Here is a 72089-nt window from a genome sequence, read left to right as displayed (position 1 = left end):
TGAACCCAAGCTAGGGCCGGCCACCTTGAAGCACCCATGAACCAAACTTTGGCCGGCCCTAGCTTGGTCTCCAAGCTAGCTTGGCCAGCCCCTATGGGATGGGTAAGAAGATTGTTGGAGTGTATACTGAAAGCCTAAGCTTTTGTAAATATTTGTTTTGAATAAAGAATCACATTTGGTCAAATTATCTACATTTGTTTGTAGTTGTTCAATTAATTTATATTGTAGATAACATAGCATGTGGTGTCACGTGCAGAAGATGATGTTATCAGTACCTTATAAATTATAAACAGTAGCTCACGACCAAAATGGAAAGGAACAAATCATTAGAAGGTCGTAGTGTAATTAGATATCAGTTTATCTTGACTGTATAATTACACTAGTACACTTAGAGTGTATTGAGTAGGACCATTTGAGGTCGTTTCTTTTATACTGACTTTATAAAGGAACAAAGACCTCAATTATTATGGAAGTATGTGCTCTTAATCCTAATATAATAATAAGCACATATATTTGATATTTATTTCTTTAATTTATCAATGGGTGAGATTTAGTTCGATGAATCAATAAGCCCGATAAATTGGGAAATGGTATCACTTATAGTGTGTGTTGTTGATTATAGAAGGAAACTGTGTCCTAGAGATACTAGGTTGATAATGTCCTCAAGAGGAGCTCATAAGGATTGTCATGTTAAACCCTGCAGGTGGACTTAGTCCGACATGATGATAAGGTTGAGTGGTACTACTCTTGGACTAAGATATTAATTAAATGAGTTGTCAGTAACTCACTTAATTAGTGGACATTCGATATCTTAAACACAGGGAGACTAACACACTCATAATAAGAAGGAGCCCAAAAAATGTAATTTGGGATTGGTGCGGTAGTTCAATAATAGTTCTCTAGTGGAATGAATTATTATTGATAAAATTAAGTTGTGTGTTCGGGGCGAACACGGGATGCTTAATTTTATCGGGAGACCAAAACCAATTCCTCCTCTCGGTCCCTATCGTAGCCTCTTATTTATAGAGTACTATACCCACCTATACCACCTTCTATACACACCTAAAGGGGGCCGGCCAAGCTAGCTTGGGATCCAAGCTAGGGCCGGCCTAAGCATGAATTGGGGTGGCCGACCCTAGCTTGAACCCAAGCTAGAGGGGCCGGCCATATTAAATTAAAAAGAATTTTAATTTTAATTTTTATTATGTGGAAGATATAATTTATTAAAGAGAATTAAAATTAAAATATCTCTCTTGTAAAAGATCTACAAAAGATTAAAGAAAGAGATTAGATCTCTTTCCTTATTTGTAGATTGGTGAGATATTTTATTTTCTCTTTAAAAATTATTCACATGTTGTAAAATTAAAATTATGGAAATTTCTTTTTATCAACCATGAAGAGATTTTTGAAGAGAAATTTTAATTTTAAAATTTTCGGAAACAAATTAGGAAGTTTTAATTTGTTGATTAAAACTTGTCTAATTTATTTCTCCATGTGGTGGCCAGCCAATATAGTTTAATTTGGGAAATTTTATTTTATTTTTCTCAATTAAATAATGTCAAGGAAATTAAGGAAATTTTATTGTAATTAAATTTCCTAATTTGCCTAGGCCAAGGAATATAAAAGAAGGGGTGGGGGTGCCTTCATGAGATGAACCTCTTTTATTTCTCTCCCTCTTTTGTTCCTTGGTGTGGCCGGCCATCATCATCCTCTCCCTCTCTTCCTCTTGTGGTGGCCGAAACATCCCTATTGCTTGGAGTTTTTGTGGAGGCCGGATACTACTTGGAGAAGAAGAAGAAGAAGGAGAGAAAGCTAGCATCTCTTGGAGCTTGGTTGGTGTTTTAATCTTCTTCCTTGGTGAAGCTTCCTTATTGTTGGCCGAACCTAGCTAGGAGGAGAAGAAGGTGGTTGGTGGTTTCTCATCTCGGAAGATCGTTGCCCACACAACGTCCGAGGTTAGAAGAGGAATACGGTAGAAGATCAAGAGGTCTTTCTAGAAGGTATAACTAGTAATTTTTCCTTTCCGCATCATACTAGTTATTTATGGAAATAATACCAAATACAAGAGGCTTATGTTCTAGTATTTCGAATATGTTTTTCGAAGTTGTGTTTTTTTTTGTTTTATTTTTCCTTGTGATTTGATTGTTCTTTTCGGTTAACCTAAAGTTATTTTAGGAAATTAAATATTAGATTTCTATAAAAGGTTTTGTCTAGTCGGTGGTGGTTGCTCCCATATCCAAGAAGGCTATGTGCCTCGCCACGTCAGTACTGGGAACCGATTATGGAAATTAATATTTAATGGAATTAATAACTTAAGGTGATTTGGGTCGAACGTGTTAAGTTCCGCAGGAGATCCAAGTCAAAACCTAAAAGAACAAATAGATTAAGTTTTTGATCAAACGTGTTAAGTTCCGCAGGCGATCCAAAATTTAATTTAAAAGAACACATGGTAGCTAGGAAAAGGTTCAGATCTTTGTACAAAATTTTTGTACAATGGAACCTCTAGGCTTTCCGAGTAGCAACCAACAGTCTTGGAACAAAATTTCTTATCTTTTGTGCTCGAGGTTTTCTCTAAAATGGCCCATCAAGAAGGCTATAACGCAGCCCGACCGCCTCTCTTCTCTGGCGAAGATTTCGGCTACTGGAAGGGTCGAATGGAGTCTTATCTTCAAACCCAGTTCGAGATGTGGATGATCATCAAAACAGACATCACACTTCCACTCGACGGCACGGGAAAACTAGTTTCATGTGAGAACTGGGACACAAGTATAATAAAGAAGGTCAAAGCCAACGCCAAAGCAACATGCACTCTTCAATACAGACTGACAAAGGAGGAACTGAACCGAGTCGACCCGTTCTCAAGCATGAAAGAGCTATGGAAAAAATTGATCGAGCTGCACAAGGGCACTTCTGACATGAAGGTAAGCAAGTGTGATTTACTTTTTAATAAACTGTATAACATTAAAATGCAGGAAGGTGAGATGGCTAGCCAACTTCATGTGCACATTTAAGATCTTCTCAAGGGCCTCCACGCAGTCAGACAGAAGGTGGAGAATCGGGATGTGATAAGGTACACACTCAATAATTTTCCGAGGAATATGTTATGGGCATCAATGGTTGACGCCTACAAGGTATCTAAGGATTTGTCTTTAATTAAACTAGATAAGTTGTTTTCTGAATTCGAATTGTATGAACAGACTAATGTACGCCCGATCGAGAAAGGTATTGTGTTGATTACAGGAACAAACAAGGCAAAGGAGGCTAGAAAGAAGCATCAGATTTAACCCGAGTCCGAAGAAGAACCAAATAATGACAATGATGACGACGAAATAGCAGCCGAACTCATAAACTTGGTGTGCAGACTCTACAAAAAGAAGAAGGGGTTCACAAAGAAAGACATCAAAAAAGTGATTCAATCCAAGAAAGTACAAATAAGTCCAAAGGTGAAATTCGAAGTAACATGCTATGGCTGCAATCAAAAGGGACACGTTAAAGCCAACTCTCCAAACCAAAAGAAGGCAAAGAAGCAGAGGAAGAAGAAAGCACTACAAGCAACTTGGGATGAGTCCTCATCAAAAGAGTCCAACGAAGAGCTCGGGCAGACGGGCTTCCTTGCGCTGACAGTCCGGGAACAAATCGACGAATCAGAGACCGAGAGCGAATCAGAAGCAGAGTCCGAGAGAAGCTACGAATCCGTATCGATTTCCGAAGGGCCTAAACCCACTATAAGTATTTCTGAAGTAAATAAACTTTATAATTTAGTAATTACCTTATGCGCAAATTAGCTAAATCCAATGTCCGGGTCAAATCACTTCAAAAGGAGGTAACAACCCTTAAAGAAGTGACTAACCCCAGCTCCTTGACAGACCTCATTTAGACTGGAACCTCAACTCAAGTCTAAAAGCTTAAGGAAGAGAAGTCTAGTCTAAAAAATCAAGTCAAGGAACTAAAGGATACGTTGGAACGGTTCACCTTGAGTTCCAAGAATCTTGATCTGATTCTTGGAAAACAGTGAGCTGTTTACAATCGATCCAGACTTGAATTTAAGGCTAAAAGGAAATACAAGTCTTATTTATCCCTTGTAAATAGAGCAAATAGAAAAATAGTCCAAGCATGGGTCCCCAAGTCAAACTTGGTTAATCAAGTTGGACTTGGATAATATTGGATCCGCAAGGATCAAATTCATTACCTTGATAGACCTTATCGAGGCTATGATCTAGGGGGAACCAATAGAAAGATTATTTTTATTAAATAGAATTGTTTGATGCTTGTTTTTCTTGCCTTTATTATACATGCTTAGATTATGCTAGATAAGGACCAAAGCGTAATTTACACTTGACTGTTTGACCTAGGGGTTTCAAAAGGAAAATTAAATATCCAATTTCTTTGAAAGACTTTGTCTAGAAGTAGTGGGTGATCCTATACCCAAGAAGGCCTAGTGCCTCGCCACAACCTGGAAGCCAATCCTTAAAATAAATATTTTATTGACTAATTGTAAAACTTGAGTCTAACTCAAATGTAAATTAATCCTTAGATGATAACCTAAATCAAAGATTAATTTAACCATCTCACAAAAACCTATAAAGTTCCCTGATTGATAATTTAGAAAAGGGTAAGATGGACTTAGGTAAAATTTAGATCTAATCTAATTTAACCTAATTAATTAATTTAATCTAATTTAACCTAATTAATCAATTTAATATAATTTAACCTAATTAATCAATTTAATCTAATTTAACCTAATTAATTAATTTAATCTAATTTAACCTAATTAATTAATTTAATCTAATTTAACTTAATTAATTAATTTAATTTAACTTAATTTAATTTAACTTAATTAATTAATTTAATCTAATTCAACTTAATTAATTAATTTAATTTAATTTAACCTAACTAATTTAATTTAATTTAACTTAATTAATTAATTTAATATAATTCAACCTAACACAATTTAACTAAAACAAACAAACAAACAAACAAAAAAAGCATTGTTTACCGTAGGGCGCCTCTCGAAGGCGCCTCCAAATGAATGGAGGCGCCCTCGGGAGCAGCGGGAAAATCTCCCGCCGAAACTAAGGAGGGCGTCTCCTAATAGGTCGGAGGCGCCCCTATACCGCATTGAGGGCGCCCTCCGTGCGGTTGAGGGCACCCTCAATGCTGATTTTTCCAGCGAACATAACCTTTCTTTGTTCGCGTTTTCTCACGACTCAACTCACACCGAGGTGCCCTCTGCAACCCCATTTTCTTCCCTTCAATCCAAAATGCCTTCTAGGTATACCCTATTTCATTATATTGCTCCAATATATATCTTCTTGTGCATTTTTATTACATTTTTGTGTATATAAATCTAGGAAAAGATGAAACATAGACCCTACTACTAGTAGCACCCCATCCCCGGATCCTAGGTTTCCTACTGAGTGACATAGGCTAGAGTTCATTAGGCATACATTTACTTCATTAAAATGTAGATATTTAAGCAGATCCATTTTTGCTAAATATTGTCCATCTATCACCCAGATGTTTGAGCATTAGCATCTAGAAAAGTTGATTTACTGCAGCCATGCAGTTAATCATGACTTATGTGCTCAGTTTTATAATAATCTAGATAGAGTAGATGATCTGACTTACTCCACCAGAGTTGGTGGAAGGAATTTTCAGTTTTCACCCGCCCTCTTATGCACTAGTCTAGGACTTAGGCTATCCACATGTTCATTTTTGTGTTACCCTAGTAGGGACCTACTATTTGATGAGCCATACTCCCATATTACCTTAGATGTTATCTATATGTATCTTTTTGGGTAGGAGAGACCACTTGTAGTGACTGACTTCAAGTCACTCTCTCTTAGGGTCCAGGACTATATCATGTACCGGATCCTGACTTCTTGCATTTTGCTGATCGCATCTCGGAACGTTTCAACGATGCACCCTTCTCATTCCTTCTTTTTGTATGCCCTCTGTCAACATTTGGATATAGATATAGCATTACATATGTTTCATAACATTATACGTGGATCCGGTCTTGTCACTAGGTTCGAGATCCATATGTCCTATTGTCATGTCTTGACATATATGCTTTCGACCTTAGAGATAGACACGACCCAGGGGAGGTTTACTTCTCTTAGTCCTTATGACAAGTTCGGTCAGCATCAGTTAGCCTTAGTGCATGTAGACATTACTATTCAGGGGATCATAGCCTGGAGAGGTGAGCCGCAGCCAGCTGTTCCAGCAGGAGATGAGTTTTTTTGTCTCGGCCGAGGGAGAGGAGTGGTTAGAGTTTACAGAGGCAGATCTCTTGGAGCATCCTCCTCCGGCATAACCCTCGACCTCGACCCGACCCTCGACTTTACTGTTCATCGAGGATCGACTCACTCATCTCGAGGAATCCTCCACGCAGTTACACCAGTCAGTCTCGGATGGTTTCAGCATACTTCGGGGGGAGATGATTGCTCTCTGGGATGACATGACTACCAGACTTGAGCAGATCCTTCAGACTCTGCGAGGCCCTGAGCAACCATTACCACCACCTACTGACGATGCTCCGACTTGATCAACCTATATACTTCCCTATGCATTGTATATGATTAACATACTATCTATAGACAGTTTGTTTTGGTTTGTTTGATAAACATGCTTTATAGACTTGGATTCTATTTACTATTTCAGAGTTTTTTTTTAAAAAAAATTCTAGGTAAAGTATTTTCAAAATTCTAATTTTATTAGTTTTTAAAATATTGGACTTAGTCTAGGTATTTACCCCCTAGAAAGCATGCACCCCTAGATCTCAGCCAGAGCATCTCACAAGTATACTAGGATTACCTTGCTTGTGTATGAAACAACTTAGAATGGTGTGAGATGCATAGGGTACTACTCCCTGGACTTCAAAATCCTTATGTCTGTGCATTGACATAAGTTTGGCCAATAAATATCAATTTAATATTAATCAAATTAAGTCATCCATGCTTAGTCAAACTAACTGAAACACTTACTTAATCTGACTAACCAAGTGAAAGCTAACCTCTTGGTAAATAGCTAGTAACTAAAGGTTAGATAGTTGTTTGAAAGTAAAGGTTTTGTTTACTCATGCTTGGACTCTAGAATTTTTTCATAATAAAAATTGTTTGGCATTAATCAAGGGGGAGTGAACAAGGGAATTTTTTAAATAAAAAATTATTTTTGACTTAGTATTGAAAATAAAAATTATTTTGGACTTTGTGTCGGAAATCTTTTAGTTTTTGAAATAAAAATTATTTTGGACTTAGTGTTGGAAATCTTTTAGTTTTTGAAATAAAAATTATTTTGGACTTAGTGTTGGAAATTTTCTAGTTTTTGAAATAAAAATTATTTTTTACTTAGTGTTGAAAAATAAAAATTATTTTGGACTTAGTGTTGAAAATAAAAATTATAGTGTTGAAAATAAAAATTATTTTGGACTTAGTGTTGAAAATAAAAATTATTTTGGACTTAGTGTTGAAAATAACAATTATTTTGGATTTAGTGTTGGAAATCTTTTAGTTTTTGAAATAAAAATGATTTTGGACTTAGTGTTGAAAATAAAAATTATTTTGGACTTAGTGTTGGAAATCTTTTAGTTTTTAAAATAAAAAATTCTTTTTGACTTAACGTTAAAATAAATTTTTGGTTTTTGAAATAAATATTTTTGACTCAGTTTAAAAATATTTGTTTTTGGTTAAACAAAAATTATTTTTAAAGTTGCTTAGCAAAATTATTTTTTTGAAAACTCGATGTTTATCAAAAATATTTTCATCAAAAATTGTTTAACTACATTTAAGATTCTTTAAGCTCACTTTTGCTAAAACCAAAAATTTTTTTTTCCTAAATTTTTCCTTCTCTTGCAAAACTAATATTTTTTTAAGTAAAGGCTATCTTTTAGGGGGAGCTTTCCTATATTTCCATTCTTTTCTCTAGTTTTTAAAGTAATATTTTTGATATATGACAAAGGGGGAGGAAGGAAGTGAAAGTTAAGGGGGAGACTTGTTTGCAAACTTGTTTGTAAGTAATTTTGCAACTAAATGGTTTTAATGTTCACTTGAATCTTCATACTGCATTTATGTTTGTACGTATTTATGTTGCTATTATTATACTTAACTTTGAATTTTGTTGCCATAATAAAAAAGACGAAGATTATTGGTGCAGGAAGCATCAGACGTTCGAACCTAAGTTTTGATAATGGCAAAGGGTTCAAAGTTAAGATTATTTGTTATCTAACGTGTTTGAATGAGTTTACAGGAAAGTTCTAAGTGTACTTAGGCAAAAGTCCTAACTGCGGTTAGGCAAAGGGAAAACTCTAGGGGGTGGTAACCCTAGGTCCTAGGGGGTGGTAACATTAGGCAGAAAGTCTTGGTGAGTCGAGGGCTTCGGGAAAAAGTCCTAGAGATGGGGATTCTAGGTGAAAAGTCCTGGTGTCACGAACCAGGTGGAAGACTGGATGGGTTGTGGAGCGGACATCCAGCAGAAAGTTCTGGAGTCTCAGGTGTTGAGCAAAAGTCCAGTCAGTCTGGAGGATCGATCTGACAATAGGTAAATTCTACTTAGTGGAGTAGGTGAGGACGTGTTCCCCGGTGAGGGAACAGTAGGCGTCGGTTCTGTTGGAACCCGAAGGTTATTTTAGTGTGATCAACAAGTTAAGTTAGGTCCTGTTGTTTCTAACCTAGTGTCTAAGTGTGCAGGAGCTTAGGAGCACAGGTAGTCGAGCGGAAGACGCAGCTAGCGAGAAGGACGGCAGTTCGAGGGACGAGGCGCTGCGGAAGAGTACACCGGCGGACGAGAAGGAAGCGTGCGGTGGTTCCGAGGGACGAAAGCCGGAGCGAAAGATTCTTCGGGGAGCAAGAGACGCAGCTAGCGAGAAGGACGACACGCGGTGCATCCGAGGGATGAAGACTGTGGATGAGTACACCGGCGGACGAGAAGGAAACACGTGGTGATTCCGAGGGATGAGAAGCCGGAGGGAAGCCCGCTCGAGAAGACCGGAAGTTGGGTTCGGGTGAGCCCTTTTCCGGATGGCAGAGATCACCCAAGTGATCGGATCCGGAGTAGAAGACCCGGACCGAGCTGAACCGAACCAGAGTAGAGGTCCCGGAAGAAAAAGTCAACCAATGTTGACTTTTAGGCTCCGGGGCACCCGGAGCAGCCCGGGGCGCCTGGAACCCTTCCGGGCGCCCGGACCTGAGTTTTTGACTGGATCGAGCTTTGACTCGATCTGAACGTTGGGGGATAAAATTTATCCCCTCCAGGGCGCCCGGAACCCTTCCAGGCGCCCCGACTAAGGCTATAAATATAGCCTTGGTCCAAAAGTTCTTCATTAGTTCAGAATTTGTAAAAACACTTGTGCGCTTTCCACTATTTAGATTAGCTTCTTTCTTTTTGTGCTTCAACGCTGTAAGAGGCTTCTCCGTCTGAAGGAGATTGATAGTGCGCTTCATCCTTTCCTTGGATTAACAACCACCTCGGTTGTAACCAAGTAAACAACTGTGCCTCTTTTTTTTCTGCTTTTAATTTACTGCTTTGATTATTTTACAAGTGTTAGTTTGAAAAGTCGGGAAGGGTCTTTGTTTATTTTTTTTCAGGGCTATTCAACCCCCCTTCTAGCTGGCCCAACGGTCCTACAAGTGGTATCAGAGCCGAGACGCTTCAGGAGGACTAATCGCTGAACGAAGCAACGAGATGGCTGGATCTAACATCCACTAGCCAAAATTCGAGGGGGACTTTACAAGCTGGAAGAAGCACATGGAGGTATTTTTCGGTACCGATTTCGATTTATTACTAACAATGGAACTCGGTTTTGAAGCTCTCGAGGGCAAAGCCAAAAGTCAATGGACAATGAAAGAGCAGGCCGAGTACGTGGCAAACAAGAAAGCAGAATTCCATCTATTAGGCGTACTTCCGCCACAAGAAGTCAACCGTGTCGGCACCTACAACTTGGCAAAGGAGCTTTGGGAGAAGTTCCTTGAACTACATGAAGGAACATCCGAAGCCAAGCTTGCGAGACGGGACTTACTTCGTAACCAGCTCACCAACCTCCATCTTGAAGAAGATGAAACAATTGCACATCTACACTCAAGGATACAGGAGCTCATCACCGGACTTTCGAATCTCGGAGAAGAGGTAAGTAACCGAGATTCGCTCAGGTACGCTTTAAATTCTTTTCCTAGAAACTCAAAATGGACATCACTAGTAGATGCCTTTTACATTTCGAAAGATCTAGAAAAAATTTCATTAGATGAATTCTTTTCAACGTTTGAAGTGCATGAGTCAAGATGTGCAGGAATGAAGGAGCCCAAGAATAACGTCGCCCTCAAAGCCTCGAGAGACGAACCAGAATAGGAATCCTCTCTCGACGACGAGGAAATGGTAATGATGGTAAGAAGATTCAAGAAACTTTGTAAATTCAAATCTACTAACCATCCGCAGGGGAAGAAGAAAAGGAGGATCCGCTGCTACCACTGCGACGAAGAAGGGCACGTCAAAGACAATAGCCCTAAGCTAAAGAACAAGGATAAAGATAAAGGTAAAAAGCCTGTTCAAAAGCGCAAGACCCTAAAAGCGACGTGGGACGATACATCGTCCGAATCGGAAGTCGAAGCATTCTCCAGATTCGCACTGATGGCGAGTCATCAAGACGACGACTGCGATTCAAGTTCCTTAGAGATGAGCATCGAAAGCATCGATGAAGGGGGAGCTTCGTCAGAAGAAAGCAGCAATTCAGGGGGAGACTCGGACAACGAAATCAAGGTAAGTCAGGTACGTTCACTTCCTCCCGACAAACTTTTTAAATTTATTAAATTACTAACTAAAGACTGCTGCAAGTTAGGAAAAGAAATTAAAAATTTAAAAGGAATATTAGCTGAATCTTGCCCGTTAGAAATGTTAGACAAATCAAAACTAGAAAATGAAAATGTGAAGTTAGAAATTCAAAATTTAAAAATTCAAGTAGAAAACTTAAAAAACCATACATGTCCATCTAAAACCAATTTTAGAAGATTTAATAATTTAAATTGGTACTTTAAATATCACCCTGGAAAAATTAGGAACATTTTAAGAAAATATGTACCTAAAAACTTTTTAATTTGTAACGACCACCCTTCTTACTACTACAACTCTCTAAGGATGACCGTTATTTAACTACTAACTCTACTTAACCGGTATGATTAAAAATCACCTGGTAACCCTACCGAAAAATTTCGACAGAATCTCCCCTATACCGGTGACCTTAAACTGACATACATAACATAATATACACAGCCACAGGCGGCTGGTACACATATCCAACACACAAAAGAAATAACATCACCACGTAGTTTAATGAAATCAAATCATGCAAGTAATGAATAGCGGAAACAAAATAAAAACATACAATTAACTAACAGCGGAAGACTAAATGACTCATCTAATACATTCTTAATAAATGGCAATCTTAATAAATTCTTAAACTAAGTCCCAAGGCTTCCATAGTCCTGGCATCACACACCATCCGCGCCACCTTATCGCCTTCCTTGCTAAATCTTTTCTTTTCCTTTATCTGCAGTAAGAGGAAGTGTAGTCTATAAGCAAAATTTGCTTAGTAAGCGCTATCTAACTCACAAAATCATAAATGTGCATGTATACGAAAAGAACTGGAAACTATATGCTCTAAAAAGAAATTAAGCATAAACATAACTGCTCATGTCAAACTAATAGCAAAGAAAGGCTAAGGAATCTACTCATGTAATTCTAATGGCTAATCATGCTACTCATCTAATAGGTAAACATGAAATCTACTCATCTACTAGATAAACATGGTAGAATAAAGAACTAAACTTACTAAATTCTAAACACTTTCTGAATCTTATTTCACTTGTTTAAAGACTTATTCTTTAATACTTTATACTTATGTAAAACTTGTTTTACTTGTTCAAAAACTTATACTTATAATACTTCAAAATAATAATCAACTTCTTCTTGGGCCCAGGCATAGTACCATCTTATGCGCGTTCCCTAATAGGTTGGGGTAGCGAGCCACCAATCCTAAAAGAGCAGACCTCGGTCTACCATGGCCAAGACCTCGGAATTGGACACCTGGATTTGTTTAACGACAACCTCGGAAGTCGGGTACTAGCCTCTTCTTAAAAGTAAAATACTTATTAGCTTATTTACTTCTTCTTTAAATGCCTTGGCATTTTAATAGACACCTTGTGTGCCAAAAATCCCTAAAGTCTCGACTTTGGGATCTACTTAAGGCCTCAGCCTTTTCTTTTCTTTTCTTTATCTTTCTTATACTTTTCTTTATCTTTCTTACACTTTTCTTTATCCCAAAATACTGTTAGGGTATTTTTCATATGCATCTATGAATGAAACTAACTATGTAACACATAATCATGTATAGAATACAAAAGAAATCTACACTTAAGCTCAATAAAAATGCTTAATAAAATTTTGCATTATAACTTAATAAAATCTGCATGTCATACTGAATTGAAGTGCCTAAAAATAACATAGTACAACACTTAAAACCTCATGATAATTAACTCTTAAAACAGAAATCAAACATACTCTTATGCATCTGGTATTTACTAGTTTTGTAAGTTGAGTTAAGCATGGATAAGCTTCGAAACTTCTAAGGAAAAAAAAACTAGAACTAGAGACATAAACCTCATACCAAAACTGAAATACATTTAACAGAACTTAAACTAAATGCTAAAAGAAAATCTGAAACTGCACAGCAAGTTCCAACTCAAGCTAAAACCTGCTGGGATCTTCTCTTCAAACCTATGTAAAGCTTGTTTTGTTTCATGGTATACTAGTACAAGAACTTAATGGATCTCTTCTCTTCTTCTTTATCAAACTCACGGCAGCAAGGGAAAATTAACCAAGCATGCTTATCACGGTCACACAGAAAAATCCAAATCAAAAGCTACAAATGCCAATTTCAAAGCTTGAAAGGAATCTTTCCACATACTTAACCTCTACCGTTCTTCCCCTTTCTTCCCTTGGGACTTACGGCAGCAACACAAAACAAACTATCCTTACAACATGCTACGAAATTATGGAAAACAAGAAATCCGAGAGCTACTCTTACCGCAGGTGAGTAAGCGTCTTACCTTAGGCTTTTCTTGGACTTACAGCCGGAGAAGAAAGCTTCCAATGCTTCTAGGGCTTGCGGAGGATCTCGCAAACTCGCCCTCTTCCTCGTGCCTACTGTTCCTTCTTGACAAGAGGAGCTCGAATCCAAGAAGAGCTCGTGGAGAAGTCCCCTTTGGCCGGCCGCCGAAGAGAAAACCTTAATCTCTTCTCGGCTTCGTTTTCGCCCGATCCCGCCGTCGCACACGCAGAAGAGGAAGAAGGAAACGGGATTTTAGGTCACGGGAATTAACACGTAAGTTCTCCTTTTTTATAATCTCCATATTCTGTTAACTTGTTAAATAAATTTTCTTACCTTTTCTAAACAAAACTGACGACTGGTTCACTTGGTGGGCTGCGTTCTGCTTAAAGCCCAACTCGTGGGTTCAAATCCCAGCTGCAACCATTTTATTTCCTATTATTTTACTGTTCCTAACTACTACTTAATATCAATTTATTTCCATATTTGATTAACAATGACCGTTGGCAGAGTTAGTTGGCTACGTCCGGTTAAGATCTGGTTCAAGTCCAAGGTCTTGGGTTCAAAACCCAGATTCAACATTTTTCTTTCTTCTTTTTTTTTTTAAACTTCTTCCTCTTGGTAAAAATACCAAACGAACTCCAAAAATTACGTAAAAATACTCTAAATTTTTTTAAAAATCTCTAGAATTTTTCTATATCATTTCTAAATATTTTTGAATTACTTTTGGAGCTCAAAATGAGGAAATTTGGGTCGTTACATAATTAATCCAGTGGGTTGGAACCTATATTGGGTTCCTAAATCATGCTTAAATTAATTTTAAAATTAAAATTAGTCCTTTAAGTGATAAAATTAAACAAAGAATTTCTTTATGAGGTTTTGTCAAGGAAGTGGTTGTTGCTCCAATAACCAAGAAGGCCTAGTGCCTCGCCACGACCTGGAAGCCAAAATATTGAAATAAATATTTAATTAACTTACTAATAAAGCATTAATGCAAGAATTAATTAGTGCTTTAAAAAGGTTATTCAAAACATTTTATTTCAATTTAGAAATTTACTTACTTAGAAAATTTTTTTATTGCCTAAGTCATTTTTTTTTAAAAAAAATGTGCTTAAAAATTCTCAAAAATTTAAGTTAGATTTTTTTTTAATTTCAAAAATATTTTACTTAGAATTTTTTATACTTTGAAAAATTCTCAAAAATCATTCTTTCCTAAGTTAAAAACTTTTTCCTGAAACTAGAAATCTCAGCTTAAATTACTTAGAAAATTTTTCTAAATTTCTTAAAAAACTTAGAACTTTTTTTTAGAAATATTTTTTCTAAGTCTTTAACCCTTAGATTGTTTTTCTTGGAACCCCATTTTTTTGTGATCAAAGGGGGAGAAGGGAAAGTATAAGTTTAGGGGGAGGTAGATAGAGTTAATTTTTTTATCTTTTTTGGGAGGTAGATAGAGTTAATTTTTTATCTTTTCTATCTTTTTGCACTTAAATTACAAATTAAGTTAATTTACTTAATTCTATTTTATGTTTATTTTAACCCTAGCTTAACTTGGGTTGATCACACCAAAAATGGGGAGATTGTTGGAACCCCAAGGTTGTTTTGGTGTGATCAACAAGTTAAGTTAGGTCCTGTGTATTTCTAACCTAGTTTCTAAGTGTGCAGGAGCTTAGGAGCACAGGTAGTCGAGCGGAAGACGCAGCTAGCGAGAAGGACGACAGTCCGAGGGACGAGGCGCTGCGGAAGAGTACACCGGCGGACGAGAAGGAAGCGTGCGGTGGTTCCGAGGGACGAAAGCCGGAGTGGAAGATTGCTCGGGGAGCAAGAGACGCAGCTAGCGAGAAGGACGACACGCGGTGCGTCCGAGGGATGAAGACTGCGGATGAGTACACCGGCGGACGAGAAGGAAACACGCGGCGATTCCGAGGGACGAGAAGCCGGAGGGAAGCCCACTCGAAAAGACCGGAAGTTGGATTCGGGTGAGCCCTTTTCCGGATGGCAGAGATCACCCAAGCAATCGGATCCGGAGTAGAAGACATGGACCGAGCCGAACCGAACCGAACCGGAGCAGAGGTCCCGGACGAAAAAGTCAACCGATATTGACTTTTAGGCTCTGGGGCGCCCGGAGTTGTCCGGGGCGCCTGGAGCAGCCCGGGGCGCTCGGAACCCTTCCGGACGCCCGGACTTGAGTTTTTGACCGGATCGAGCTTTGACTCGATCTGAACGTTGGAGGATAAAATTTATCCCCCATAGGGCGCCCGGAACCCTTCCAGGCACCCCGACCAAGGCTGTAAATATAGCCTTGATCCAGAAGCTCTTCATTAGTTCAGAATTTATAAAAACACTTGTGCGCTTTCCACTGTTTAGATTAGCTTATTTCTTTTTGTACTTCAACGCTGTAAGAGGCTTCTCTGCCTGAAGGAGATTGATAGTGCGCTTCATTCTTTTCTTGGATTAACAACCTCCCCGGTTGTAACCAAGTAAACAACTGTGCCTCTTTCTTTTCTGCTTTTAATTTACTGCTTTGATTATTTTACAAGTGTTAGTTTGAAAAGTCGGGAAGGGTCTTTGTTTATTTTTTTTCAGGGCTATTCAACCCCGCTTCTAGCCGACCCAACGGTCCTACAGGTTCAACCTAGGGTTTCCGGTTAAAAATTCGAAGTCAGAACCGGACAGTCTGATGACTGTTAGATATTTATCTTAACCTTATTGCATTATGCCTAACTCTGTTTTGCAGGATATATTTTGTATTTTGGAATAACATATCTTGCAGGGAGTAAAAAAGATGTAAAGCCTCAGATGAACAGTACCTGAGGCGCCCTCCATGGAGCTTGGAGGCACCTCGGGTGCACCAGCCAAACACCTCCGCGCAGTAGGGCAGAGGGTGCCCTCTATGGAGCTGAGGGCGCCCTGGACGCTGGTGGAGGGCGCCCTCCATGCGGTTGGAGGGGCCCTCAGACAAATAAGCGGTGAAGGAGTCAAGGCTTATCATCGCTGCAGTTTCGGCGTGGATGAGAGCGCCCTCCATGGTGTTGGAGGCACCCTCCACGGGCTACTTAAGCCCAGTTCGAGCAGCAGCAAGAATACACCAAGAACTCACAACCATTCTTCAGTGTGCAGCTCAAAGGACGATTTGATAAAGCTGTAACAAGACACCGACGACTCGAAGCTTTAAAATTCAATATTTTCCATTGTCGGTATAATTTCATTACTGCTTTACTTGCATTTCAAACTGTAAATTTTCGAGCTTATAGTGATTGCCCAAAGTAAACGTTCAATAAGCGTGGGCCTTGGAGTATGAGTCGCCACATGCTCCGAGTCAAGTAAAAGAAACTTGTTAGCGATTGCGTTGGTTTCTATTTCTTTATTCCGCTGCATTATTATGAGTTTTCCGAAATGAACGAAATAGCCATGAGCGCTATTCACCCCCTCTAGCGCTTACGATCCAACATAAAAGTTTGCAAGAAAGATAAGTTCTCTCGCTTTAACCAATACATCTTCTATAACTCCAGCTGGATGAGTCTGGCTACGGTCAACTAACTGAATAACAACCCCTGTAGGCTGTAATGGTCCAATCCCTAAAGTCTGAAACACTGATCTTGGCATTACATTTATTGAAGCTCCCAAATCTAGCATGACATCCTTAAAAAGATTTCTTCCAATCTCACAAGGTACTGTGAATACTCCAAGATCTTCACATTTCTGAGGAAATGGTTGAATAAGAGTAGATACATTCTTGCCCAAGCTAATCAACTCATTCCCCTTTAACTTCTTCTTGTGCATACAGAGATCCTTAAGAAATTTTGCATACTTGGGAATTTGCTTGATCATTGTCAACAAGGGAACATTGACTTCCACCTTACTAAATAAATTCACAAGCTCTTGAAATTCCCTAGCCTTCTCCTCCTCTACATCCTTCCTTGGTTGCATCATATGTTGAGGAAAAGGCAAGGTAATAGAAGGCTTGGCAACTGGCTGTGCTGGGCATCTAGAAACTTGATTTTCTGAAATTTCTGCCGAAATTATAGAGCTGCTGTAATTTTCTGGATTCATGCTATTCTTCGCTTGTTCATGAGCCAAAATCATTGGATCAATGTGAGTTGGATTAGAGGTTGAATTTGGTTGGAAGTCAACTAATGAAAAAAAATCCAAATCTTGGCTGGATGAGAATGTTTGGAAATTGCTGGAATCTGGAAATTTTGATACTGAAAATTTTCGAGCAACATCATCTGAAATCTGCCTTCCACTTCTCAAAGTTAATGCACAAACATTTCCTTTTGAATTTGGTGTTGATTGAGAAGGCAGCTGATTTGATCCTTGAGCTTGCAATTGATTTATGCTGGAAGCTAGTTGCCTAATCTGCCTCTCAATATTCTGCAAGGCTGAATATGTTCTTTGCTGGTTTTGTTGTTGCTATAGAATTTGTTGCATCAACTCCTCCAATCTAGCTTGCTGCACATCCGAATTAGAGGTGCTATTGGAACTTCCTTGAGTCAAACTTAATCTTAAAGGTGCTGGAAGTGCATTCTGAATTTGATTATGCCCTTGTTGAAAATTCTGATTTTGATAATATTGCTGCTGATTTTGATTAGAAAAATGCTGATAAGGCTGAAATTGTTGCTGAAATTGATTTGTGAACTGATAATGATGCTGAAAAAGTTATGAATGCTGTTGGAATCCTTGTTGAGGTTGCTGGAAGCCTTGACCTTTCTGGAAATTCTGATTTGAGAGTGGTTGTTGGTAAAAAGAATTACCATACTTCAAATTTGGATGATCTCTCCGATCAGGATTATTTGTAGAGGAATGAAGATCATATTTTTGTGGAAATTGAGCTCTAGAGAATGCTACCAAAGACTCATCTTGATGAAGATTAGGACATAACTCTGAATTGTGATCTTGGCTAGAACAAATACCACAAACTCCCTTTGATTGATATGGAAATTATGTACTCGGCAAAGTAGAAATTTGGTTAGCATTATTCAATGCCAATTGCTTCACCAAAGATGTTAGCTCCAATATTGAACTCCTTATCTCCTTTTCTTCATTAGAAACCATTTGAACCTCTCCAACTCCTCTTGTATTTAATGTTCTACTTCCAAATTGTTGTTAATTCTCTACCATATTAGAAATGAGCTCTCTAGCTTGTTCTGGAGTTTTGTTCACTAAAGCTCCTCCAGCTGCTGCATCTATCATACTTTTATCCATAGGTAATAAACCCTCATAGAAGTATTGGACTAGTAGCTGCTCACTGATCTGATGACGAGGACAACTTGCACATAGCTTCTTGAATCTCTCCCAATAGTCATAAAGTGTCTCTCCCACCACTTGCTGAATCCCATAGATATTCTTCCTGATAGTAGCAGTCCTTGAAGCTGGAAATAATTTCTCCAAGAAAGCCTTCTTCATATCAATCCAAGATGTAATGTATCCTGGTGGCAAATAATACAACCAATCTTTCGTTACTCTAGTTAATGAAAATGGAAAAGCCCTTAGCGTGATATCCTCTTCTGAAATTCCCTGTGGCTTCATGGTAGAGCAAACCACATGGAACTCATGCAAGTGGCTGTTAGGATTTTCTCCAGATAACCCTTGAAATTTGGGTAAATGGATCTGTCCAGATCTCAACTCAAAATCTCCTGCCAAAGTTGGATAAGTAATACATGAATACTTGAATGTCTCATCAGGAGCTACCAGCTCCTTCATTATCCTATGATGCTCAGCCATAAAAGTATCAGCGTGTGAGGAAGTACTGTTAGAAACTTTTGGTAATTTCTCCTGAATTCTCAAAGCTCTGAAAGTTATCTTAATCTCAGGGTCTAACTCAAATAATTTGTCTTTCAAAGTCCTGGTCATAAAATCAAGTTAAAGTGAGAATTCAAGTAGATATACAATAAAATCACAAAAAATGCAAGACAAAAGAAGAATAAAACTATACAAAATCTAAAATATCACACACACATTACTAGTTGTTTCCCTGGTAACGACGTCAAAATTTGATGTAGACCATATTACATGTCATGTGGTACGTCAAATTAATTAATATTGAAAACCCATATTAAATCAAGGAAAGAAATGTAGCATAGGTCGTAAGTCGTATTTTTCCAAGTGAACTAGCTAGTGTGTTTATGATTTAGATGCTAAATTCTTTTTGGGTTATTCATTAATAAAGAATGAAAATTCCTGAGTTAAAATCAAAGTTCTAGAGTATAAAATGAAATGCAACTATATATGAAAGGAAATCAGTCACCAAGAAAGATTTTAAGATGAATGAGATTATTTCTACTTGAAACTTAACTAATGCTAATTACCAATGGAAAGATAGCAACTTATCTCAGCAATTTAGAAGTCTACTAATGGATCCAAACTATGATTTGTGTTCTACTCAGTCAACTAGATCAGGAATATAAGCCTAATTGCAGAATTAAAACTACTCGACAATGGGGTTGCTAGTCTACCATAAGATCAAAAGGGAAATCCTAATTACAACATTCTGAACGATAATAATTCAACTCAAGAAGTGTTCTTATGATTAAGAAACCAAAACTAAAACTAGTATCTATCAATTGAGTCTGAATGCTTAATGTAAAGCATCCACAAACTCAAATCATTGTTCAAAAACCCTTCTCTCTACCAAGGCGCAAAGAAGCTCTTGGAAACTCCAAGCAATCATCGGGTAAATTTGAACTCTCGGCTAGAAAATTAGATGCACGCAACTCGTGGAAACCTCCCTACAAGCTCGCGATCACATTGGAAGCTCGTCGCTCGAAGAATAGAGGAAGAAGAACTGGATCGCGATCGCCAATTGATTGATCGGATCGATTACGAAGTCGCAAGCAGATTGGAAGATGGATTGGAAGTAGAAAATCTAGGAAAACTCCTCCGAACCTTCTATTGATTGGTATAGCTCTCAGATCGGGAAAACTCCCTCAATCAGAGCTCGTCTGTGGTGTGCGAAGTGCAGGAATCGCGGATAGGAGAACCTCCCTCTGTCGCGATCTGTTCCTCGGACGATGATCGCTAGTTGCTCAGAATCTTGCCGTTGATGATGGGTCTCGATCGCCGATCTAGAAGTGAACGGAGCTTGTGTCCATGAGTGTGGAGAAGACGATGGTGGCACGGTGAACAGTAGCGCAAGCCACTGTTCACCGTGCCGAAACTGGGTTTTAAACTCAACTTGAGCCGGGTTCAGTGACTTGAATTTGGTTTGGGTTCAATAGTAACTGGCTCCTTTGGTGCAGCTGCTCACTTGATCAAACGAGTTCAACAGTGCTTGGCTCAGGTCAAGTCCAGATCCAAGCTAACTAACTTGAGTGCACCAAAATGTAACCAATGTGTCCAAAATCTTCACCTATAATCAAAATTAAAATATACTAAGCACAAATTATGAATTAAAAGTAATGAATTGGATTAGCTCAAGATGCAATTTGCTTAGCAAAAACTAACTCACAAATCAATTTCCTAATCAAAATAATCTCGAAAACCAAGCCATTCCATCGCATGAACAGTTTTAAAGGCGCCTTTTAGCCTATTTGAGGCATCTTCAATAGTCATTAGCTAAAGATAAAACTTTATCTTCGGCGGATAAAGCTTATCCTATTGAAGACGCTTTGGACCCACTTGAAGGAGCCTTTAAGTTATGAATAGAACTTTTCAGGGGTTATAAAAAGACCCCTGGAGCTAGCAAATCAACAACAACTTCAGTATCATTTTCTAGTTTATTTCTGAGCTTTCAAAAGTGTAAGAGACTTCTCCGCCTTGAACAAAAGAGAATTTTAGTGAACTTTCATCTGCCTTGGAATAACAACCACATAGATTGTAACCAAGTAAAATATTGTAGTCTTCTTACTTATTTTCCTTTTATGTCGTTCTTCTTTAAAGTTATAATTGCTTAATTAATATTGCATCCTTGCTCTGTTCCAAATAGCAATAGTTTTTTTTTTTTTTTAACTTTGATTATAGGCTATTCACCCCCTTCTAGTAAGGTAAGGAGTACCTTAATTATTTGGTCTGCTTAGCTAAGTGAAGCTAACTGAAGCTACCTCATCATATCCTAGCTTAGTTAGACCAGGGTTTCTCAAGTAGAAAGCTAAGTGTACAATTTCTTTAAAAGGTATTATCTAGAAATGATCATTCCTCTAATACCCAAGAAGGCGTTTGTGCCTCGCCAGAAAGTTAATTTTTGAAATGTGCACTTAACCGTCTAATTGTTAAACCTGAATCTAAGTCATATGTCAATCAATCCTTAAAATTCAAATCAAAATTTTAAAGATAAAATAACTATCTCACAAAAGTTATAAGGTTTACTGATTAAAAATCTAGAAAAGGTAGGATAGATCATTTAAAATTAAACAAATCTTAATCAATTAACTAAATCTGAATTAATTTAACTTTAATAAATCTTAATTAAATAATCTTCAATTAATTTAAATAAATCTCAAGTAAATAATCTTCAATTAATTTAACTTTAATAAACCTTAATTAAATAATCTTCAATTAATGTAACTTAAATAATCCTTAATTAATTTGATTAAACTAAGTTTAATTTAACATAATCTGTAATTAATTTAAATTAATTTCAATTTCAACTTAATTTAAACTTAACTAAAAAATTTAATGAATAAACCTTAATTTAATTTAGAATATTAATTCAAATCAAACTTAATAAATTGACCTCAAATATATTTAATTCAATTAAACACCGTTCATAATTACACTTAATATACCTAAATTCAATTAATAATTATAAATCTTAAATATAATTACTAATTTATTTTAACTTAAATAATTCTAACTTAACTTAATTAAAGCAAAGTACACTAATTTATCTAATTCACGTAATTAATCAAGTTAATTAAACTCAATCACTTGACATACTAATCCATTCTAATTAAAATCAATTAATAAACTTAATTATTAATTTAACCTTAACTAATTATATCCAAAACTCATTTAGTAAATCCGAGAGACCCTATATTGTCTCCTACAATCATTAGGGATCATCTGAAACTTAGACAATTTATATGTCCCTTTCAATGTTACTCTCCTAGAGAATTGTCATTTAATGATCCTTACTTTCATATTACACTAGATAGGATATATTCCTAGCTATTTCTTTGGGGGGAGAGAGTACCTACTGTAATTCAGTTTCACTCTATCAGACTTACGGTCCAAGACTATGCTCTATATAGAGTATTACGACTTACATCTTACCCTTGACCACTATGGTCGTTGCCATGATGTGATCATTCCATTCATTTCTATTTTATACATTATGTCATAGATTGGATACACACATTAGCTTGCACATCATTCATACCATTATCTACTCAGTCAGTATCGCCACTAGCGTTCATATGTCCTACTGTTATATTTTGACCACCTTTATAGCATCCTTAGGGATAGATATTACTACAAGTGATGTCAGACCCTTAAGTGAATATGACATACTAGGTCAAAGGATTCTTTCCTTAGCTGACATACATATAGATGATGATGATATCATGTGTTGCAGGATAGACCAATCTCAGCTGGCCCAGAAGAGGACATGGAGTTAACCTGACATAGATCTTGGAGTTTTTCAATCTACTCCACCTCCAGTTGTTCCTACTTTAGAGGACAGAGTCATTACTGGAGGACTCAGTCTCTAGTCTCCTACAAGAGATGCAAACCTAACACATTAAGTTGATAGATATACTCAGATCTTGAGACATAGGATCCTCTTCATCACCTTCTCAGTAACCCATCAGATCTTTTGGATTGGTATATTTTTATCTATATATTTAACCACATTGACTTTGATTTATTTTTTACTAGACTTTGACTTATGGCTTGATCTTGACAATAGACTAATGCATTGACCTTGTGGGTTGACTCATATTTTTATGTTTAATAGAATAGGACCTAAAAAAATTAAATTTTAAAATCTATTTTTTTTCTTTCACTTATAATAATAATATTATTATTATTATCATCATCACCATCATCTTAAGTAAAAAATACTTCTATTATAATTTTATAAGAATTGGACTTAACTTAGGGTTTTACCTTAGATATTATGATCTTACAGCAATCTTAAAGAACTAGAATGTCTCACAACACCTAGGTCTAGCTTAATTGTTTATTGCACCACGTAGAACGGTATGAGACGTTTAAAAATTTTCTCCATATTCAAGATGTAGAACAAGTGCATCAACATAAATTCTAAATAAATATTAATCACTTAATGTGATTCAACTCAAATTTAACTAATAATTACTCTTTATCATTTGGGTAAAATGAGTTTAGACATTTATGCAAAGACTAATTTTTAGATGTTTATTTTTACTACTTATTTTTTTTAACAATTTTTTTTCACATTCTTGGACAATAGGGACAAAAAACAAAACAAAAAAAAAAAAGAGAAAAAAATTTGAAAAAAAATGTTTTTAAATTTTTCGTTCAATTTTTTTTTTCAAAACTTCACCCTAAACTTTTTTTTCAAACATTCTTTTCAAAATATTATTTTCTTTTTCTTATTATTTTTTTTTCAAAACTTTGTTTTCCTTAATTTTTTTCTTAAAGCGTTCTTGTTTTTTAACCAAAAAAAAAAACACTCAGTTGTTCCTCAATTTTTTAACCTAATTGGTTTTAGAATTTGAACTCATAAAACTTAGTATTGTTCTTTCAAATCATTTGTTTGCTAGGTTTTTACTCTGATGTTCTTTTTGATAAGTGGTAAAGGGGAAGAGAGAAGATAAATTAAGTAAATAAGTTAAAAACCTCTTGCATGAATTTAGGAAGAGGTGTCAGATTAAGGAGAAGAAACAAAATGCATTTGTGTTATTTAATATTTCTCTAAGTTATCTTTTATCTCCCTAAACTGCAATGCTTTAATTTTTCAGTTATTTATTAACTCCTCAAAATTATTATGTTATAAATTTTAAACTTAACTTGTACTAAATTGTTAATAATCAAATAGTGGAAATTGTTAGTGCAAGATGCATCATACGATCAAACTTGAGGTTTTGATCTTGGCAATAGATTCAAGTTAAGTCTGGTGATTTTCTAATATGTGGATTGAGAGCTTGTAGGGAATTTTTAGTTGAGGCTAGGTAAAGGAAGTCCTAGTTGTAGGTAGACAATGAAGTCTTGGTTGGAGGGATTAGGCGGAAGTCTTGGAAGATTGAGGACATCGGTCGGGAAGTCATGGAGGTCGATAACACTAGGCGGGAAGTCTTAGCGGTCGAGGAGATTAGGAAGAAGACTAGACAAGTTGAGGGTTGAAGGATTCACGGAAAGTCTTGAGGTTCAAGGCTATGCTGAGCAAAAGTCTAAGTAGGTCGGGTGGACCAAACTTGGCATTAGGTAAAACTCTTATGATTGAATTGGTGAGGACGTGCTCTTGGAAAGAGTGTAGTAGGTGTCGATCCAACTTGAGATCTTCCAGGAGATCTAAAGTTGAGACAGAACAAGTCAGAGAGTTGTCAATCATATTCATGTTTATGTATATCTGTCATGCTAACACTATGATGTAGGAAGTAATTAATGAAGCAAGTTAGAAAATTGGATCTAGGCTCCTCTATCACATCCAAGCGCTTGAATATCTAGGCACCCTAAAGACTTCCAAGCGCCTTGGTCCAAGGCTAATTACGACGATAGGTTGGATCGGATAAAGGCTGCTAGAGGCGCCTGAAGCTAATCTAGGCGTCTGGATTAGCCTATAAAAGAAGTCTTCGAAGAGAGCCTTGATATAAATTCTTCTAACACCTCAAGAGCTCCGTTATGCTTCCGAAACACCAATACTTTGTTGCACTCAAGCTTCAACAACATAACAATGACACAACGCCGTTACGAGCTCAAACGAGCCTAGACTTAGGTAGTGTTCAGTTGTTGTTATTATTGCTCACGCTTTCTTTGTACCTTCTACTCTAAGGTTGGTAGTTTTGTTACCAAATCTATTATTATTAAAGAAGCTATTTGATAGTGGTTGTCTAATGAAAGTAATCTAACTAACTATGATGTTATCAAATGTTGTCTCTTATATACCCTCCTATAGACACGTGGCATTGGATGAATGGGGAGACAACCAATGACTGTCAGATCTAGTTCACTTATGGACTCCCGCAATGATGATAATACGATATTACGATTGACGTGGAGATGCTCTCCAAACAACTATATAGGCGCGTACAAAGGTAATGGCAAGGGTTTTGATTTTTTCTTCAACTCCATCAAGTCATACCCTATCTTCTCTATCTTCATTTTGCATACCATATATCTTATGCAAACCCTAACTTGAACATCGGAGTGACCCCGGGTTTAATCCCCTAGCAGTCTAACCCTCTCTTATAGTGTAATTCAGGTCCCTTAATCTCTTTCCCCAACGATCCCGAGAGCTCACACACGCTAATAAATTCGTCGATAGATCACTTGACCGTCCCCAGTATTGGTCCGGGACAATTAGATTGCGGCTACTTCTTTGAATAGATAACTCATGCGCACACTGATGATTAATTTAATTAGTCAAGAGGAAGAGGGTGATGGACAATTAATAGAGGCATGAGTTAATATAGTTAAAATCGGACTAAAATAATTAAATCCATTATCATTCTGCTAATTTTAGATTTAGTAAAAAAAATAAAAGATAAATTCTAATTCCTCTAGATTACATGTCTCGACGGGCTGCGCCAAACAAAAAAAAATCACTGAACAATATCAAATATTATAAAATTGGAAAAAGCAGATTGGATATTATCAAATATTATAAAATTTTCAAACTCTCTGGATTTAATATTATCCTCTCTCTCGATTTAATATTATCCTGAATGAGATTTAAATCTTCATTATTTGGTAAATCCGGCCGTCCCACCTCTCAGCTCTCACCCCTTGAATATATACCTTATATACCGTTTAATTTCCATATATGGAGGGCTGGCGCAAAGCTAATCCGATCCGTGCACATCACGATTCCTATAAATAGGGGCTCGATTCCTTCCACCTTGCCACCCATTGACTCAGAGAAGAATTAATATAATGGCTCCAACGTTAGCGTCCTTAGTAGCTATTTTTTCCTGCATGGCTCTCTGCAGCCTGATGAGAGCTTCTGCAGCATCTAAGCTCCGAGTTGGGTTCTACGCCCAAACTTGCCCCAGGGCCGAAGCCCTCGTCAGGGAAGCCTTCGATGACGCTGTCAGGAAGACCGACGATATCGGCGCAGACCTTCTAAGGATGCATTTCCACGACTGTTTTGTCAGAGTCAGTATATTAATTAATTAATTAATTATAAATGTTATACTTAAGTTTCTGATCGTATTCAATTGATGGAGCTGCAGGGGTGCGATGGATCGGTTCTCATAGCTTCGGCGAACGGGAACACGGCGGAGAAGGACGCGGACATCAACCAAACCTTCGAGGAAGAAGCGTTCCAAGTCGTCGATAATGCAAAGGCCAGCCTGGAAGCTGCCTGCCCCGGCGTCGTCTCCTGCGCCGACATTCTCGCCTACGTTGCCCGAGACAGCGTTGCACACGTAAGTGTGTGTGTATATACATATATAATATACAATAAAAGCATGCATGAATTTGCTAGCTAGCTCGAATTAACAATCTCTTGATGTTTAAATGGATGGATATATTATATTGCAGTATGGAGGAGGTTTCTACGATGTTCCTGCTGGAAGAAGAGACGGGAGGATTTCGTTGGCAACCGATACGTCTGAGAATATCCCTCGTCACAATTTCACACTCGATCAACTCACTCGAGTCTTCGCCAGGAAAGGGTTGACCCAATCCGAGATGATCACCCTCTCAGGTATAGCCGTATATATAGGTATTGATTGATTAGTAGTCGCGCGCTATTAATTAATTAATTAATTAATTAATTTGAAGAATTAATGAATATTATATATTGTTTTAGTTAATTTTGTATATATATGTTTAATAAACTGGTCGGTCGATCAGGAGCACACACCATTGGCATCGCTCACTGCCCTGCCTTCACCGAAAGGCTTTATAACTTCAACAGCAGCTCGGGAGTCGACCCGACGCTGGACCCGGCGTACGCGGTTCAGCTGCAGCAGCAATGCCCGACGGCGGCGAGCAACACCGAGGTGCCGATGGACCTGCCGAGCGAGCTCGGGTTCGACAACAGCTACTACAAGGGCATCTTGAGGAACAGGGGGCTCTTCACGTCGGACCAGACGCTGGTGTCCACGCCGGCCGCGGCAGCGCAGGTGAAACTGTTCGCGCGCAACTCGGCCGTCTTCAAGAGTAGATTTGCTGCGGCGATGGTGAGGATGGGCAGCATCGGCGTGCTGACGGGGAGCAACGGAGAGATACGCTCCAACTGCCGAGCGCCCAACTGAATCCAGTTGACCTTATAATTTATGAATAAGGTACTAAAAAAATACTTAAAAGAATAAATAAGATGATTAACTTTGACTGTGTGTATATATTATATTATGCTTCCAATTTTTCGCAATATAATCAACAGGGAATGCCGTCTATCCCAAATTTCGTGGCATTATTTATCCAATCATCATTACAAATTAAATCCTCTGTTCACGTAATCTCAATCCATAATCTTCAAACATGATTATCGATTTACGATTTAGAACAACCGTCTGTCTGTTAAGATAATTTGATGATTTTAAATTATTATTTATGTATTTTAAATATATTTAAAAATTTATAAATTCTTGACTCCCGATTACCCCTAGAGTAGGAAAGAGAATAACTGGATCCACGATTAATAAAATAACTCCGTCACCACATGGACTCTAATGTCAAAGACTTGAAAGTCATTAACAGAATAATAATTTCATCTATTGAAAATTCTTTTTTGTTTACTTGGAGCTGCTCTTTTTGTTTAAAAACCTATTTTAAATATTTCTAAGATCAAAACTCTCGTTTAAATTATTTTGAAAATTTCTCAAAATTCTTATCTAAAATAGTTTGAAATTCCTTATACAGAAATTCTTGAAAAAGCTTACATTAATAATTGTTTACCTAGAAAGTGTTATTTTCCAAAGTACTTTTCAAATCTTTCCTTGCAAAAAATAAATACAAATATTTTGAAAATTGTTTTAAAACTACTTTCAAAGATGTTTTGATAAATTTTTAATAACTATTTTAGCATATTTAAAAACTTACCTTAAAAATATCTTGGACTTTAAAGTTACTTTTGCAAAAGTTAACTTTCAAAATCTAGTATACTCTTTCAAAATCTTCCTTGCAAAATTTTGAAACTCTTTCAAAATATATGTTTTGAGGAATTAAATGTTATTTTAAGTCCTTTATAAACTACTTTAAGCACTTTCACAAATATTTTCAAAAAGCTTTGAACAGATTGATAAAACCTTTTGTCAAAGTTAACAATTTCCCTAATCTCCCTCCTGTAATGATCCTGAAAGTAGTTTTGTGCTACAAAAATTTTTATTTCCTTCATGATTTCTTTACTTCATAATTTTTTAACATCTATTGATTCATTTTTTTACTTATATTTTTTTTATGAATGTCAAAGAGGGAGGGTTAGGGCTTAAGTTAGAAAATAAATAAAATCAAAATAACTTAACTCTAAAAATGATCAAGAGAAAAAAAAAACTATCTTATTTTTGTTGCTTCTCTTAAAATCATTTTTGTTGTTTATTTGTCATATATTTTACCTAACTTAATTCAGGTTGTCATTGCATCAAAAAGAGGAAAATTATTGGTACAATTTTCACTAACGGTCTAACTCAAGTTTTGATGAATGACAAGTGAGTTAAGTTAGGTGTTTTGTGATCTAATTGCTTTACCGAGTGTGCAAGAATTGACAAGTCTGAAGGATTGAACAACAAGATGAAATCCAGCTAAGTCCATGGGATCGGATAACTGGTACGAAGTCTAGATAGGTCAACGGGTGGATAGGATATCTGGCAAAAAGTCCGATTAGGTCCTCGGGACCGGACAACCGGTAGAAATCTAGTTGGGTCTACGGACCGGACAGCTGGAATGAAGACCTAGTGGGCTAAGAGACTAGTTAGCCGACTGTAAGTTGGCAAGTAAAGGTAAGTCACTAGAGGAAAGTGACTCTGAGACGACGTGCCCCAGTTGAGAGACAATAACGTCGGTCCAGGTTAGGTCCATTTTGGATCCTTAATCTGAGACCTTGACTAGTTCTTAGTCCTGAGAGGACAAAAGCTAATTACTACTTCTTATTTTGACTGTGCTAACTTTGTTTTGTAGGTTTGATGTTTTAATTTTGGACTAACACAATTTATAGAGCAAAAGGAGCAAAAAGCCTTTGGATGAACAATACTCGAAGGCAGCTTCATGCATTGGAAGGCGCCTTCACACTATTCATGGAAGGCGCCTTCCAAGAGATAAACTTTGGACATTGTCGCAGATAAGGCGCAGCAAAGTTGGAATTAAATTTCTCGCATTGAAGGCACTTTCAATGCTCATGGAAAGCGCCTTCCATGTCCTTTATAAGGCAGTCTCGACTAAGCTTCTCCAACACAAGTCACATACAAGCTTCTATGCATCCGAGTGAAGCTCTGACTGCTCCGGCTTCCTGCTACAACTATGCTACAATGTTGCTACGCTCATTTACTACTAAGAAGCCACCCAAACACCGAGCTTGAGCCAATCGTCCTCTGAAAAGTGTTTGGTAACTTTAATTTTTGTATTTATTTACTGCAAAAGGACAAGTACAGTGTGTTATACTTGTTCCTAAATTTCTTGTATTCAATTCCCTTCTCGGAGGTACTAGAAGAGGTATTTTAGAGAATTATCCATCGATAGGTCCGTAGGACCTGGGTTTTGGAGTAGCAATTTTCGAAAGCTCCGAACCAAGTAAAACCATTTGCGTTCGTATTCTATCTGCTTATTTTTTTTTCGCCTTCTTAGTTTTCCACTGTGTACTTATCTTTTAAAATTCAAAAAGAATAAGTTTTCAAAACCAAGTGATTCATCCCCCTCTCACGTGTGACTCGATCCAACATCAGTATCTTAGCAATCTCGGAAACTCAATATCCCTCTTAGTCTCACTCGTAAATGGCTTAACATAGAAGTAATAGTCTCTTAGCCTCATTCTTCGATGGCTCAATACTTTGACAGACTCAGGGTCTCATTATCTTGGTATTCTTAGAAATTCATAGCCCTCTTAGCTCTACTCTCTAATGGCTTAGACTTAGCAATTCAGCTATCTTAGTCTCAGTTATAGTCTCGGCAACACTCTTGGTGCCTAGGCCTTTGACTATATCAGTCTCAACAGTAGTCTCGGTGTTAACACTCTCAGTGCCTAGGTCTTCAACGATCTCAACACTCTCAATGCATTGGGTCTTCAACTATCTCATCATTCAATTCGATCGTTAGTTCCTTCGGCATCGAAATCTTCTGCTCCGTCTTCTTAAAATTATATATTTTTAATTATTTTTTAACTTTCATTCAATCATGGAATAGTATTCGAGTTTTTAGAAAATTAAGAATCAAAATAAATCGAGAATAATATTAGACTAAATATTGAGCCATTTTCGTTTTTCGATACTTATAATAATTTCTTTAATCATATATATATATATTCTGAATAAATTTTAGGATTGAGAGGGTGAATAGCACTTGTCACTTTTCACACTTTTCGAAAAATAGTCGAACAGAATCATGCACGTAGTGGAAATAAAATGTAAAATAAATTAAAACAAACGCTAACAAGTATTGGTTATTTGGTTCGGAGCTTGTGACGACTCCTACTTTAAAGCCCGTGATCGTTTATCACTTTCATTGGACAATTTACTATCAATTCAGAAATTTCAATTACAAGGATGAGTACACTAAAAATATAATTTGAATGCTTTATAATAATTATACCGACGACTTTTGGAATTCAGAGTCTTACTTTCGGTCGTCAAAGTCGCATCGCAGAGTCGTAGTATTGTCCTTAAAGCAGCATTTAAGAGAAGAATCGTAAGAATGAGTTGTTGTTGATGCACTGCTCGAAGAGGACATTTATAAGTTGTTGAAGGCTCCTTCAACCTCTTTGAAGGCACCTCCAGCTCGAATCTTAGCAACACAGCTTCGGTCGTCGATAACATTCGCTTTCCACAAATTTTATCTCTTCGAAGGCACCTTCAAGGGCATGGAAGCCACCTTCGCACCTCTCCACGCGAGCTTTCGACCAAGCCTTCTGAGGCGCCTCTAGCACCCCCGGAAGCGCCTGAACCCTATTCATTCGAGCTTTCATGTGCTTGTCGTTCCCTGCAAGATGCGTTAGTTCAAAATGTCAAACATATCCTACAAAACAAAGTTAGTATAATACATAATGATTAATAGAACTATTTGACAGTCTTCGGGCTGCCCGGTTCTGACTTTTGGATTTCCCAAAAATTTTACGTCAAACCGACGCCAACTGTTCCATCAACGGAAAACGTGTCCTCACCTACTCCTCTCAGGAGAAATTACCTTTTGCAAGATTGGTCCTCCAGACCGACTGAACTTTTGCTCAACGTCCGAGACGCCAGGACTTCATGTGAATGTCCGATCCAGACCTATTTAGCCTTCCTCCCGGTGTCCGCGACCCCCGAGATTTTCACCTAGAGTCCTCGACTCTAGGATTTTCTCCAACATCCTCGACCTGCTAAGGGTTTGCCCGATCCCCCGGACCAGGACTTCGTTACCTAACCACAGCTAGGGCTTTCCACCTGCCTAGAATCAACTAGGACTTTTGCCTAAGACAACTTAGGACTTTCCTGCAAGCTCACTCACACTTGTTAAATAACAAGACATCTTAACTTTTGAATCTTTTACCATAATCAAAAATCAGATTCAATCGTTCGGTGCTCCCTGCACCAACATAAATTATTTCACTTGATAAATTTAGAAAAAATAAGAATAATAAATAACTGAGTAGATTAATAAATTTAAAAAATATAATAGTCATTCATTAGAAAATTTAATATAAATAAATTAAAAATTGAATGATAAAAATGTATAATAGCCCACATTAATTTTTATTATATAAATAAATAAATTTATATGGAACTACATTAATGTGTCTTGCAATCCTCGTTCGAACGTATATACTCAAATGGGTCCACGAGTATCGACCCAAGACATGACTAGGCGGACAAAAAATACACTTGACAAGTTTTTGTTGGTGCAGTTAATACCAATGGTCAAGCTCAAGTTTTGATGTAGAAAATAATCTTATGATGCAAAAAATCAAAGGCTAAAAAAAGGGCCTTTAGGCGATCGGAGCTTGTCCAGGTGCCCGGATGTCTAAGCACCCGAAGGTGCTCCAGGCGCCCGGACAGATAGATAGGCACCCGAACGATGGGCTACAGTGGCACACTTCAACTGGTCAACCCATGTCAGCAGTCCAGGCACCCGGAGGTGGATTAAGTTTGTGGGATAAACTTTCAATGAGGCGCAGCCACCCAGCACACTCCAGGCTCTCGAGGGTGGTTCCAAGTGCCTAGAGAGGTCCTATATACGACCTTCGAGACGTAGCTTCACTACTTCAATTACTCAGATTTTTGTTCTCATGCACTGCTCTAAAAAGCTCTCCATGACACCGAAAAGTTGTTCCAACAACCGATACTAAAGCTTAGACTGCACTTGTTGTCGGGACATTTTAGTCTATTACATTGTACTTAAATTCTTGTAATATTTTCGAGCTTATAGTGATTGCCCAACAAAAACAGTCAGTGAGTGCATGCATTGGAGTAGGAGTAGTCGAAGGCTCCGAACCAAGTAAAATTACTTGTGTTAGTGCTTCTTCTTTCATTCATTTATTTTCTACTACGTATTCTCATGATTTTTGAAAAAGAGATAAATACCCCCCCTTCTAGCGTCTTTTCGATCCTAAAGTTTCATGTGCCATGGCGGGAAGTTCCTAGCTTGGGAAGTATTATGGTTTGAGAACTTCCCATTAGGAATATCCCAGTAAGATATGCAGACAATCTTTACAGGTGAGAAAAGTTGCTGCTGACTCACACGAGTAATCACTCTTTCAAGTCGAGAAGCTTGGTCAGCCCTCATGAGTCTACCAGCACTTGTAAATACCCACATGAGTTCCTTCTAATAAAACCTGTCAAGTTTCTCTTTTCATAACTAACTAACTATGCAAGGGCTTCCCTTCTTGGGACTGTCTAAGACATGTGAACACCCTCACTCGAGGATATCTCTTCAAATTTCTGACCCCTCCACTTAATTGTCTTATGTATTCTTGCTAATTATTCTCTAATCCTAAGTTTAATAGGAGGCAGTGTCTTGAGCATGAACTCAACAAGAACTGACATAAGCTGGTGTTGTCTTCAGCAAGGGAAGGAAAGTCAATGTTAGGCTTGTACTTGTGCATGTCCTTGGAATGGGACAATACCTCTTGCAGAACAGTGGTGGTCTTATATCCCCACACTTTGACTATTCCCTTTGTTTTTTTTTAAAGTGGTGTGAGTATGCTCTTAGCAAGTTAGCAAAATTATTGCCCAAAATTCCTTATTCACTATGCCTCATGGAGATTTTCATAGCTTATAGTCAATCTATTTCTAGTATCATTCCCATTTGCTTGCCTAGATTTATTATGATCAAGAACCAACACTCGCTCTCCCATTCTATGTTAAGGGGGTTAGCTCATTTATTCTAGCCCTGATTCCACGGACATTTAGGAGTCATGAGATCGAGCTTTCTATTATCTCTCCAACTCCACGGGTACTAGGGAGTTGTGAGATCGAACTTATTATTCCCTCCTGACTCGAACATAGTCGCAAATCGAGCAATTCTCTCATGATTCATACATAGTCACGGATCAAGTTATTCTCTCCTGACACGAATATAGTTCCCTTGGTCTCAGATGAAGACGTCCATCAGCAATTGCCTTCTATAGGGTTCAAATTCACTCGATCTCAGACCGAGGAGTCTAACAACAATTGCCCTCTTCAAGGTTCAAATTCACTCAGTCTCAGACTAAGGCGTACATCGGTAATTGTTCTTTTCAAGGCCTAGATTTACTTGGTCTCGAACTAAGGTAGGACATCAGCAATTATTCTTTCCATGGTCTAAATTCACTCAGTCTTAGACTGTGGTGCTCATTAGCAATTGTCATTTTTAGGCCCAAATTCACTCTGTCTCGAATCGAAGCTGATATGAGTTATAAGGAGTGGATGTCGTACAATAATATGAAAGGGGATATAAGTATAAGAGAAAAGAAGTAGAGAAACATGGGTGAGGTCAATGTGCTCGGACAGATAACTTTGGTCGAGAATGTAGGACCGACTCGAGTAAAGCTGACTGAGCGCACGACGTGGGTAGATATGCTTGACAGGCAAAGCTCGACCGAGAATATAGCGATGGACTAACCAAAATGAATTAAATATTAGTACACGCGCTTACGCCCAGTAGGAAAGCTTCGATCGAGCAGGAAATCACGACCGATAATATAAGCTCAACTGAGAATACAAAGCCTGGCCAAGCTTAAAGGCGTGCATTCCTAAGCAATCTCTATAGCTGGTCAAATGAAGACTGATTGCATATCATAAGACTCAACACGACTCAATATGTGAAGCCCGATCAGACATAAACACAATATAAGTATAGTATGCTCGATAGTAGAAGCTCGGTCAAGCATAACCCGCTTGGAAATATAACCTTGGGCGATCAAGCAGACATACAAACTAAGATTATCAGAAGGGGCTCGGCTTGGAAATATCCGGTCAAACGTAGGCATAATACGATCGGTAGCAGAAGCCCGGTCGAGCATGAACATAACCCGCTCGATAATATAATCTCGGGTGATCAAGCAGGCATACAAACTAAGATTGTCAGAAGGGGTTCAACTTGAAAATATCCGGTCAAACGTAGGCGTAATACGATCAGTAGTAGAAGCACGGTCGAGCATAAACATAACCCGCTCGATAATATAATTTCGGGCGATCAAGTAGACATACAAACTAAGATTGTTAGAAGGGGCTCAGCTTGGAAATATCCGGTCAAACGTAGGCATAATACGCTCGGCAGCAGAAGCCCGGTCGAGCATGAACATAACCCGCTCGGTAATATAATCTTGGGTGATCAAGCAAACATACAAATTAAGATTGTCAGAAGTGGCTCGGCTTGGAAATATCTGATTAAACATAGGCATAATATGCTCGGTAATATAATCTCAAGCGGGCATATAAACACACACTTTTATAAGACTATAGTACAAGATCAACTTGGCAAAATCTGGTCGGGCATAAAGACACTTACACTTACTAAATCTCATAAATATAGCCAATAGGGATTAGTATAACTAAATATATGGGATATATGAACAATATGAGAATAATAGATGACCGTATGACAATCTGGTTAATTTAGCATGAAACAGTTCCTAGAAACTTCCGTAGGTGTGCTAGACGACAAAGAAGGTACATCTGGGATACAAAATAGATTCCTTAAACTATTATTACAGGTGCTTACGTCATCTCATAATAAACTCTAACAAACCGGGGTCCACCTCATGATCGCGGAGGTTATATGAGGTGGTATAAAAAGGGAATTCCTCTCCATTGGCAAGATACGTGCAACATCACCACTGAAACCCTAGTTCCACATCAGTTTTATTGAATTTCTTATTCTTTTTCCCGGCTGGAACAGAGGAGACTAACTTAAGCGTCGGAGGGTCTAGCCAAGGATTCCTACCTCGGTCTTAGGTCACTAACGCTTTGTTGATTGGTTTCATAGTGCGTAGGAGAGAAAACATCGGAGGCATTCTTCATCGGAGTCCTCGTAGATCTGCTCTGGTCTTCTCAGATCTAGCTTCAACCTGCTATTTTCTTCACTGGGAGGTATTCTTTACTGGGCTACTTCAGGATCTGCTTTGGTTTTCTCAGATCCATCATTATTCATCTTCCCCGGAGTCATCGCATATCTTTGTCCCGGAGTCATCGCTTGTCGTTCCCAGCTCTTCATCTCGTCAAGCTTTCAAACAGGATAAGAAGCGTTCATTAATAATTGCTCGTCTCGTGGTTTAAATTCACTCCATCGTGGACCACAATGCCCATCAAGAATTGTCCTTTTGAGGGCCCAAATTCACTCATTTTTGGACCGATGTGTTCATTAGCAATGTCCTTTTCTGGATCCAAATTTATTGGGTCTCAGACCGAGGAGTCCATAAGCAATTTTCTTTTTCAAGGCCCAAATTCATTCGATCTCGGACCGAGGCATCCATCAACAATTGCCCTTTTCAGGGTTCAAATTTACTTGGCCTTGGACCAATGCATCCATCGGCATATCTCACGTGCTATTCTCTCTCTGACTCCTTAGGTTCTTAGGAGTCATAAGATTGAGCCTATTATTTTCTCCCGACTAGGATATAATCGTGGATCAAAATATTCTCTCTCTGACTCTATGGGTAATCGGGAGTTGTAAGATCGAACTTATTATCCTTTCTCAACTTGGACATACTCGCAGATCAAGCTCTACTTCTAGATGAGGTTCTAAAGTCATTTGTATCAGTTTACATCAGAAAACGTATTATTTTCAAGTTAATTTGCACTACAATGACCCAACTAATATGAATTTATACTTGCTACTATAGCTCCTTTATATTTTGCAACATTTTTTAATTAAATTTCCATTTTCTTTTCCTTTTACACCATATTTAAGTTTATTTATAGCTACTGAGTAAATTGTGTGGCAAGTATAGGTGATCAACAAAGAAAAATATAAAATTTTGAAGCAAAAAATGCCATTTGAGCTTCAAAATGTTTTGATTTTACCTCAATGATATAAAAGTAAGGTAATGTCTATTTTCAATTTACGTTGGTTCTTAACCTTTCTTTAGCCCTAATATTTCTCATGTTGAGTGTGATTATGCAATAGTCTATCATCTCAAATAATTAGGATGATTTTTGTGAAATCTTATTTCTATAATTTCATGTTGTCAACAGAAGCAAATAACATTTTTCCTTATCATTGATGTTTAATTACAATCTTTTTTAAATCCATGGTAAATCGACGCATTGAGAAAGATAGGACAGTCTTTGACAATGATTTTTCACCATTGTGCTTCAAGTGAAAAGACAACAGTTTTTAACTATTGTCTTTAAGCGCCCCTATCTTTCTCAACAGGTCGATTTACAATGGATTTTTTTTGGGGCTTTCTCAATGATTTTCCACTGTTGAGAAAGACCAGATTTGTCGTAGTGTTAGTTTTGGTAATAAATTCCCTTCGAGTCCCTACTGCAATCACGGACATAATCTTTATCTCGACCCTAGTTGCCAACTCTCTCCTTCAAAGGTGGATCCTGACATCATCTCCCAGGGGCAGATCTCCCTTGTCAGCGGTAGAACCCCTAGTACTATTGGGTTCCAGACCGGTGGAGATAAAGGATACCCCGCCCCTTGTTGCACGTAAAAATCGCCCTTCCATGCTTGAATTCCTGAATCTGCCACTGCCATCTCCTGACTTCGAATATTCCCAAGGTTACTCTGCATCGATGGCACTTTTTTTATACTAAAGACAGGTCTATGCCCTATATGGGCTCGCCAATAGTGACTGCTGATACTGTGCATGATAGAGGGGTCAGGTTAAAAGTCAAGCTTATGTGGAGGTCAGAAGTCAAGCCTAGATGGAGGTCAGAGGTCAAGCCTATGTGGAGGTCAGAAGTCAAGCCTGTGTGGAGGTCAGAGGTCAAGCCTACATGGCGGTCAAAGGGCCAGCCTACGTGTAAGTCAAAGGTCAAGATTACAGAGTGGTCATGATTAAGCCTATGTGGCATTCAGGGGGCAGGCCTACCGGGCCAGTAGGAACTCGGAAGGCAGGACGTACAGATCGGGATATTACAGGGCAGGACTTACAGGATATAGGATAAGACATGTAGATCAGGATACGCGGACCAGGACGTACAGGGCAGATAGGCAGACTAAGGCTTACAGGGCAGGACTTACAGGATACAGAATAAGACATGCAAACCAGGATACGCGGAGCAGGACACACAGATCACATAGGCGGACTAAGGCTTACAGGTCAGGACTTACAGAATACAAGATAAGATATGCAAGACAAGATATGGGGACTATAGCGTATGGGTCAGGACTTACAGGATAGAAGACGGAGCAGGGTCGTGCATACAGGACGAGACGTAAGGAGCAGCAAGCGAGGGTCTAGCTTGGCAGGGCGGTCAGCGCAGGTCTGGAGTTACCGGGATTTACCAAATGGTAAATGCAGAGCTGGACGTACAGATCTGGATTTACGGGGCGATAAACACAGGATAGGAAATGCAGGTCTATGCTCACAGGTCAAGGTTTGCAGATACAGGGACCTAGTCCAGGGGTAATAGACCTGGGTGGGCATGCACTATACGACAATCAAGCTAGGGAATCATAACAACTTGTTAGATAATAATCACTGCATGTCAGGGAATATGCTAACGGTCTAAGACTCATTGCCCCCCGATCCCTTCTCAGGCCTATAAGAAGATGCCATATGTCATTCACCGCCCGACAAATCCTGACACCCGACATTTTCTGACACTCATCAGACTCCAAAAGTACCCACTGCCATATAAAAAGGGAGGTTTTTTCCCTACGCAGGTACGCTCACTCATCTTTTGACACTCATGCTTTACTTTTCGTCTTTTCACTGTGCTTCCGGGGGAAAAGTACCTGACTTGAGCGTCGGAGGGTCTGACCCGGGGACTTTTTCCTTGGTTCTTGGTCTCTAACGGCCTGGGTGCTTGTCTGAGTGCGCGCAGGAGATCCCACCTCATCATCCTCGTCATCGCCTTCCGTCACCCTCTTGCGACAGCCTTTGCAGTAAGTGCAGCGCCAGCACCGCCTCTCGAGGACCCCCGTCAACGCCGACGACAGCACAGGCGGCCTCCATCTGACTCAGATTCCGGACGAGATCAACTGCAAATATTCCCAAACGTGTGGCATCCTGAGAATGGAGGAGCGGTTACGATGTTGTCAAGTCTTGTCTCCTATATACCCCCTACGGACATGTGGCACTGGACGAATGGGGAGGCAACCAACGATTGTCGGATCTGGTCCCCTTATCAACTCCCGCAATGATAATAATATGATCAACGTGGAGATGCTCCCCAAACAACTATATAGGCGCGTACAAAGGTAATGACAAGGGTTTTGATTTTTTCTTCAACTCCATCAACTCCGACCCTATCTTCTCCATCTTCATTTTGCATACCATATATCTTAAGCAAACCCTAACTTGAACATCGGAGTAACCCCGGGTTTAATCCCCTAGCAGTCTAACCCTCTCTTATTGTGTAATTCAGGTCCCATCATTTCTTTCCCCGACAATCCCGAGAGCTCACGCACGCTAATAAATTTGTCGATAGATCACTTGACCATCCCCAGTATTAGTCCGGGATAATTAGATTGCGGTTACTTCTTTGAATAGATAACTCATGCCGATGATTAATTTAATTAGTCAAGAGGAAGAGGGTGATGGACAATTAATAGAGGCATGAGTTAATATAGTTAAAATCGGACTAAAATAATTAAATCCATTATCATTCTGCTAATTTTAGATTTAGTAAAAAAAATAAAAGATAAATTCTAATTCCTCTAGATTACATGTCTCGACGGGCTGCGCCAAACAAAAAAAAATCACTGAACAATATCAAATATTATAAAATTGGAAAAAGCAGATTGGATATTATCAAATATTATAAAATTTTCAAACTCTCTGGATTTAATATTATCCTCTCTCTCGATTTAATATTATCCTGAATGAGATTTAAATCTTCATTATTTGGTAAATCCGGCCGTCCCACCCATAGTTTGCAAAATCGCGATCCAGATCGTAGGATCGTACGATCCTACGATCCGGAAACCCAAAATCGATCCAGGATCATGCAGAATCGTTTTTGCAGTAGGATCGCAGTAGGATCGGTAGGATCGGTAGGATCGGAGCAGAATCGGTAGAATCGGAGCAGGATCGGAGCAGGATCGGTGGAAGCTTTGAGAGGTCATAACTTTTGACTCGGATTGAACCACGGGACCTATAATATATCAAATTAAAGCTCGTTCAGAGATCTTTAATAAATTTCAAAGTTTATCCTTAACCATTATCTTTTTTTTCATCTTATTAGAGTTTTAAATTATTTAAATATATGTTTAATTATTTTTGAGTTAGTTTTTTATCAATAATATTCTATCATTTATTTTTCTCAAAATAATAAGTTTTTGGATGCCTATTGTCTAGTATTGTGTGACATCAACCAGTCTTTAGAAGATTATTTCCGGCATTCATATTTGAATCAAATGATTCAATAGCTTCTGTTATATACGTTAGATGCTTTGTTGACATTTAAATTGAATTATCTTATAAATCAAGGAAATATTTTTAACATTGTATGTGTTATTATTATTGTGTTAATAGATATTTTATATTCTTTCATTTTATGATATGAAAATATAAATATTATTACTATGCGAGAATGATAGTTGAATTACAAGTTAATTTAAATTTGTACATGTAGTAATGTAATTTGATGTGTTGAGTGTAAATAATTACATATATATACAAAATTAGTTATTTATTTATATATAAATGAGTTTTTTAGGTATTTTTTCTAATTATTAATCATGTATGATAAAATTTTAAGGGTTTTTGGTAGGATCGTACGATTCTACGATCCGATCCTGACCGATCCGATCCTGACCCTAAATCGATCCTACGTAGGATCGCGATTCTACAAACTACTCCCACCTCTCAGCTCTCACCCCTTGAATATATACCTTATATACCGTTTAATTTCCATATATGGAGGGCTGGCGCAAAGCTAATCCGATCCGTGCACATCACGATTCCTATAAATAGGGGCTCGATTCCTTCCACCTTGCCACCCATTGACTCAGAGAAGAATTAATATAATGGCTCCAACGTTAGCGTCCTTAGTAGCTATTTTTTCCTGCATGGCTCTCTGCAGCCTGATGAGAGCTTCTGCAGCATCTAAGCTCCGAGTTGGGTTCTACGCCCAAACTTGCCCCAGGGCCGAAGCCCTCGTCAGGGAAGCCTTCGATGACGCTGTCAGGAAGACCGACGATATCGGCGCAGACCTTCTAAGGATGCATTTCCACGACTGTTTTGTCAGAGTCAGTATATTAATTAATTAATTATTTATTTATTTATAAATGTTATACTTAAGTTTCTGATCGTATTCAATTGATGGAGCTGCAGGGGTGCGATGGATCGATTCTCATAGCTTCGGCGAACGGGAACACGGTGGAGAAGGACGCGGAGATCAACCAAACCATCGAGGAAGAAGCGTTCCAAGTCGTCGATAATGCAAAGGCCAGCCTGGAAGCTGCCTGCCCTGGCGTCGTCTCCTGCGCCGACATTCTCGCCTACGTTGCCCGAGACAGCGTTGCACACGTAAGTGTGTGTGTGTATATGCATATATAATATACAATCTCTTGATGTTTAAATGGATGGATATATTATATTGCAGTATGGAGGAGGTTTCTACAATGTTCCTGCTGGAAGAAGAGACGGGAGGATTTCGTTGGCAACCGATGTTGGCTCAGAATCAGTGAGTAGCAGCAGGATGCAGCGAACAAAAAATAAAACAACGAAAGAAGAAGTTGCCTCACTTCTGTTCTCAAAAGAAACACACAGCACTAAAAAAAAACGCACAGTGAAAAAACGTAAGAAAATCTTTACTGTTATGGAATATCAATTACAGCTTCGAGGGCCTCTTTAAATACACCACAAAACAAGACTTATTCCACTACTTATCCCATTAAAATAGGAATTAAAATAGGAAGACTAATTCAATGTTTATCCCATAGGAAAGGCTAAGATAGGAGAGATTAACGTGGCTAACTTAATTATGCCGAGGATTAAATTCTCACATTACCCCTCCTAATCCTGACATGACTCTAAGTCTCGGATGCCGAGTAGTTGTCGCATAGTAGCTAACTTCACTCCTGATAATGCTTTAGTTAAAACATCCGCTCGCTGTTCTCCGGTATTAACGAACTCAACCAAAATTTGTCCCTTCTCAACACATTCTCTGATAAAGTGAAACCTTGTGTCTATATGCTTACTTCGACCATGGAATACCGGATTCTTCATGAGTGCTATAGCAGATTTGTTGTCAACAAACAAAGTTACCGGCTTTGGCTTTTCACCGGTTAATTCACTAGTAAGACTCCTCAACCACAAAGCATGACAGGCCGCAGTTGTGGCTGCCATGAATTCTGCCTCACAAGATGAAAGCGCCACTGTCTTATGCTTCTGTGAATTCCAGGACACCAAGCTTTCATTAAAATAGAAAGCCATTCCACTTGTGCTTTTCCTCCCATCGAGATCACCGGCTAAATCACTGTCCGAGTAACCGAATATACTAATTTCCGGGGGTCCCTTTATGTAAGCAAGTCCAAAATGGATTGTACCTTTCAAATACCTGAGAATCTGTTTGACCACTTTGTGATGCATGGTTGTAGGCCTTTCCATGTATCTGCTCGCCATCCCGACAGGATATGACAAGTCTGGTCGTGTGTGTAGCAAATATCTCAAGCAACCAATGACGCGTCTGTACTCTGTGGCATCAACTAGAGTCCCTTCCAAGTCTTTATGCAGTTGTGTCTTGGGTTCCATCGGATGTTTTGTGGCATTACAATCTGCCATCTTGAATTGAGACAGAATTTTCTTAGCATAAGTTGATTGTCTAAGTAAAATTCGGCTCTTCTGTTGTTCCACTTCAATCCCTAAGTAGTAGGAGAGAAGACCCAAATCACTCATCTCAAATTCTGTCATCATTTGTTGCTTGAACTTGTTGATTCTTCCTGTGCTACTTCCTGTCACGATGAGATCGTCGACATACACTCCAACAAGTATACTTGCTTCTCCTTCACCTCTTGTATATACTGCATGTTCTTGAATACATTTTTTGAAGCCGAGCTCTACCAGACTCCTGTTCAGCCGCATGTTCCAAGATCGTGGAGCCTGCCGCAGTCCATAGAGGGCCTTGAATAACCTGTACACCTTATGTTTCTGATTTTGTACCTCAAACCCTTCCAGTTGAGAGACGTATATTTCTTCTTCTAACTCTCCGTTAAGGAATGCTGACTTCACATCTAGATGGTGTACCTCCCAGCTTCGATTCCCTGCAAGTGCAAGAATGACTCGAATAGTATCAAGTCTAGCGACCGGTGCAAATACCTCTTCAAAGTCGATGCCTTGTCTTTGTACATAGCCTTTAGCAACCAATCTTGCTTTATGCTTAACAACTTCCCCAGCTGAATCTTTCTTCAGTTTGTACACCCAATTTAGGCCAATAGGTTTGTGGCCTAATGGGAGCTCAGTTAGGGTCCAGGTCTTGTTCATCTCAATAGTTTCCAGTTCTTCCTTCATTGCTTCGTACCAGCAAGCCTCGGTTGCAGCCTCTTGGTAACAGGTTGGCTCTTCAGACATCATCAGCATTACCTCATTCTCTTCTTCATCAATACCAACCACTTCCTCAGTGTTGGCATAGATATCAGCAATGGATCTAAAACGGACCGGTCCTTCATAAGACTCGGGTGAGTTTGTTATCGAAGGCGAGGAAGCTGTATGGGTGTTCGATGATGGTGTAGATGGACTTGACGCTGCTGGCGATGTTGTGACGTCTTCTGTTCCTGCCTCAATGTCTGCTACAACAATCACCTCGTCGGTGTCGAGTACATCCTCCACCATAAACTCCGGTAGGTTTTCTTCATGGTTAGCACCTGCAGTCCATGTCCATTCACTATTTTCTTGAAATACTACATCTCTACTTACTTGTAGCTTGCCATGCCTTGGATCAAATAGACGATGAGCTATGCAGCCTTCCTCGACACCCAAGTATACCATAGGTGAACTTCTGTCGTCAAGTTTCTTCAGGTGAGGGGTTGTATTTTTCACGTATGCAACATAACCGAACACTTTCAAGTGGGCGAGATGTGGTTTTCTCCCCATCCAGGCTTCAAATGGGGTACGGTCTCCTAGTGCCCTAGTTGGGAGACGATTTAGCAGATAGACAGCATGCCTAACTGCCTCTCCCCAGAACCTTGCCGGCATATGTGTACCCTTGAGGAGAGATCTTGCCATGGCCATCACAGTGCAGTTACGGCGCTCCACAACGCCATTCTGTTGGGGTGTGTAGGGAGTCGTAAGGTGCCGCTCGATTCCTTCATTTTCACAGAATCGAGTGAACTTTGTGGATAGAAATTCACCACCACGGTCTGTCCGGAGTGTTTTGATCTTGTACTCAGTCGTGTTCTCCGTCACAGACTTGAATTTCTTGAATGCTTGGAATGCATCTTTCTTTGCTGCCAATACAAATACCCACATCCATCTTGTACAATCATCAACAATCAACAGGAAATATTTGTTACCAGCCAGTGTACTTGGTGAAATTGGCCCGCAAATATCAGCATGGAGAAGTTCCAACGGCTTCGTCGCTCTAAAGTTAGCTTGGTGCGGGAATGGCGACCTTCCATGTTTAGCGACCACACATACCTCGCAAAGCTTGTTCGGCTGAGGCAATAGTGGCACATCAACCGCCAACTTCTTCTCCCCCAATAGCTTCAAGTCATGGAAATTGACATGTCCAAACCTTGCATGCCATAACTAGGTCGGATCTTCTAGGCTTGCTAGGAGACAGATTTGCTTGAATGTCTTCAAGGTTATCTTGTACAAGCGATTTTGCGTTCGCTTTACCAGCATCAAGAGCTTCCCGCTTCTATCAATTATCTTCATGGCATCTCCTTCCATGTGCACCTCGTTCCCAGTTTCTGTCAATTGACCAAGACTTATGATATTACTACAAAGTCTCGGAATGTAGTATACCTCGTGGAGAGCCTTCTGATCGCCGTTCTTGCATTCGAACACAACCGTTCCCTTGCCCATGATCTCAATGGTTGATCCATCGCCAAACCTCACCCTCCCGGTGATGGTTTCATCCAGCTTTTGAAATTTCTCACGATGGCCAGTCATGTGGTTGCTGGCACCATTGTCAAGGTACCAGACGTCCTTATCTTCTTTCTTAACGCCTCGGTACATCTCCGGTAGCAACCTCTCTTCACTGAGTAGAATGGTATCCTGCCGCTCACGCCTAGCGTCAGACTCCTCGTGGGACACGGTCATCATCAGTGCCGACTCTTCATCGGTGGCACAAGTGAGGTGAGCCTCATCATCACGCCGCTTGTTGTAGCATTCGGATGCATAATGCCCCATTTTCTCGCAATTGAAACATTTTATATGTCTCTTGTCTCGAGTGCCACTGTTGTTGCCGCTAGTCCCTCCTGCACTGTCTTGGCGTTGCGTACCACGGCCACGACCGTGCCCTCGCCCACATCCACGCCATTTGCCATGACTAGGGTTGCTAGACCCACGCCCCTTTCCTCCTGACGAAGTATCCACGTTGCTCCCCTTCTGTCGCATTTGCCATTCGGCATGAGTTAATAGGAGCTCACCTTCAGTGCCGTTGGTGTTGCTGCGTAGTCGTAGCGTTCGTTCTTCGTACGCCTTCAGTCGTCCTATAGCCTCCTCAAATGGTATAGACTCAAGGTCGTAGAATTGCTCAATACCAGCAACAATAGGAAAGAATTTATCAGGGACAGAATCGAGCAATTTTTTTACCAACGAGGAATCTTCAAGCGTGGCACCAAGGGTGGAGAACTTGCTGCTTAGGGCACTGAGTTTGCCAGCAAACTCATCAATCGTTTCGGTTTCTTTCATCCGGAGAGCGTCAAACTCGTTCTTCAATGTTTGTACACGTGCCTTCTTCACCCGATCACTACCAAGATACCTCGTCTTGAGGCTGTCCCAGACTTCCTTCGCCGTCTTCTTTGTTGCGATCTGGAGAAGGATGTCTTCGGGGACACACTGCAGGATGTATGCACGTGCCTTTTTGTCCTTCTTTGCATCCACCTGGGCTCCTTCCGCTGGCTCCACCGCCTCCCAGACTCCCTGGGCATCAAGGATCGCCTCTGTCTTTATTGCCCACACAGTATAATTGTGAGGACTTAGCATCGGATAGGGAAATGACACTCCGCCGTTCTCCTTTACTGGGATGCTCGACATTTTATGGAATCGTAGATTCTTGGATGTCTTATACTACCAACGCTCTGATACCAAGTGTTGGCTCAGAATCGGTGAGTAGCAGCAGGATGTAGCGAACAAAAAATAAAACAACGAAAGAAGAAGTTGCCTCACTTCTGTTCTCAAAAGAAACAAACAGCACTAAAAAAAAATGCACAGTGAAAAAACGTAAGAAAATCTTTACTGTTATGGAATATCAATTACAGCTTCGAGGGCCTCTTTAAATACACTACAAAACAAGACTTATTCCACTACTTATCCCATTAAAATAGGAATTAAAATAGGAAGACTAATTCAATGTTTATCCCATAGGAAAGACTAAGATAAGAGAGATTAACGTGGCTAACTTAATTATGTCGAGGATTAAATTCTCACAACCGATACGTCTGAGAATATCCCTCGTCACAATTTCACACTCGATCAATTCACTCGAGTCTTCGCCAGGAAAGGGTTGACCCAATCCGAGATGATCACTGATAACCATGATTTTACTGCATTATTTTGATTCATATATGCATGGTTTGATGTTGATTTCATAGGTTAAAATCATGGTTACATCACATTTTGTGCATTGTGTGTATTTTTGGACTTAATTGCAAATTACTTTATTTTTATATTATTTGATGCTAATATTTGATTATTATTTTGTAGGCATCAAAGGATCTTGAATTTGGATCTATTTGGACCGAAATTGGGCTCGAATCGGAGTTCAAACAAGAAGATCAAGCTTTGGAGCATTATGAGCCGTTCATCAAGAATAGGACAGATCTGGACCATCCGTTGAAGATCTGGCTGATCCAACCTAATGGGGAGCAGATCTAAGCCATTGATGAAGATCCAGAGTTTTGATCCAGATCTGAGTTCATCCAGCCATTGATCCAGCCGGATTAATCTGGACCGTTCATTGAAGATCGGAAGATCTGGGCCATCCAGTGATGATCTGATCGATCCGACCTAGGGGAGGGTAGATCCAGACCCTAGATCAACATCAGTACCTTCGGATCAGATTTTGGATGACTTTTCACCGTTGATTTAGCTCCAAATCAATCTCAGCCGTTGGTTCAAATCTGAGATCTGTTTAAAACAGAGAAGCTACAGTGCCCAGCTTCTTCGTCGATCTCTCCACGCACAGCAGCTTCGTCCCGGCGGCATTTCTTCGGATTTCGACCCCTTTCCTTCTCCGATCAATTCTTTCAAGCTTCAACCTCATTGTAGAACTTCATTGCAGCTCATCCCGATCTTCTGGAGCCATCGAAGGGTGTTCCCTCCGGTGGAATTTGGCTCTTGGATCCTCTCTGTTTCAGCGCGATTTGGAGGTGTTCCTCCAAATCGGCGACTCCGATTCACATCAGCGACTATCGGCGGTGGTCCTCCGGTGTTCCTGAGCTCCATCTGACAGCATACCATCATCCGCAACTTCATCCCAGATCCAGAGCTCAGATTTGCAGATTTTCAGACCATTCTTGGGTTTAGGGTTGTTCTTAGCTCGTCGGGGGTGGTCCGTCGGTGTAGCTGAGCCTTCCTTGAGCTGAGACGCAGCTGAGATTCTCCACTGAGGTCCGAAATTGGGTGGTTTCGATTTCGGCCTCTTGTGTGACGGCAAGAGTGTGAAACTTGTGGAATTGGTTGTGAGTTGGAATGGTTTACATTTTAATTCATTTTGTTATTGTTTTTATAGCTTAGCACAGATTACTTTTATGTTTTGTTATCTTTTTATGCAAGTAGTTAGCATTTCTTTCTTTGTTGAAGCCTAGTTTAATTTTAATTTGTTGCTTGGTTACTTGTTTAGTGTTTAAATTCTAAGTTAGGGTTTCATTTCTGTTTAGATCAGATTTAATTGTGTTTTGCTATTTTATCTTTAGTTTAAGTGTGTGTCGATGGTTTAATCACAACGTAGAGTGACAATACGTTGAGGTTTGATCATTGGTACATAGTTAGGTTTCACTCTTGCTTTAGATTAATTTCTTAATTGTTGTGTTTTTCCTCTGTTAGATTTAGATTTAAAACTTTTAAACCCCCAACTCCATTTTTATATTGAAAACCCCAAAAATAGGAATAAAAATACAATCCTAAATTACATCATACTGTTGGTTCCTCGGATCGATCCTGGGCTCGTTACTACGACATTATTGTTTAATTAATACATTTTATTAATTTGATAAGCCCATTCGTGACATTTAATATAGATTTTAGGCATTATCAAATTTTGGCGTCGTTGCCGGGGAAATTGTAATATGCAATGTTTAGTAATTTTAGGATTGTTGTTTTGATTGCTTTCATGATTATATATCATGTGTTGATTTTTTATGTTCCTGAGTCTTCTGATTTTATTTGCTAGTGTTTTAGTGTAAGAACAGGAAATTCATGTGACCATGGATCCATATTATCCGTATTTTGGAGATGGGATGGAGAATTATTTTTATCAGCCTCAGACTCAGTCCTATCAGTCCTACCTACCTATGGAGCAGCGAAATAGGTATGAGGATGCACAAGAACAAATTGAAGAATCAATGTGGAAATGCAATGAAGTTATGCAACAAATGAGAGAGCATCAAGAGCAACAATTTGCAAGGATACAGAATATTCAGAGTCAGTTAGATCAGATTGCATCATCTATTAATCAGTTACAAGCACAGAACTCCAGTGGAGAGATGGAGAGTAGTGATTTTGTCAGGCCTGACCCTACTTCTATTTCTTCGCAAGAATTTTCTAGAATTATTTGTGATGATGATGTAGTTATTCAAATTTTTTATTCTACTAACAATGTTGCTTTAGATGTTGTTGAAGATGCAGGTCTTGTTGCAGAAGATGATTTAAGTGTAGGGGAGTGCTTACTGGAAGCATTACCTCAAGAATCACCTGGATTTGATGATGATGAGGATGTAAGTGTAGGGACTTGTGCTATGGAGCCAAGCACCCAAGAATCACTACATGAAGTTGAACATTCACCTGAACTGGAGTCTGAGCATTTATTTGAGGAGAAGGAGGTAATAATCACCACTCCAGGTACCTTTCAACATGATAAGGTAAGTATTGTTTGTGATACATTAGAAAATTTCATAGAGATACCATTTATTGATTTTATTAGATGTGAATCATTTCTTGAAATATCTTTTACCCACACTAATATTCTCCTATTTTCTTTTTATCCCACATGCGTGTGGGAGGTGTTTATTTTTATTGATGTTGTAGGAGAACATGAGCTTCCGGAGTGGGTGCTAAAACTGAACCGATTAAGACCTCCGGAAAGAATTTTGAAGGGAAAAATGAAGAATAAAAAGAATTTTAGTGGAACCACAATTACACCTCTACCGGTGTGGATTTTATTGCTAAATCTTCTTCAACCACCCGGAATCTAGGGGAGTTGGTTCTAATTTCACTTTCTTTTGCATTTTAATTCATGCTTTGTTAATAAATTCTTGCTTCACACGTTTCTTTAGTTTCATTTTCCTATATTTGCATTTTACTTCCACACTTTGTTTTCATACTTTGCATTTTGATTAGTTTACATAGCATGTTAGTGAATAAATCCTCCATGGGAATTTTCTAGTAATATTTTTAAGATGGTAAAAGCCTCTTAAATTTGATCATCAATTTTAGGTCATTTGACATGATTGGATACTCTACTTACATGATTTTGGTTAAAATGGTAGTGGATTCCATGTTGATCGATTGAGTTTGATTGCATGAAAATAGCTAGAGAGGACCACTTCAAGCCTACACTTTATTTTCTTGTAGTGTGACATGTACTCATAGCAATTGAAACTCTAGAACTTGCTTAGTTTCTTTTCAAAGTCACAATAACACTTGTGTGCATGGAAATTGAGGATTTTATCGATTTTGTTCCCCTTCATACTTTCCAATTCCTTTCTCCATAATTTTCTTCCAATATTTTTATCTAGCATTTTAACCCTTGATCACTTTGCCTTGCCTTCATTCCATTAGAAGTTTTGGTTGAATTCTTGATGAGTTGGATTGACTAGATGAACAAAGATTGAAGTGTGGGGGAGGTGTTGAGAAGGAGTTTGGAAAATGTGAAGGAATGAATGGTACTCTTGCATCATTTACCTCTACAAATTTAAAATCCAATTACTGAAAAGATGAAGCAGTGAGGACCATTGACATTAAAAGAAGGCTGATGCTGGATGAAGAAGCAGAAATTGAAGTGCAGGGCTGAAAAGTTTGTATCAGGTTTGTATCAAAAATTAGAATGCAATATCCAAACGAGTGGAAGCTTAGTTGGAATGTGAGAGGATGTGGAAACAAATGGTATACAATATTTTATGGCATCTGCATTTAACAGTGAGAGTACTTGAATGGAGTATCAATTATTGTGAGAAATTGAAGGAATGGAGCAGCAAGTGAACTTAAACAGTAAGGAAATTGTCAGAATCAAATAAATGTGTGCAACTTTCTGAACATTCTGAGTTCTTTCATTAGCATCCCTTGCAGTTCTTGGATTTCAGCAGCAACAATTGTTAATTCTGATAGTATCAAAATTCCAGAAGTCTTAATTGCAGTAACTTTCTAATTCATGTTACTTGCTGAGACAAAATGAGAATTCAAGCTATCATTTAATCTAATGATTGTTTAGTTCTTTGTGAATAAATTGTTGAAGCTTTAGGTGAGGTAGTAATGACATCAGTTGTGGATGCCAAGTTATTAAGCTAACATTCTGAATTAATCTTGAGAAGACTGCAGAATTGAGAAATTTTGAAACCTGCTGGAAGCTGAAATTCAGAATGTTGGAAATGAATGGAGTATCAAATTTCAAAAGTGATATCAAGGAAGGAATAAGTGAAGAGAAGATGCAGAAACTGTGAAGTTGTGGATTGCCAGAGCTGTTGAAATGGAAAACTGTAAGCTGTTGAAACATGGATCTGTTGCTGAAAACCTGATCAAGGAGCAAGATTTGAACTTTGATTAGTGATTGTTTCTGTGATGTTTTTGAGTAATTTGATTCATCTTCTATTGGATGGGAACTCATTGGAGAGTACAATATGAAGGAGTACTGGTGTCATTTTCTATTGCATTCGCTAGCCATCAAAAGTTTGAATAAGATGTCTAATTATTTTAGTGCTAGATGAGAGGCATTGACAAGCTCAACTATTCAATCTTCAAGTAAGATTACTTCAAATTCCAAAGTTTGATACTTAATCTAGAAATTAGAATTCAGATCAGTGACATAAAGATCAAACTTAGAAGTTATGGTTGAATCAAATTGTGGTTCTTCATTGTAATACAAAAGTAAACCAGACAAGGTGAGTTCAAAGAAGGGTTAGCTGGATGTTAGCAGATTACAGAATCAGAAATTGTTTGATACTGATGTGTGCCAAGTTCTTCTTGCAAATTTCTTATCAGTGAAAAGTTTAATAGAAATTCCTATCCTCTGATGGTTACTTGTTTTTCACTGCTCTTCCATCACCTGATGATTCAAAACATGAAGTCTCATTGAATTGAAATTCTGAAACTGCGTACCTTAATCACAGTGTAGAATGAGTGCTACATTGTGTGAGCTTTGCCATTGAACGGAAATGAGATCAAGTGGAAAAGAGAATGTAAATTAAAAGGGAAAATTGAAGAGAAGAGATTGCAGCTGCAAAGGGGAGTCGAATTGAGATCTTTGACAGTGGAATATAAAAGAACAATGGAACACAGAATTCACAAGTTACAGATTTCTGCAATCTATTATCTGTTCATCTAGTTTTGAATATGTGACTTCAAGAATTGTTGAAAGCAAGATGCTGCTGAACTTGAATCCTTAGGTCTTTAAATTTGTTTGCTGCAATTTTAGAAGTAGTTCTTGGAGTTCAATTCAAGGATTTGAAATATGTTGCTGCTGAAAAAGTTTAATTACTGATTTCTCAGCAGTGCCTAATTCGTGCACCAACTGAAATAATGCTGGAGAAGGATTCAGAGCCTGGAAGTATGCAAACTTTAAATGCTGCTGAGCTAAATTCTTCAATTCCAACTCTGAAACTTAAAGCTTTAATTCTGGGAGTTCTGATTTCTGGTCTTAAATTTCATATTGTGAGACAAAGAAGAAATATGGAATACAATCAGAAACAGATATTGATATGAATTCTGAATAGTTTCATGTTGTTTCTTATCAGAATATGAACTTTAATTGAGATATGAGTTCATAAGTTTCAGAGCTAGAATTTAAATTCAATAGGAGCTTCAAAAGCCAGATTTCTGAAGTTGGAAACTAAACTTCAATTCTAAATTGCTACTGGAGTTTAATTAGTGTTCTATCAATGCAATAGAAATGCAATTATCAATTGAATTGAAATAGAGTGTCAGCTGTTTAAGACATCAGTTCAGAAAAATATAAAGTTTCAGAAACAAGATGCTGGAATCTGCTGGAAACTGATATAATTCTGCAGTCTGGAAATTGGTAACTGAAATTACATTTATGGAAAGTCTAAATCTAAACTGAATTCTTGTGCTATTGCAGGGAAAGTGGTTAAATATTGCTGCAAACTAAGAGTAAGAGCATATAGAAATTTTAAGAGGAAAGTATGTAGCTGCAAATAGATATTGAAATCTGAATTCTATAGAATTTGCAGAAATCTGAATGGTTTGGTTACTCGAGTTCCAAAAACCTACAGCAGGAAGAAATACACAGAAAAAAAAAACAGAATAAAAAATTCTGCGAGTTTCAAGTATTGGAAACCTATGATGAGATTCCCTTGTCCGAGACGGCCAAGTTTAAGTGTGGGGGAAGGGAATTATTCTTCATGATTTGAGATTATTTTTGAGCTTCCAAATTGCTGAAATTGAAGTGGAAAAATAGTGAAATTTTTTTTTTTGAAAATTGGCACATTCAAGAGAATATCAAAAGGGAGACAATGTATCAAGATTGTATGTTGGCATTCAAATTGAATGGAAGGGTAACTTGATACTTTGAATTGGTTAAAACAAATGGTATACAACTCTTTTTACATCAAAATGGTCAACTCATCAAGTATACTCCTCCAATACTCTCATCTTCTCATTTTCTTCATTAATGCCTTTTCTTTTGCCTATTTTATCCATTTCAATTGTTCTTTATGCTTCCATTTCAATTCTTCATGATAAATTCCTTTTGATTCATGTATGCTATGTTTATAGTGGTGGAGAATTAGAAAATAAGCAAGCATATGGTAGTGAAATGTTGTGAGTTGCATTGAGTGAGCTCCACTTATACACATGTTTGAGTGTGAGAGCTAGAATAGGTAAATCCCTTGTGAGATTGCAACTTGCTTAATTTTTTCAATTGGATTGAAACTACCATACCTACTGATTATTGTTTGGATTGTATTCATGATTGTTTGTGATCTTTAGATGGTCTTAGTTAAATTCTTTTTACCATTTTTAGGTATTTCTAGGGAAATTTCTATGGAGATGATTTTGAATTTTCTTTACTTGCACGGGACGTTCAAGACTAAGTGTGGGAGATTTGATAACCATGATTTTACTGCATTATTTTGATTCATATATGCATGGTTTGATGTTGATTTCATAGGTTAAAATCATGGTTACATCACATTTTGTGCATTGTGTGTATTTTTGGACTTAATTGCAAATTACTTTATTTTTATATTATTTGATGCTAATATTTGATTATTATTTTGTAGGCATCAAAGGATCTTGAATTTGGATCTATTTGGACCAAAATTGGGCTCGAATCGGAGTTCAAACAAGAAGATCAAGCTTTGGAGCATTATGGGCCGTTCATCAAGAATAGGACAGATCTGGACCATCCGTTGAATATCTGGCCGATCCAACCTAATGGGGAGCAGATCTAAGCCATTGATGAAGATCCAGAAGTTTTGATCCAGATCTGAGTTCATCCAGCCATTGATCCAGCCGGATTAATCTGGACCGTTCATTGAAGATCGGCAGATCTGGGCCATCCAGTGATGATCTGATCGATCCGACCTAGGGGAGGGTAGATCCAGACCCTAGATCAACATCAGTACCTTCGGATCAGATTTTGGATGACTTTTCACCGTTGATTTAGCTCCAAATCAATCTCAGCCGTTGGTTCAAATCTGAGATCTGTTTAAAACAGAGAAGCTACAGTGCCCAGCTTCTTCGTCGATCTCTCCACGCACAGCAGCTTCGTCCCGGCGACATTTCTTCGGATTTCGACCCCTTTCCTTCTCCGATCAATTCTTTCAAGCTTCAACCTCATTGTAGAACTTCATTGCAGCTCATCCCGATCTTCTGGAGCCATCGAAGGGTGTTCCCTCCGGTGGAATTTGGCTCTTGGATCTTCTCTGTTTCAGCGCGATTTGGAGGTGTTCCTCCAAATCGGCGACTCCGATTCACATCAGCGACTATCGGCGGTGGTCCTCCGGTGTTCCTGAGCTCCATCTGACAGCATACCATCATCCGCAACTTCATCCCAGATCCAGAGCTCAGATTTGTAGATTTTCAGACCATTCTTGGGTTTAGGGTTGTTCTTAGCTCGTCGGGGGTGGTCCGTCAGTGTAGCTGAGCCTTCCTTGAGCTGAGACGCAGCTGAGATTCTCCACTGAGGTCCGAAATTGGGTAGTTTCGATTTCGGCCTTTTGTGTGACGGCAAGTGTGTGAAACTTGTGGAATTGGTTGTGAGTTGGAATGGTTTACATTTTAATTCATTTTGTTATTGTTTTTATAGCTTAGCACAGATTACTTTTATGTTTTGTTATCTTTTTATGCAAGTAGTTAGCATTTCTTTCTTTGTTGAAGCCTAGTTTAATTTTAATTTATTGCTTGGTTACTTGTTTAGTGTTTAAATTCTAAGTTAGGGTTTCATTTCTGTTTAGATCAGATTTAATTGTGTTTTGTTATTTTATCTTTAGTTTAAGTGTGTGTCGATGGTTTAATCACAACGTAGAGTGACAATACGTTGAGGTTTGATCATTGGTACATAGTTAGGTTTCACTTTTGCTTTAGATTAATTTCTTAATTGCTGTGTTTTTCCTCTGTTAGATTTAGATTTAAAGCTTTTAAACCCCCAACTCCATTTTTATATTGAAAACCCCAAAAATAGGAATAAAAATACAATCCTAAATTACATCATACTGTTGGTTCCTCGGATCGATCCTGGGCTCGTTACTACGACATTATTGTTTAATTAAGGGGTTCAGTGGAAAAATACATTTTATTAATTTGATAAGCCCATTCGTGACAGTAAATTATTCGCTTATCAATCACCCTCTCAGGTATAGATAGATATTGATTGATTAGTTAGTAGTCGCGCGCTATTAATTAATTAATTAATTAATTTGAAGAATTAATGAATATTATATATTGTTTTAGTTAATTTTGTATATATATGTTTAATAAACTGGTCGGTCGATCAGGAGCACACACCATTGGCATCGCTCACTGCCCTGCCTTCACCGAAAGGCTTTATAACTTCAACAGCAGCTCGGGAGTCGACCCGACGCTGGACTCGGCGTACGCGGTTCAGCTGCAGCAGCAATGCCCGACGGCGGCGAGCAACACCGAGGTGCCGATGGACCTGCCGAGCGAGCTCGGGTTCGACAACAGCTACTACCAGGGCATCTTGAGGAACAGGGGGCTCTTCACGTCGGACCAGACGCTGGTGTCCACGCCGGCCGCGGCGGCGCAGGTGAAACTGTTCGCGCGCAACTCGGCCGTCTTCAAGAATAGATTTGCTGCGGCGATGGTGAGGATGGGCAGCATCGGCGTGCTGACGGGGAGCAACGGAGAGATACGCTCCAACTGCCGAGCGCCCAACTGAATCCAGTTGACCTTGTAATTTATGAATAAGGTACTACAAAAATATTTAAAAGAATAAATAAGATGATTAACTTTGACTGTGTGTATATATTATATCATGCTTCCAATTTTTCGCAATATAATCAAAAGGGAATGCCGTCTATCCCAAATTTCGTGGCATTATTTATCCAATCATCATTCCAAATTAAATCCTCTGTTCGCGTAATCTCAATCCATAATCTTCAAACATGATTATCGATTTACGATTTAGAACAACTGTCTGTCTGTTAAGATAATTTGATGATTTTAAATTATTATTTATGTATTTTAAATATATTTTAAAATTTATAAATTCTTGACTCCCGAGTACCCGTAGAGTGCATGGGAGAGAGAATAATTCGATCCACGATTAATAGAATAACTCCGCCACTACATGGACCCTAATGTCAAGGACTTGGAAGTCATTAACAGAATACTTGTGCAGTCAATAGGACTTCCGCCTTCTTCGACTAAACTTGAGAGGATGTCTATAATACGGAGGTAAGTAAAAATCCATGTGACTAACCCTTAATTCTGTCAACACAAGAGTCATGTGACACAGTCCGAGGCTTGTAAATAAAGATAAAATAACATACACTTGTAAATACGGAGGTAAGTAAAAGTCCAAACGTCTATCAACAACACTCACTTGTAAAATATAAATAAAGATAAAATTTACTTGGTTTACAATCGGCGGTGTTGCTAATCCAAAATAGAAGTAAGCACTAGCAAGAATCTCCTTCTTCGACAACTAGTTAATTTTCTAAACAAATTAAAGCAAATTGAAAATATGCATAAAAGCTAGTTTTAATCTATGATTTAGGAACCCCAAAATAAGTTCCTTCCTACTAGATTAAAAAGATATTTTTTAAAATAAATTTTCATGACACTTTTCTAATTTAATCCTTGTGAAATCTAAAATACCAATTAAGCCCTTGAAAATTTTAAAAATTTTGGACATTTGGACAAGTATAATTCTTTTCTAATATTTTTATTTATTCCTTTAATTTGTCAATTTTAATTTTTAATTTATCATAATCTTCTAATAAACATGCTTTTGGTAAGGATACCTTTAATTTAGTATTTTCTATTTTTAATAGTTCATTCTTTGTTTTTAATTTGTGTAAAATTCTAGAAAGCATTTTTATGAACTGATATAATTCTTCGGGAGGTGAGGAATGTACCTCACTTACGGTGTTGTTCTCATAGACTGTTGCTTCGCCCTTCATCGCTTCTTTTTTCTGATGTATCTCCCCCTTCATTAATGCTCATTTTGGACAAACTTTCGATGTTTTCTTGGTGATCAACCATCAGTGCTAACCCAACGTATTCTTCTAGCTTGGACTCGGATAAGGACTTGTCTCACGTTGCTTTTAGGTTATTGTGCTTGGATTAGGTCCTTTTTTTTTACTTTTCAGCTTCGGGCAATTATCTTTGATATGTCCTTCTTCTTGACAGTTGTAACACCGAATCTTCCGTTTACTCTAAAAAGATCTTGTTGTCTGTCTCTTGTCAAAAATTTTATATTTAAAAAATTTTAAAAATTTTCTTACCATAAAAGCTTCTTCATCATCATCAAGTGATGATTCTAACTTCAGCTCGATCTTCTTGGCTTTGAGTGTCAAATTCTTAGTTGACCTTTCTTCTATTTTTCTTAAACTTATACATCTAAATTCATGAAGTTCTAAAGTTGAAAATAAGTTTTCTAACGTACTTACCTCTAGATCCTTAGAGATGTAGTAGGAGTCAATTATCGATGTACAATCCGGGGTCCTCAGGAAAGTATTAAGAGCATACCTTAGGGAGTCTCTGTTCATTACTAGGGTCGGCTCAAGCCTATTTGAGGCCTTAGGCGGGAAAAAAAAATTTAGACCTTTGACATTGTTTTTAAAAAAAATCTCACCTTTTTTTCATTTAGATTTAGATCGAAAATGATGGTTTAATTTTTTTTTAACAAATTAAATATTAATTTTAAAAGATATTTTTTATACAATTTAATTTTCTCACTTTTTAGATGTAAAATTATTAATTAAATTTTTATATTCAAGTTTGGATAATATAATTCACAGAAATATAAACTTTATTATATTAAATAGATTATTATTATTAGATATAATAATACATTTTAAGTAGATAATAAGTTTACAATTCACTTAACTAAAAATAAGAATAATTATAAATGGTAGAATGGAGACAAATGGAAAATCGAATAATTTAATTATGACTGTAAATATATTTAAATAAAAGTTAAACTTAATGTTTATCAAGGAAGCAAAATGGGTTATTGCTAAAAAATAATAAAATCTTCCATTTTGATGAGACACAATATGGATGAATGTATGAACATTTGAATTTTATCAAGCAACAAGCATCATAACACTGACCGCATTAACGTGTTAGTGTTAGGTACGGTTTCTCTTCTTCAATTTCAATGAATAAGAGAAGCACATAGAGGGGGAGTTGGAAAAGGGAAAGAGGGGGAACTTGAAAAATATTAACATTTTTTATTTTGCATTGTATGGATAAGATAAAAAATTTCTAATTCATGTTATGATAAAAAGAGAAAGCATCACTAACGAATGATAAATGTAACCGGAGTAGGCAATGATTGAGAGATATTGAAGACGAATAGATTAGATTTTATAAAATAATATCCATAATTAAAAGTAACTTTAATTTGTTAAAAAAAGTCCTTCATGACTCTATCCATTGGAACCCTAATGAGCTCTTTGTGAAATTCGAAGTTTTGATAGATTGAGATCATGTAAATATTTAATCACGTGAACCCTATTCTTTTCCATTCTCTTAAAAAAAATATACATAAAAATATATTTAATATATTAAAAATAATGATCCAAATTTTTTTTAAAAAAAATAGAGAATAAGATTGTGTAATTTTTTATCATGTGGGCTCTATTTTTTTTTAGTATCTTTAAAAAACATATAAAAATATATTTAATATATTAAAAATAGTAGGCCCCAATAAAAATTGGAGTCCTAGGCATAGGCTTTAATGGCCTATGCCTAAAGCCTGCCATGTTCATTACCATTTCTCCGAGATTTGTGAGTACGTTGATCAGTTCCTTTAGCTTGGCGTGTAGTTGAGCGACTGTCTCTCCTTATTTCAACTGGAGGTTCGTCAGTTGATTCCGGAGTAGGTCCTATTTTGCTAGTTTAACTTCGGAGGTCCCTTCATGTAACTATAGGAATTTCTATCAGAATTCTTTCGTCGAATCATAGATGCCGATCTGATTTACTTCTTGGGGTGACAGAACGGTCAACAGGTGGAATTCAACTCTCCCATTTGCCATGAAGTCATTATGTTCCTTCTTGCTCCACAAATGCTCTTCTTTTTCTTTTCCGTGTTGCTCTTTGGATATTACAAAATTTTATTTGATTATTAAGAGAATATCAAAATCAGTTTTGAAAAATACCTCCATCCGACATTTCTAGATTGCGAACTCCCCCTCAAACTTTGGTAGATAGATGTTTGGTCTAGCCATCATCTCCTTGCTTTAGCAGGAGGTTAATCTTTCTAGAGAGTTTTGGGCTCTGATACCAATGGTTAGATTTTTATGGGTTGGCAAGAGGTGATGAATTGCCCTAAAAATAAATTGCATCTTTCTTGATCTTTGGACATTAGTTAACAAACACTTATAAATTAAGATAAAATAAATGCATAAAAAAATACGAGACTACCGATTTACTTGATTTACAATCGGGGAGGTTGTTAATCCAAGATAGAAACAAGCACTAGCAAGAATCTCCTTCTTCGACAAGGTCGGAGGCGGAGAAGCCTCGTACAATGGTTTACAGCTCAAAAAGTAGCAAAACAGACTTGAAAATCGTATACAGGTATTGCGTCTGAGCTAGATGACATACCCTCTTTTTATAGTGCTCAGAACACATTTACCGTTTGCTAGAGTGGCACTGGAGGTGGTTCCATTGAGCTTGAGGCGCCTCCAGCTTAGCAAAATCTATCTGATTAGTGCTGATTCGTCCAACGACTCTGGATGCATGGAGTCACCTCCATTCCATCTGAGGTGCCTCCTATAAGTAGTTGCTACTGTGGCTGAGTTTTGCATAGAGGCACCTCAATTCCATCTGAGGTGCCTCCTCGCATATTCAACTAAGGTGCCTTCAGTCCGTGGAGGCGCCTTCGCACCCTTCTTGCAGAGGCAGTCCAGACCTGTAACGCCCGAAAATTCTCAAAACTGTTTTAGAAATATAGTATGATTTTTCTGGAATTTTTAGATATTTTTCCGGAATTTTCCGACTAGCAGAAGTAGCAAAAATAAATATAAACGAAAACGGCCTAAGCGGGAATCGAACCCGAGACCTATGGTTTAAGGGATAATGTTAGTAACCAGTGAACCCAGCAGGGCCGTGCTGAGAGAAAGGAGAAACATCTATATTTATGTTAGAGTTGACCGGAATTACCACTTAATATAAATAGAAGGGTTAAGTGGGTTTGGTTTATTTTGCTTGGTTCGGCAAACTCCTCCCTCTCCAAACCCTCAACGCCGACGCCACCTCCTCCTCCTCCTCCTCCTCTCCCGGCGCCCAAACCCAAGGACTCTCGGCTCATCTTCCGGCAACGACTCCAACACGAAAGAGGTTCTTCTCCGCGAGAGGAACGCGAAGACGTGAGCGGGTCGTCGAGAAGGTCATCTCCACCGGAATTCTAGCGAATAGAATTGTAAGGAATTTAGCGTACGAGGTAAGAAACCCCTCACCTGCGGTATAATAGCTCCGGTTGGTTTCCTACGCATTAGTTTTAGCTATATGCTGGTTTTTCCGGCACATAGGGTATGTTTAAACCCTCCTCGAGGATTTAGGGATCTAGTTGAACCCCTCTAGACGGGCCGGACACGTTGTTCTCCTTTAGTTGGAGATTCTAGACGTTGTCGGGTGCCTAGAGGTGATCTCCCTATTAGAGGAGAGAGTTGGAGCACACCAAGTGTTCGGTAAAATGTTAGTGTAGCTAAATACCACCTCAGTTATGTTAAATAGCTCAGTTAAATGCATTAGAGGCATTTAAACTAGCACATTAGTTTAGTTCAGTTTTATGGGACTACGGTCCAATGGGTGGGCTCCCACAGTCGCCTCTAGGTTCAGATAACCTACCTCTAGGTTCAGATAACCTAGAAACAGCATGTTATATCAGTTAGCTATAGATATCAGTATTTTATTTTCAGTGGCACTGTACTGGATTAGATATCCATTGGGTTGGACTCCCACAGTCGTCCCTAGGTTCAGATAGCCTAGACAACCCTGCTAAATTCGGGACTTGCAACCCCGGGTCTAGTAGGGATGCGCGCACAGCAAGTACAGTTGCCGGGCCCAACAGCATGTTTAGTATTTTCACCTATTATGTATTAGATTTTAAAACTCAAAATCAATTATGCTAGTTGAGTTTGTTTCCAGTTACAGATTTAGTTTCAGTTAGTTTAGCTTATGTTCAGTTCAGTGTTTTATTGCTTGCTACGATATGATTCAGTGCTCATGCCATGCTTATGTGTTATGCTTTATGATTTCAGTATACCATGACTTAGCAAGTTCAGTGCATATTTTCAAATAGCATGCTTTAAAAACCATATTGCACCGAATGCATGTTTTTGTGAGGTAGATGGTTTCTTACTAAGCTTGTTAGCTTACAGATACTACTTTTCTTATATTGCAGATAAAGGTAAAGGAAAAGTGGACTAGCAGTGGAGGCTGGAGGTCAATGCAGATGAGGATGTGTGTGTATGGAACTGGAATCAAAGGTCCTTAGGGGACGTAGCAAATTGAGCATTAGACTCTTTAGCATTTACTTTAGCATTTTATTTATTGGTTTTGGTTTCCATGTTCTAGGCACTTTTAGTTATGTGTTGCCATGAATTCCTAAACTATGCCCTATGTTAAGTCAGATTACTAGTTTATGTCGTTGGAATGTTATTATATGTTGTTAGAATAGTTATGATGCATTAGTTAGGTGTTAAGTGGGGTTTTGGCACGCCAAAGTGCTGAAATCCGAGTCCCCGGGTGAAATCAGACTCTGATCGGTCTCCCGACCGATCAGGGCCTGGCTGTGTCACTGGATCGGTCAGCCGACCGATCCAGCCAGATACAGTATGCCACTGTATCCTCCTGGATCGGTCAGCCGACCGATCCAGACATACCTGGATCGGTCCGATCGACCGATCCAGCCACACCTGGATTGGTCTGCCGACCGATCCAGTCGTGAACAGAACGTTCCCCAGCTCCGATCGATCCACGGACCGATCCAACCAAGAGCAATCGATCCAGTCCAGCTCGGATCGATTGGGAAGCTCAGGTTTCGTCCAAGAAACTTATCAGTCCAGCTCCTTGACCGTAGGGGATGTAGGATACACCAGGTATCCCTTAGATCATCTCCCTTAGCACAGGTAGAACCAATAACATGTATTAGGTCAGATATCAGTAGCATAAAAACTCAAATTAGATCGGTTTTCCGCTAGCCAGCACAGAAGAATGTAGCGATTCGCCTTACAGCCTAGTAGTGGAAGGTGGGTCGTTACTGAGTGGTATCAGACTTCCTACACACACATCAGCATTGTACCTACAGCTTCCAAGTAAGAATACCTCCCCTCTCTTTATTGTTCTTGCTTCTAGTTACAGTTCATGTTTATATGCCTACTTCCTGTTAGTATGAGATAGTCTTTAAACATGATATCAGTAATTATATAACTGTGATAGTATTAGTTATACATATGTTCTCTATGTCTTTAGAAATGGCACGAGGACGCCCAGCTAGAAGGGCACTAGCTAACGAGCCCCAACAAGAGGCGCATGGTGCCTCCTCCGGACCTTACAAGATTAGTGGCTCGATTACACTAGCTGAGCGAACAGAAATAGTCACCTTAAAGGCTAATCGTAGAATACCCCCACAATACCCCGGAACCGAACTGACGACTCCGTAAGTCTTAGAGGTTCCACCACCAGCCTACAGCACCAAGACAGTAGCCCAGCAGCAGCAGCAGTGAGCCAAGAAAGGAAGCCTATCCGATCCAGTGGCGGCGAGTCAAGAGAACTTCTCAGCGCTAGTGAACCATGGGATGCACAAGCCTGGTTCAAAACACTGAGAGCACGATGGAGCTTCTGGACGCCAGAACACGAGAAGGTGAAGTGTGCCTTCTTCGACAGAGACACACGCATGTGGTGGGAAAGAATCGAACGAAGCGCCAGTGAACCAGATAACATGGGCCAACTTTGAGAAAGAATTCTTTGAGGAGTTCTTTCATAGCGGGTTACAAACCGCCACTATGACGAGTTCACCGAGTTTCGGCAACCTATCAGTTGAGGAAGCCGTGAAGAAATTCAAGAGGTTGGCCTGCCCAGAGCTGGTCAGCACGGAAAAGGAACGGATTAGGTTGATGCTCAAGATGCTGAGGCCAGAGATAGCAGTGAACGTGGCTGGTGGCATACATAGGCCACAAACCACAGAGGAGTTGGTGAGCAGTGCCTTGACCACAGAGCACTACCAGAACAGCATGAAGCAGCAGAGACAAGTCTTCTCAGAGTCCAAGGGCCAAGGAAACTCTCACACTCAAAAACAGCAAGGCCACAGCTCTAACTGGAAAGGGAACTCCAACAGCAAGCGCAAATCAGGGAGTGACTCAAAAGGAGGACCATCTAGCAAACGACCCAGCTATCCAAAGTGTGCCACTTGTGGGAAATTTCACCCAGGGGTTTGTCGCAAGGGCACACGAGGATGCTTTGAATGTGGACAAGAAGGGCACATGGCCAAACAGTGCCCGAACAAGACCGGTCTTCCTCAGCTACAGCAGATTCAGTATGGCCAGCACGGCTACATCAGATGCAGGGCGCTCTAGAAGGTCCACTTATCGGCCGATTAGAAGCCCCTCCAGCTATGGCGAATGCGAGGATCTACTCACTCACCGAGAGGACGAGCAAATGCCTCGACACGTCACAGTCAAATTAGCATTTTCAAGATAGTGCTACTGCTCTATTTGATCTGGGGCAACCCATTCATATATAGCCGGGATGTTCTCCGAGAAATTAGAAATACCCCAGAGGTACTCAGTGGTACGGCACTACCTTCAGGAGAGGTCATGACATCGACGCATTGGCTCGAGCAGTGTTATTATAGACAGGGAACTCTTTTGTGATCCGATCCTGCTGGGACTAACTACGACGTCATCCTTGGAATGGACTTCTTGATCGATACGGTGCTTCCATAGAGTGCCGTAAATGGAAAGTCGTATTCCAAAGCAGAAGTACAGCTCGAGTACATCGGAGAACCAAAGAGAAAAGCCAAAAATTTCTCTCAAAGGCACGTAAGTTGATGGATTTGGGATGTACGGGGTACCTAGTGCATGCAATACCAGCCAGGACGAGGACCAACGGCTAGCAGAGGTCCAAGTTGTATGTGACTACCCAGCCTTCCTGAAGAGTTACCAGCCTAGCACCATCAGTGAGATTGAATTTGAGATAGAGCTCTTCCCCACCAATCCTATTTCCAAAGCGCCCTACCGCATGGCTCCAGCAGAATGAAGAACTTCATGAGCAACTCCAGGAGCTACTTGACAAGGGCTTCATCGCCTAGTCACTCACCATGGGAGCACTGTTCTGTTCGTGAAGAAGAAGGATGGAAGCATGCGGCTATGTATAGACTACAGAGCACTAAATCAGGTCACGATCAAGAACAGGTATCCTCTTCCCAGAATAGATGACATGTTCGACCAGTTAAAGGGAGCAGTAGTGTTCTCTAAGATTGACCTCAGATCAGGATATCACCAAGTCAGAGTCAAGGAGGGTGATATACCGAAGACAGCATTCAGGACCAGATACGGACATTACGAGTTCGTAGTCATGCCTTTTGGCGTGACAAATGCTCCAGCTACATTCATGGATCTCATGAACAGAGTATTTAGGGAGTATTTAGATCAGTTTGTTATTGTGTTTATCGATGACATTCTTATCTACTCAGGAACTCAGGAAGAACACTGAGCACAGAAACTAGTATTGCAGACCCTTCAACACGTATATACGCCAAGTTCACGAAATGTGAATTTTGGCTAGATCAGTGTCCTTCTGGGCCACATCATCTCAAAGGATGGTATTATGGTAGATCCCAGAAAGATAGAAGAGCGGTAAGTAGCTGGAAGAGACCTAAGAACGCCAATGAGATCGGAGCTTTCGGGATTAGCAGGATATTACAGGAAAGTTTGTAGAGGACTTCTCCAGATAGCCTCCCACCGATGCTCTTACCGGAAAGAACAGAAATTTCGGTGGATGAGGATCTGTGAGAACAATGAGCTAAAAGGAGATTGACCAAGGTGCTCCCATTTTGGCTCTACCGGACGACACCAACAGACTTTGACATCTATAGTGATGCCTCTAAGTTGGGACTAGGAGCGATGCTTGATGCAAAATGGCAAGGTGATCGCCTATGCCTCCAGACAACTCAAGGATTATGAGAAGAATTACCCTACTCATGACCTTGAACTTACAGCGATAGTGTTCGCCCTCAAAATTTGGAGACATTACTTATATGGAGCTCGGTGCAGAGTGTATAAGACCATCGAGTCTCAAGTACTTCTTCACCTAGAAGGTATGCGACAGCGCAGATGGCTTGAGCTGGTCAAGGACTACGATGTAGACATCCTCTACCATCCAGGGAAAGCCAATAAGGTAGCAGATGCCCTTAGCAGAAAATCCAGTGCTACCTTATTATCTCTTACAGCCATGTCACCGCCCCTACAGAAGGAGATCGTAGATTTCGGCCTTGAACTCATCGTTGGACAGCTCTCTACTATGACCTTAGAGTTCACCTTGCTTGGTGATATTCAGTCAGCTCAGGAGCAGGACCCTGAAATTCAGAAAATCAAGCAAGGGCTAGCAGAATCAGGAAGTGGAGAATTCAGAGTGTCCGATAGCGGGGTGTTGTATTTTGGTGACAGACTCTGTGTTCCAGATCAGGAGGAGCTACGGAGACAGATTTTAGATGAGGCTCACAGGACTCCTTATGCGATGCATCCAGGTTCCACCAAAATGTATCAAGACCTAAAGAACCGTTTTTGGTGGCCCGGGATGAAGCGAGACATCGCCAGATATGTTAGCATCTGCCTCACCTGTCAGAGGGTCAAGGCAGAACATCAGCGACCAGGAGGAGTTCTGCAGCCTATACAGATCCCAGAATGGAAGTGGGAGGATATCTCTATGGACTTCATAGTGGGACTACCCAGAACCACGAATGGTTTTGATGCCATCTGGGTAATAGTCGACAGGTTGACTAAATTATCCCACTTCTTAGCTATTAGAATATCCTACTCCATGGAGCAGCTAGCTTAGTTGTATCTCAAGGAGATTGTCAGGCTGCATGGAGTCCCACGGACCATTATATCAGACAGAGACAGCAGATTTACATCACACTTCTGGAAGTGTGTGCAGTCAGCTATGGGCACCCAGTTAAAATTCAGCACAGCCTTCCATCCTCAAACAGATGGTCAGACGGAGCGAGTAAACCAGGTACTCGAAGATATGCTCCGAGCTTGTGCCCTAGATTTCAAGGAAGTTGGTGCAAATATCCGAGTCTAGCGGAATTTGCATACAACAGCTATCAGACCACCATCGGCATGGCTCCTTATGAGGCACTCTATGGGCGGAGGTGAGATCACCAATCTGGTATGAGAGTGGTGAACATAAAGAACTAGAGCTTCAAACGGATCTAGTAGCAGATACCACAACAGCCATACAACAGATTCGCCAGAGGATAGAGACGGCACAGAGCCGAAGAGCTATGCCGATACACGACGCAGACCCTAGAGTTTTCGGTTGGGGAGTTTTCCTCGAGTAGCTCCCATGAAGGGAGTCATGCTTGGGAAGAAAGGCAAGCTAGCTCCCGGATATGTGGGACCCTACCTTATCACGAAGAGAGTGGGCAAGGTAGCATATGAGCTAGAGCTACCTCGGGAGATGTCAGTCCACAACGTATTTCATGTCTCCATGTCGAAGAAATATTCCACGCCACCAGGTGATTGAGCCTCAGTTAGTACAGTCCGGTGATGATCTCAGCTATGACAGCAGACCTATACAGATAGTAGACAGAGAAGGTACCATTAGTCAAAGTCAGCTGGCAAAATCACACAGCAGTAGAGGCGACTTGGGAGACAGAGGCCAGCATGAGACAGAAGTATCCAGAATTGTTCTAAGTTCGAGGATGAACTTTTTATAAGGTATGGGGGATGTAACGCCCGAAAATTCTCAAAACTGTTTTAGAAATATAGTATGATTTTTCTGGAATTTTTAGATATTTTTTCGGAATTTTCCGAGTAACGGAAGTAGCAAAAATAAATATAAACGAAAACGGCCTAAGCGGGAATCGAACCCGAGACCTATGGTTTAAGGGATAATGTTAGTAACCAGTGAACCCAGCAGGGCCATGCGGAGAGAAAGGAGAAACATCTATATTTATGTTAGAGTTGACCGGAATTACCACTTAATATAAATAGAAGGGTTAAGTGGGTTTGGTTTATTTTGCTTGGTTCGGCAAACTCCTCCCTCTCCAAACCCTCAACGCCGACGCCACCTCCTCCTCTCCCGGCGCCCAAACCCAAGGACTCTCGGCTCATCTTCCGGCAATGACTCCAACACGAAAGAGGTTCTTCTCCGCGAGAGAAACGCGAAGACGTGAGCGGGTCGTCGAGAAGGTCATCTCCATCGGAATTCTAGCGAATAGAATTGTAAGGAATTTAGCGTACGAGGTAAGAAACCCCTCACCTGCGGTATAATAGCTCCGGTTGGTTTCCTACGCATTAGTTTTAGCTATATGCAGGTTTTTCCGGCACATAGGGTATGTTTAAACCCTCCTCGAGGATTTAGGGATCTAGTTGAACCCCTCTAGACGGGCCGGACACGTTGTTCTCCTTTAGTTGGAGATTCTAGACGTTGTCGGGTGCCTAGAGGTGATCTCCCTATTAGAGGAGAGAGTTGGAGCACACCAAGTGTTCGGTAAAATGTTAGTGTAGCTAAATACCACCTCAGTTATGTTAAATAGCTCAGTTAAATGCATTAGAGGCATTTAAACCAGCACATTAGTTTAGTTCAGTTTTATGGGACTACGGTCCAATGGGTGGGCTCCCACATCGCCTCTAGGTTCGGATAACCTAGCTCTATGTTCGAGATAACCTAGAAACAAGATGTTATATCGCTTAGCTATAGATATCGATTTTATTTTCGGTGGCACTGCATCTTGGATTAGATATCCATTGGGTTGGACTCCCATCGTCCCTAGGTTCATAGCCTAGACAACCCCGCTAAATTCGGGACTTGCAACCCCGGTCTAGTAGGGATGCGAGCATAGCAAGTACAGTTGCAAAGCATGTTTAGTATTTTCACCTATTATGTATTAGATTTTAAAACTCAAAATCAATTATGCTAGTTGAGTTTGTTTCCAGTTACAGATTTAGTTTCAGTTAGTTTAGCTTATGTTCAGTTCAGTGTTTTATTGCTTGCTACGATATGATTCAGTGCTCATGCCATGCTTATGTGTTATGCTTTATGATTTCAGTATACCATGACTTAGCAAGTTCAGTGCATATTTTCAAATAGCATGCTTTAAAAACCATATTGCACCGAATGCATGTTTTTGTGAGGTAGATGGTTTCTTACTAAGCTTGTTAGCTTACAGATACTACTTTTCTTATATTGCAGATAAAGGTAAAGGAAAAGTGGACTAGCAGTGGAGGCTGGAGGTCAATGCAGATGAGGATGTGTGTGTATGGAACTGGAATCAAAGGTCCTTAGGGGACGTAGCAAATTGAGCATTAGACTCTTTAGCATTTACTTTAGCATTTTATTTATTGGTTTTGGTTTCCATGTTCTAGGCACTTTTAGTTATGTGTTGCCATGAATTCCTAAACTATGCCCTATGTTAAGTCAGATTACTAGTTTATGTCGTTGGAATGTTATTATATGTTGTTAGAATAGTTATGATGCATTAGTTAGGTGTTAAGTGGGGTTTGGCACGCCAAAGTGTCGAAATCCGAGTCCCCGGGTGAAATCAGACTCTGATCGGTCTCCCGACCGATCAGGGCCTGGCTGTGTCACTGGATCGGTCAGCCGACTGATCCAGCCAGATACAGTATGCCACTGTATCCTCCTGGATCGGTCACCCGACCGATCCAGCACGATACAGTAGCGTCCCAGGAGATTTCAGGTGCCTAGATCGGTCAGCCGACCGATCCAGACATACATGGATCAGTTCGACCGACCGATCCAGCCACACCTGGATCGGTCTGCCGATCGATCCAGTCGTGAACAGAACGTTCCCCAGCTCCGATCGATCCACGGACCGATCCAACCAAGAGCAATCGATCCAGTCCAGCTCGGATCGATTGGGAAGCTCAGGTTTCGTCCAAGAAACTTATCAGTCCAGCTCCTTGACCGTAGGGGATGTAGGATACACCAGGTATCCCTTAGATCATCTCCCTTAGCACAGGTAGAACCAATAACATGTATTAGGTCAGACATCAGTAGCATAAAAAACTCAAATTAGATCAGTTTTCCGCGCAGCTTAGCACAGTAACCGTAGCGATTCGCCTTACAGCCTAGTAGTGGAAGGTGGGTCATTACAAGACCATCCGAGGTTCCTCCATTCTTCTGAGGCGCCTCGGGTCTTCAAGGTAGAACTCTTCATTCTAAGGGCAACCTCCGAGTTGACCTTTTCCATCCTTTTGCTCCTGTGGTTGGAATTGAGCTCACTCAAACTCAACTCTGATCTTCTCCTTGAGTAGGCTTCCTTCCTGACTTCCCGTTCCCCTGATGCGCCACATGCTTCCTTCTCATCTGTCAATGTACACTTCTGAAGTACCTCGTCTCTTGGATACACTGAGCTTGTCGACTTGCTTCTCATGTCATCCTTCTCGCTAGCTGCATCTTCCGCTCGACTTCTTGTATTTCTAAGTTCTTGCACACTAAGACATAAGGCATCAAAAACAAATATGGTTCAACTTAACTTGGTTCATCATATCAAAATTAACCTTGAGTGCTTACATAAACTAGCTAAAATGGCCAGTGTCTTAGCAACTTGGGAGGCAGAGGATCCCATAGTGCAAGATCAAGTGGTCTCTCACATCAATCATGGGTGGCATCTAGGAAATCAGGATGATTAGATAAACCCTCTCATTTCTTTCTTGAGATATAAAACTCTGCCTGATCATCCAGAGTAGTCTCGGACTCTCAAAAGGCATGCTGCACGATTCAATTTAGTAGTGGATGTCTAATATAAGTGTGCTTTCTCTTGCTCTCTTCTCAAAGGATAAAAAATTAACTATCTAAAAATAAAATAAATGAACTAAATTTGTAAAATAAATTACTTGACGATCAACTGAACACAAACTCAATAGTTAAGCCAATTCAACCTGAAATCTTGACTCAAGTTGCAAAACTTGAGGAGGATAATTCCATATTGAAAGACGAAATACTTGAACTAAAAGAACTACTAGAAAAAAATTATAATTATATCCAAGTACCTTGACATGATACTTGGATCAAAAGAGCTGTGTACAACAAGTCCAAACTTGGATACAAATCCAGTTCAACTAACAAAATCTTTATATCACTAATAAATCAAAATAAGAAACTAACTGAAGCCTGGGTTCTGAAAGCGTGTCTAACATGCAAGTAGGACTCAATCAATTTTATGTACCTAAAAATGAAATTCATTATCTAAAATCAAATCCAACTAAACCTATAAATTCAAACCTGAACCTAAAATATAATTCAAAACCAAACCAAAATAAACCTTCAAAGCTAAATTCCAAACTAAATAATAAAATAAAATAAAATAAAATAAATCAAACCTAAATCTAAAATGTAAAATAAAGTCAAACAATTCAAACTCAAATAGAAAAAATAAATTTAAATCAAATAACTACAAAACTAACTCAAATTACCATCAAGTCTACTATAATTATAAAAGTAATAGTCATAAACCCAAAACCTAAACCGAAAAGATCAATAATTCAAGGGAGGCTCCAAATTATTTGGCACATCCAAAAATAATAGTTTACCTGATTGGGTAATTAGGACTAGATTTAAAAGGGGACAAAAGTTTAACTTGAAAAATAACACTAGAGATATTTTGGATGATAGTAAGTTAGGGAAGTTCTATCTATGCATGTCTAGGAAGATATGACTTCGACCTGTAGCATTTGACTTAATGGAACTAACTGAAATCACCCCTTACCAATCCTAGCTGGTTAGACCAAAGTTTTATTATTACGTTTAGTGGATAGGACTATTTAGAAAATTTCGAAGGTATGACTACTCTAATGATGTCCAGGTGACTCACCATAGCTCAGAAATTTATCTAAAGAATGTCTCCTTGTTGAACCCAAAGCTAAACTTAAATCTAACACAAAGTTAAACCAACCCCTAAAATTCAACTAATCTCATAAAATTATAGGATTTCTTGATTGAAAACATAGATCGAGTGAGATGACTACGGATTCAAATTCAAATTAAATTAAATTAAAATCAAAATCAAAACTTCAATTCAAAATTAAAATTAAAAATCCAACCTAAATTAAATTAAAAATTTTAACTTAAATTTAAAATTCTAAAATTAAAATCTCAAAAAAAAAGGGCTCTAACCGAAGGTGCCTCCGAGACAATCGAAGGTGCCCTCGGAAGAGCAGAAAAAATCCCACCCTAACTGATCGAAGACGTCTTCAGTCAGTTGAAGGCGCCTTCCGAAGCACATGGAAGACAAATTGTGTATTCAAAAACTTTGTTCTAGGACTTGAGCATTTCACAAACACACTAGGTCTACATTGATTGTGTATTCAAAAACTTAGAACGGTGTGAGATGTATTGGAAGATTGCTTGGATTTCATATGCTTATATCAGTGCATCAATACAATTCTGGGGAAAAAATACCAAATACTACAGTGATCAGGTTAAGTAATTCAATTTTAATCAAATACTAACCGGATACAATTGCCTAACTTGACTAACCAAGTAAACACTGCTATATTCTGATAGTTACTTAGTAAGTATCGATTAGACATTTAAGGACAATTTATAGATGTCTACTATTTTTAAATAATGTCATGTCCACGAGGAGTATATTTGAATAATAATTTCATCTATTGAAAATTCTTTTTTGTTTACTTGGAGCCGCTCTTTTTTGTTTAAAAAACTATTTTAAAAATTTCTAAGTTCAAA

At 39.0% G+C, this 72089-nt stretch overlaps 2 protein-coding genes across 2 annotated transcripts; both read left to right on the top strand.

Annotated features, from left to right (window-relative positions):
• The first annotated feature begins 26143 nt into the window (after window positions 1-26143).
• On the top strand, window positions 26144-27477 carry LOC121978689 (peroxidase 5-like). The gene is made up of 4 exons (XM_042530996.1): window positions 26144-26323; window positions 26401-26595; window positions 26711-26876; window positions 27026-27477. Exons 1-4 carry the CDS (start codon window positions 26144-26146, stop codon window positions 27427-27429), a joined length of 945 nt encoding a protein of 314 aa, XP_042386930.1. The 3' UTR covers window positions 27430-27477.
• Window positions 27478-40966: 13489 nt separating this feature from the next.
• Window positions 40967-55928, top strand: LOC121978688 (peroxidase 5-like). Its single transcript, XM_042530995.1, has 5 exons — window positions 40967-41146; window positions 41232-41426; window positions 41503-41583; window positions 46510-46592; window positions 55446-55928. Exons 1-5 carry the CDS (start codon window positions 40967-40969, stop codon window positions 55855-55857), a joined length of 951 nt encoding a protein of 316 aa, XP_042386929.1. The 3' UTR covers window positions 55858-55928.
• The last annotated feature ends 16161 nt before the right edge of the window (window positions 55929-72089 follow it).

This window comes from Zingiber officinale, chromosome 4B (genome assembly GCF_018446385.1).
Source record: "Zingiber officinale cultivar Zhangliang chromosome 4B, Zo_v1.1, whole genome shotgun sequence".
NCBI lineage: Eukaryota > Viridiplantae > Streptophyta > Magnoliopsida > Zingiberales > Zingiberaceae > Zingiber > Zingiber officinale.
Note: the sequence above shows the minus strand (reverse complement) of the source record. Positions and strands in the feature narration are given on the sequence as shown.

Bases quoted from the DNA above. Each gene is read 5' to 3' on its own strand.
- LOC121978689 (XM_042530996.1), top strand. From the start codon at position 26,144: ATGGCTCTCTGCAGCCTGATGAGAGCTTCTGCAGCATCTAAGCTCCGA. The intron at 26,596-26,710 runs GTAAGTGTGTGT...ATTATATTGCAG, and splicing joins CCCGAGACAGCGTTGCACAC to TATGGAGGAGGTTTCTACGA. The intron at 26,877-27,025 runs GTATAGCCGTAT...TCGGTCGATCAG, and splicing joins CGAGATGATCACCCTCTCAG to GAGCACACACCATTGGCATC.
- LOC121978688 (XM_042530995.1), top strand. From the start codon at position 40,967: ATGGCTCTCTGCAGCCTGATGAGAGCTTCTGCAGCATCTAAGCTCCGA. The intron at 41,427-41,502 runs GTAAGTGTGTGT...ATTATATTGCAG, and splicing joins CCCGAGACAGCGTTGCACAC to TATGGAGGAGGTTTCTACAA. The intron at 41,584-46,509 runs GTGAGTAGCAGC...GATACGTCTGAG, and splicing joins CCGATGTTGGCTCAGAATCA to AATATCCCTCGTCACAATTT.